The sequence below is a fragment of the Phoxinus phoxinus genome (assembly GCF_949152265.1).
Source record: "Phoxinus phoxinus genome assembly, chromosome: 2".
NCBI lineage: Eukaryota > Metazoa > Chordata > Actinopteri > Cypriniformes > Leuciscidae > Phoxinus > Phoxinus phoxinus.
In genome coordinates this window covers 25,101,407-25,156,464 of record NC_136877.1, presented here as the reverse complement: position 1 = coordinate 25,156,464, position 55,058 = coordinate 25,101,407, and the positions used below count along the sequence as shown (strand labels likewise).

Genomic DNA, 55,058 nt, shown 5'->3' with positions numbered 1-55,058 from the left:
TGCAGCATTGACTCTAACTTGATACAAAAGTGGTGTTCTGTAGACAGCTGCAACAGTTAGGCTACGTTCAAGGCCTGTTTTCCGCCATTTTGTGTGATAGTAGAGATCTGACTGGCAGGTCACCATTTCAACAATGTCCAAGAGTCATTGACTTTGTAAATTTGCTCTGTGGGCTGGGTCTCAGGCACGTGTTGTTTTGAGTAACATGGAACATGTCCATGAAAGCAAATGTCTGTGAGAGGCTTAACTCAGCAATCTGGCTGTGGTAGAACAGGGAAACTGATTTTTATTCTTCACAGGAGGAAAGAGGTTTCAGTATAATAAGAGGGTGATGCCGCACCATGCAGAAGACTGCAGAGGGGGGGGGGGGGGGGGGGGGGGGTTACAGGACTGGGAAAGGTCTCTTCTTGATAGGAGGAACTCTGACACAGTGTAGAAATGGAGAGAGTGGCCATGACAAACCTTCAGACATTTTTACATGTACACATACACACAAATAATGGCCTACATAGAACTACCTAAAAGAAAAGAGGGGCTTTTGCACATAAAAAGTGCTAATGCACAGAACTGATTACAGGGTATGTTTGTACCACTGTGTGTGTGTCTGTGAGAAGCATGAGAAAGGCTTTGCGAGAGAAGATGCTGGAAATATCTGAAGGTTCCCAAGTGCCCTCCACAGGCACTATAATGAGCTCCTCCACATACCAAGCACGAATTCTCGGGTTTCTTAAAAAAAGAAAAGAAAAAAAAACACACACACAGGCGTACAGATTTATGAAAGGAATGTTCTCTAAAGCAGAGGGGGGTGGGGGTGGGATGGGTGAATGAACTCACTGGCTTCAGTGTTTTTAGGAGTCACTGATTCTCTTTACCATTTGTGAAATGAGAATGGATAGTGTAGTGTTATATGTGGAAAAAACGCTCTTTTAACAAATTGTGTGCAGCAGCATTGCCCATTTAAAGGGGTAGTTCACCCAAAAATGAAAATCTGTCATGATTTACTCACTCTCTTGTCAATCCAAACCTGAATTACTTCCTTTATTTTGTAGGACAAAAAAAAAATATATATAGATATTTTGAAGAAAGTTCATTAAATGATTTTTCAAAATATTTTACTTATTATTATTAAACGCTATAATATCTTGCAACTAGGGTTTTTTACACAAACCGCTGTTTGTCATCAAAAATAAACTCTGGTTTGCAGATTTAAGGGGAGAGGTCCAGTGTGAGGAATTTTCTGTACAAGGTGTCCTGTTTCCTCATCCCATCTTACTGTGCTTGGGGAGCAAGGTTCCTTCCTTCCTTCAACTTTCTCTCTCGTTCCCTTCCTCCCTTATTCCCCCTCTCTTTTCCTTAGCTTTCATGCACAAGAGATGAGAGGCCCTGCTTGCATCTTGATTTAAAGGCTCTCTACACAGTGCATAGTTGTGCAGCCACAGCTGCAGTGCTTGGATACACCAGCACTATGTGTTCTATACTAGAGCCTTGGCACAAAACTGTTCCTGACACATTAGGACATTTGATCTTTCACTTCCCTGTCTCCCCATAATATAAAATTCCCTTCATTGGTATAAATCTGCCAAATATGGCACTTGTATGGAAATGATTATGTTATTTCAAAATATTTAAAGTTGCCATGAAATGGATATTCACTTTATCTATTTTCTAAATGCATCTTATTGATCTTATTGTTAATGATTCAGCCATGCATGTTTCTTTTTTTTTTATCTTGTAATTTTTAATCAATATGTCATAACTTGATCTTCCGGTGAAATGAAAGGTGATGTATGCAAGACTTTCCCAATCATTTGGTCCAATTGCTTGAACGCTGCCCCTTTCATTTAACTGCAACTCGAATTATGATCGGCCTCCATCCAAATCAAAATTTAATGGACCAAAGTCAATAACCAAAGTGCCTGCCCTACTTTTTTTTTTTAACAATTGTTGGGGATGTTAAAAAATTGGACAGCACACAAATAGACCAAGTGGGAGAATTTCAGCATTTCACAAAATGTGCTAAAATGTGTTCCTAAAAATCTCGTTGTGTGATAGTTTGATGTTCATGTGTTCTGGCTGGAGTGTTTCAGAGAAAATAATATACTACAATACCAAATATTTACTTTAATTACTTTCTTTCATATTTACTTTTTACTGTCAGATTTTTCCAACGTTATTCTGGTGGAAATGCCCATAGATGTCTTGATTTGACTGATAAAGTGGTGAAAGGGAGAGAAAAAAAAGAGAGAGGGAGAGAAAGAGACAGAGAAATGGGAACAAAAATCAGCGCCCTGACATAGACAAAGAAAGCGTGGTCTCTTTCTAAATCCATATCACATGACTACAAGAAGACCTTTTGATCCCCACAGACGAAAGTCATTGGTCAGTATTGCAAGCAGTAAATGCAGGAGAAAAAGAAAGTCCTAAGTGTTAAAAAATGCTACAAAAACTCCAAGGGGGATTCCCATTGTTTTTACTACACCTCTCTTATCCTCTCACCCCCTTTGTGATTCATGGCCTGGCGATGCTCTGCCCATCTGTGCAGCTGCTCTATACGGCTGTCATTATGCGGGTCTGCAGAAGGCTTTCAGCCTGAGCTCAGTCATACTTACAACCAGTATTGATCCACGAGTTAGCGTAATGGCCACCGAGAGGGCTGGGTCTGCCTCTTTACCCTTTCCCCTCTATTGCGCTCCCTCCCTCCCCCTGCCTATATAGATTGCACAGTTCCCCACGGCCTGGCCTGTTGTCTATTCAAGCTCTGCAGCACACAGCAATTGTAACAGACCCAGCCAAATGCACATTTGAGAGGTGAGGAAAGGGAAGACAGTGTGAGAGTGGAGGTTGTGTGTATGTGTGTGTGTGTGTGAGAGAGCTGGTGACAGCCCCAGCATGGAGCCTCTATGGGGGAAGATGTGTCTTTGTCGTGCCGCCCAACCCCCTTCTTCTCTTCCCTCTACCCTCAGCCATTAGGAGAGAGAATTTTATACCCTAACACTCAATCATTCTAGACCATTAAACAGAGGAAGGAGGAACCAGAAGCCACATGCTAAGCAGAGCTCTTTTTCCCTGAACAGCGCAACGATCCAGCCAACTGATTGTGTTAGATGTTACACTCCTCTTTCCAGTCATCATAGATTGTAAAATCACTAAATTTGCCAGTTGCTATAAGGTTAAATTATATTTTTAGGTGTAGATATGCAAACACACACATGGAGTGTTTCTAGCCTTTTGTCAGTATTAGGGCACAGACCCAGTTCGCAAATGTATTATGCCTAGTTCTGATTAAAAACAGCAGACAGAAAACACATGTAGGCTATGTGACATGATTGCTGCATTCTGAAAATGATTCTCAGGCTGGTATGGTCATACCTTCAGACGAGAATTTATCAGCAATATATTACTGGGGCACAGCAGTTTTTAAAAGGACTAGTGACGCCCCTCACTCTAACTGTATCCTGCAATGTCATAGTTAAAACCAGCACCCTGAACACGATTGGATGACCCATCATGCTCGTTCCCTTACACAACCAGGTGAGCAGTGGCACTGGGTATGTACGTAAGCGTGTGTGTGTGTGTGTGTGTGTGTGTGTGTGTGTGTGTGTGTGTGTGTGTGTGTGTGTGTGTGTGTGTGTGTGTGTGTGTGTGTGTGTGTGTGTGTGTGTGTGTGTGTGTGTGTGTTTAAGATTAAATATTAAAACTATGTTGAGCTCAGTCACCTTGAGAAAACTCTCAGTAATGTAGGCAGGTTAGAAACAGAGAGCCATTGAAATATCACATTCCTGCCCTTCCATGCAGAAAACAGTCTACTGGTTACAATGTATTCGAAACCTACAAACTCATTTTGTAATCAGAGGGAAGTATCAGTGCTCTCTCATCAGAACTACTTCTTCAAGTAAAATGAAACAACCACATCCACATGCTGGCTAGTCAAATGTACGTCCTTATAAACTGGGTTGTCAATGGCCGTTTACACCTGGTATGCGTTTTGGTCGATCGGATCACAAGTGGACGACTCTAAAAACAGGTGTAAACTGGGTCTAAAACATTTTGAGCTTGTCCACTTTTGACCACTTCCAGAGGTAGTTGAAAACATATTTGACCAGATTGCTTTGTGTAAACGTTCATGTGGTCAAATGTATTCGAACAGCCACAAAAGACCTCATGCTCTCCACAAACTGACCTAATGCGTAAACATTATGGGAAGCGCGCTAGCCAGGCGGGATTCTAACTTTGCCGGCTGGAGATCCAAGTTTGGTTTGAAGACGAAAAACGTACCAAGCACAATGTTCTCTCACCATTCCTGATTTCTAACAAGCGTTTAGTAAGTTTGGCAGAAACGAAAGCTGCTGCTCTCTGTATGTTTTTTTCTGTTTTCTCCGGGCGCATTCACATGTAACAAGCTTATTTTGTCCATTAGATCGAAAGATCTGAAAAATCACATACATTTACCCGCCCATAGACCCTCCCCTTGAAGAAAGCAGGACAGAAGTAGTTGGAAGTGGACAAAACAGCAGGTTTTAAAATACCAGGTGTAAACGGGTATGTGTCTTCCTTGTCTACTTGTGATCCGATCGACCAAAACGCATCTTAATACCAGGTGTAAACAGGGCCAGTGATTCGATTATTCCAGACAAACTGAATTTATCACACAAATAAAAAATCATTTTGTGAAGTCATCTTAAAAACATCATACTCACATATAAACTCAGAAGTGGTGTGATTTTGAAAAATATTTCTTTATTACCTTTTCAATTAATTCAAATTTATTTGTATAGCGTTTTTCACAATACATATTGTTTCAAAGCAACTTTACAGAAAATTACTGATAAACAGTAAGGGCTTTTTTTCAGCACTTGTTCAACAAAATAAAGAGCAAATGCATATGAATGCATATAACTTTGCAATATCTGTGAATGTTATTGCGTTTGTGCTGCCACAAAGACTGAAATGTCACTATAGTTTAAGTTTAAAATAGTTTATTTGGCAGGCTTGATCACTATTATTCATCAAAAGTACACAAAAAATTTAATCAACATTTACATTTCATTGAAACTACATTTTTCCCAATTCAAATTCACTTCCGCCATTATTCATAAACGCTGGCACAGTAACAGCTTGAAAAGTCTGGGCTTAAATAAATTCCCAGTGGTACATGACATTGTGAGCTTTTCTTATGTATGAAATCATTTCAACATGGCCTGAAGGCAGCAAGAAAGAGTGAGATAAAGAGAAATGCATAATTGTATATTTTAGGCTGTGTGTGTGTGTGTGTGAGAGCTACCTATAAGTTACAGGGATGGTATCAGATCCTGCAGAAAATGTTGTTCCAAACCTGTATAATTCTGAAGAACATAACATATTTTTAGACTGTTTTTGCCCATACAATAAAAATAACATTTGGACATTTTGCGACACTTTCAAAGTGAAATGCACAGTGAGTGGCACTAAAAGCAAGTCGAGTTTTATCCAAAACAGATTTTGGCAACGTTTTGTTACATTTAGAAAGATACAATTGTTGTAGGTATCGGGACAGTTTGGAAATTAAATTTCCAGTAAGGGGCGCTAAAAGGTTAATGCTTAATAATGTCTGAAAATAACGTACTTAACCTACCATAAACCCTATCCTAAACCTAAACTATAGTGTTAACAAAAGCATATAGGAGATAAAAAACGCACTTGCTATTTTAGCTTGCTTCTAAGCTTGTGCCCAAGCTCTTCAAATATGCGTGAGATATGTCATCATTGTGTATCAGACATTGCCACCTTAACTAAATAATCTCAGATTTAATTATTGTTGCACAGAAAAAATATACTTACACTACTACATAGCTCGGGTCGTCAGCGACCCTTTACACTTTTTTACAAAAAATGTATTAGAAAACAATGAATAGATTGAGGAATACTAAGAAGGTTGATAGCTAACTTTAAAAAAAATAATGAGGAGAGGGGTATGAATGACATCCCGGGTCGATAAACACCGGAGGTATTTTTTTGTTTTGTTTTTTGGTATAGGCATGTTTTTCCAGTATGTTTGTAGTCTACTGCAATTTCTGAGCAAACTCACTAGTTTAATTTGTTGAACATGAAGCACTAGCAGTTTGACTTTAGCCATAAAAAAGCTGTATGACTCTGTCCAGCAGCGCTAGTAGTCTACAAGAGATGACCTTGGATTTTAGAAGCATGAGGGTGACACTGCTAAATCAGAGGCTTTGCTTACTTAAGACAGGGCTGCCAGAGAACCTGTCACACTGAATTATTTATCAACTAGATGACCGTTAGCGGGGACAGAGAGAAGAGAGTTGAGGGGAGTCGAGGGAGACAAGGCAAAATAACAGTCTGTGTGTGTGTGTGTGTGTGTGTGTGTGTGTGTGTGTGTGTGTGTGTGTGTGTGTGTGTGTGTGTGTGTGTGTGTGTGTGTGTGTGTGTGTGTGTGTGTGTGTGTGTGTGTGTGTGAGAGAGTGTGTGAGGGAGTGAGAGAGTGAGAGAGAGAGAGAGAGAGAGAGAGAGAGAGAGAGAGAGAGAGAGAGAGAGAGAGAGAGAGAGAGAGAGAGAGAGAGAGAGAGAGAGAGAGAGAGAGAGAGAGAGAGAGATTTGTTGTGTCCGGGTGTGTTGCCAGATAAGAGTTAATGTCTGCTTGTATGGTGTGTGATGCAGTTATCTGTTCTGCAGGGCTTTTTTTTTTTTTCATTATTATGGTCTGTCACACCTTGTCACTGGACACACATGCTAATGCCCATTGATGCAGGCACAATGTACAGAGTTTCTTTGTGTGTGTGTGTGTGTGTGTGTGTGTGTGTGTGTGTGTGTGTGTGTGTGTGTGTGTGTGTGTGTGTGTGTGTGTGTGTGTGTGTGTGTGTGGAGGAGAGAAAGAGGCCTGTCTAACCTAACATGCTAACTAGCTATACATAATCTCACAGACACCAACTGGCACTGATAAACTGGGATGTTACAGCTCAACAACGCTATCAGTTTCACCATCACTAACGGAGTCTGAGTGAAACAGAAAGCTGTCGGTCAGATCATGAGACCTTGTACACCATTGCAAACCCTGTTCTGCACTCCAGCAATTCGACATTACAATCAACTTCACAAACCTTTACATTTAAAAGTGCCAATTGCCTTTTTGACCATTTTTGTTTCCCCCAACTACACATGCATTAATTGGAACTGCATGAAAAATCAAAAACATACATTTGACCATGATTTAAGCTTAAGAAGCTAAATTTATGATGCCAGTTACAGATTATTATTATTATATATATTACTATTTCTTTTTACATTTTATGATTAGAACATTTCCTGGTTATCAGTTTTGGAGATTTCAGTCTTTCCTTATTTCATTCAATCGAGGTGTCCGTAACTGAAATATTAGTGACATCCCTGATTGTGAATAGAAACAACATATCAAGCCATAGATGAGATGAGATCACACACACACACACACACACACACACACACACACACACACACACACACACACACACACACACACACACACACACACACACACACACACACACACACACACACGACGACTGTTTCCTGTGCATATGACAATAAAAGTTTGAATTGATTATAATGCTGGATTTGAAGCTCTCACCCCCTCAAAGCGAATCTGTGTTTGAAACGTCAGCAGGCATTTGAATCTGAAGAGCTTTAAATGAATGTGACAACCATACATATAGGGTTAGTACTAACACACTGGCAACAAAAGAAAGCAAATTATTCGTATATTTATATTTACAAAACTCAAAGTGAGTTGTAATGTCCTCTGGTTATCTTAGCCGCAGTCCATTAGATGATTACAGTCTTTCAGGCTCAGAGCGCTCTTTGCAGTGACACTCAACATACACAGACAAACAAATGTGTCTCAATTGAGAGAAAACAGGATCATGTTTCGGGTTCACTACCTGAAGTATTGCGTGCTGCTCTTTTTTCTTCCCCTTAGATTGTGCAATAAAATATGTTTGTTGATGCTAAAATAAAATAAACACTAAAACCTTAAATTTCACCATTGCCATACCAATTTATGAGATAAATAGCAGCGTAAATAGAGGTTCTGCAGTAAAAATAAATAAATGCAACAATATAAAATATAATTAATTTTTAATTATCTTTATAATGGTTAGTATTTTTCACATCTACTATAAATGTGTATTTATACACGTGACCTACAGCATCAGTTGCGCCGCGCCACTGCCATTGGCTGCATCTGAAATCGCATCCTGCCCTAATAGACCATTTACGCAAAAACCGGAAATACGTCAAGGAAGCGTAAACCCAGTTCCGGTGTAAGCTTTGTTGACGGAGAAATGGCAGCTAACGGTAGAGTGTTTTCGACTAGCCTGACTTGTCTTCCAAAGTTCACCAGCGCCGATGTGGTGAAGAGTGTGGAGATACATTCGTCCACTAAAGGGAACAAACTGGACAAGGGATATAAATTCTTCCACGAAGAGTTTATCCACAATTACCAAGGTAAGAAAACAAGAAATTGCTATAGTTAGCTTTAACCATATCACCGGTTATAACTCTGTTAACGTTATCTGTAAAGTAAGTAATGGTAAATCTCTGAATTTGTAATATAACAAGGTATAACACATCGCAGTGAATATGTCGTGTGTATGTTTAAGTGAGAAGGTATGAGATAACATAACAACCAGTAATTTGGTGAAGCTGTAACTGTTACTAGGTAAATGTTATTGACATTGTGTTGTGACTTAACGTTACGAAGTAAAGTTGTGTATTTCTATGTGAGATAACACGTATTATTTTCTTGCATGCGGTTATAGTATCAAATATACTCCAGGGACAGGTTGTAGTGAGAGGTAGATGCTTCAGGTCAATGAGGAAGAGCGAGGAGCCTCACAAACTGGAGGTTTGACTATAGACAGAATGCCGGTTGGCAAAAGTTCAAAAAGTTGCCGGTTCTTGCATGTTCACTCTTCTTGCTGCGGTTGCAGCACTATCTTCACTTATTATTTCTTTACTGAAAGTTATAGTGTCATGTTATTATGAACATTGATGTAACAGCGTAAATATGGCCTTCATGAAACCCTAAACCCAGTTGTTTACACTGATGTTAAAATAACACTTACTTCTTATGCTACTGTAAAACACTGCTGTAGGGATGTTTTCTTGCCATAAAAAATATGTGAAACACGTAATTAGGTTAATTTTAAAGATAATTTAAGTTTATTTTACACACTTTAAACATTATCGTATCACATATCGAATATTGCATTATTTAATGAGTTATCGCATATCACATTTTTCTTTAATATCGTGCAGCCCTACTACAGACTGTAACTGCTTTTTGTCTTTTACTTTTAAGGGAATCCATCCTGAACCTGTTAGTGAGCTGGTGGTGCAAAAGCCCAAAACAGTGGGTCAGAATGGTCTGAGGTCCACATTGTACAAGGCATATACAGGTGATTAATTTGTTAACTGTTTGATTGTTGCTTTGTGAGAGCAAGTTAAGTTTGTTTAAATGTTATGACTAACATCATTATGGTTACCGCAGAAACAATAAAAAAATCTAAATGTAGTTAAGCACTCATGTCTAACTTTTCTTTTGTGTCACCAATAATCTTGTGTATCTCTTTGCTCTTTTGTCTAGGACCACTGCCAGATCCATATATGATGGCATCTGGAAGCAAATTAAGCCAGGTGCAGCCCCAGCCTCTCATGGCTGTTGTATTGGATGGGGTTTCTGAGATGGAGCTGACGCCATCTAAATTTGGGCCTGTCCCTCATGGATCCCCCATGTCCTACCACTGTCCACCCATAAAGTCCAGTGACCTCATCCTACACCACATGGCTCCAGAATTTCCATCCCTTCCTCTGATGCAGCACACTTTTCCCAGGATGCATTTCGTCCCGACCTTACATCAGTTAATGCATCTCCAGTCTCTTGGAGTGTCACCGCAGCTGTCCAGCGAGATAGCTGCACCTGGACAGTTTCCCTTCCCTACTCGTCCATATTCGCAGTACTCCGAATCCTAAAAAAGATGGGAAAAAGTACCAGGATAACTACTTTTTGAACTCTTTTATGAGTGCTGTGAATTCGGACATAGGCCTACTTCTTTGTCAAATTCTATTTTTCGACTACTATATGCGATTTTGGATGCAGCTTCCCCGCCATTGACGAAATATTACGGCTTTCAGTGTTTTCACTGTTATACGGTAGGGGGCGCTATTACACATCTTCAGATAGAGTATGCTACTGAATCTCCTGATCAAAACACAGGCGAAGAAGAAGCAGAAACAGCGACATGTAAGTAAAAGTGCTGATGCATTATGTCAAATAATGCGATCGTAAGGTGTGTTGATGGACTCGATTTACTCCATCTAGCTATGTTTTGATCCTTCTAAAACCGATCCAGACATATTCGTTGACAAAAACAAAAGCTGTTTGCTCAAAATGTAGCTTTAAAAAAAAAAAAATTATTATGAAACTTACCCACATTCAAATCTTGATTAAAACAGAATTCATGAAGCTAGAATACATTTTTTTTTTTTTTTTTTTTTTTTTGCAAAGGGTCAGTTCTTTATTTTGATATAGCCTATGCATGTTCAGATATTGATCTAGCCTACAACAAAATATTCTGGGGCCCACGAAACTTATGTGAAAATGATCAAAAATGCTTGCGTGGCTGGCAACTTTAAAAAAAAAAAATGCTGGCAGGGAAAGAGCTAAAAATATATGTACACTTACTTCAGTTCAAACGTTTAGGGTCAGTGATATATATATTATTGTTTTGAAGTCTTATGCTCAACAAGGCTGCATTTGTTTGATACAAATATACAAATAAATGTTTTGTGAAATATAGTGCAATTTAAAAGAGTGCCACGTGATCTTTCAGAAATCATTTTAAGGAATATTTCTTATTATCCATGTTGAAAACAGTTGTGCTTCATGTGTTGGAAACTGAATTAAAGAATTAATTACTTTAAAAAATTGAGTAAAATAAAAATCTTACTGACCTTATACTGACATTTATTATTATTATCATGTTGGAAATTGTTATTGTGGCAACTGTGATACATTTTTTAGGATTCTTTGTTGAATATAATGTTAAAAAGAACAGCATTTATTTAAGTATAAATCCTGTGACATTATAAATGTCACTTTTGTTCAATTTAATGCACCCTTAATAAAAGTATCAATTTCTTTTTAAAAAATAGTACTGCCTCCATACTTTAGAACTGTAGTGTATAAATATATATTTGGAACATGTCGGTATGTCTTAGTATTGAGACTGAAAGAGAAGAAGAGACAGTGGCAGAGGAAGGAGAGGTTTAAGGAAGAAACGGAGGATAGAGAGCGAGAGAGTAGTGAATAAATGGAGAGGAAGGCAGTTGGCACATTAGGGAGGGAGATCCTGCAGTGCAGCTTCAAACAAAAAGGCCCACTATGAGTGCGATCACTGATGACCAGTCTGGTGGTTGGGCCTCATTAAATCCTTTCTCTCTGTCACTCCCTCTTCCTTTCTCAACCTCACACACTTCTCACCTCCTCTTCTGCCGCCCAGCCATATGCCCACACAGCCGTGCCCCCAGGTGCAAAGAGCAGAGGATGGAGCAGAGAGGACAATCCACATCTATCAAGCCTCCTGCAACCTCGATCCTGCAGAGGCATCACAAAAAAAGAACAGAAGAACTAGAGAGAGAACAAAAAGAGTTATTAGTGAACATTTCCTACATCGATACATCTTGAGTGCACCACTCGAAGGGCAATTACAAGTGCTGGAGTCGACACGTGAAAGCTTTAGCTAATATCGCTTATCTTCACATCATTACACAGACTATGAGAGGAGAAACTAAAGCAAGAGTGATGTGTGTGGTTTTTTCTGCTGGATGTTTGAAATCTTTGGTCTGGCCTGATACCATAACTAATGAGTATAGGATGTGTTTCTGAGGAGGCCATCGGAACCACTGGAACCATGCAGTCCGTGTCTCATGACTGTTAAAAAAACTGAAAAACTTTTACTATATAACCCCCACTTTTGAATGGCAGTGTACATGCATACATAGTTTTTAATGTAAGTTTGGACTTCATAGAAAACGAATGGCCTTTTTGATGCAGCTCAGTTCCTACTACTAGTACATTAGTACTGACAATAAAGCAATTACCGGTACACTGAAGTATGTTTCACACACATCCTCATACACACCCTTCAGTGTTTTTCAGCAGTTCTGTATTTAGATAAATATAGGAATAAAGGAAGTATGCCAACATGATACGCCACATATGCAAGCACAAGAAAAAGAGAATGAACTTCACAGAGAGAGACATAGAGAGAGAGAGAGAGAGAGAGAGAGAGAGAGACAGACAGAGAGAGAGAGAGAGACAGAGAGAAAGAGAGACACAGAGAGAGAGACAGAAAGAGAGACACAGAGAGAGAGACAGACAGAGAGAGAGAGAGAGACACAGAGAGAGAGAGAGATGGAGACAGACAATCTAGACAAGGGGTGTTAAAAAAAAAGGAAATTAGGAACCAAAAGCAAAAAAAAAACAAGGAAATGAAAGTACAAGTAACTTCCCAATGTAATACAACACAGACTCCCCAACACAAATCAACCTAGAACATACTACATGGTCATCAGTAGATGATAATGTGATTTATGTGCAAAAAGAACCTGGGCGGATTAAACACATTATGCAGTCACTCAGGCGGCACATATTTCTGGAAATATTGAGAACATTTACATTAATGCACTTGTCAGACACTTTTGTCCAAAACGACTAAGTGCATTAAAAACAGTATTATGTGTTTATAACAACTCCAGCCGCAGGGATTGTGGAAATATTTTTAAGCAGCAAGCTTTTCTAGAGAAGGAGGTAATGAAATCTGAAAAACTCAGCATTGTGGTCTCGAAACATGCAATCCTCATTTGTCTTCCCACGAGGCTGCCAGGGACAAAAAGTTATATTCTTAACATGTTTTCCAAACTAAGCTCTCACAGATTGATTATAATCCAGCATGTGATTTATGCTTTTCTAAAAATCCGCTGAAGATAGCCTGTTTGGATGAAATGACTAGGTATAATTTAATTATTTTTATTTTTATTTTTTTGAGAAGTACTTTTTATGAAAGTGAAAGAGAGAAGGTAGAAATGTGAAGAGGATGGATTTGGTTTTTGGATTTGCTGTTGTCTGCAACCATGAAAAAAAGAAAAAAAAAAGAGAGTCTACGCTGATGACGATGGACATTTGTGGAGTGTTTTGGCTGTCGCTCACACAAACACTAACAAAGACAGACCGACCACACTGCGAGAGAGTGCTCATGCCTTCAAGACACGCAGACATTTCTCCACGCACACACATACACATAATATCCAGCCACCCAAACACTTGCATAACACTGTCTGATCCCCGTTTCGTGACCCTGCCGCATGCCAAACACAGCACTGATGCAGCGGGGTGAAACAGAGGTCCTTGTCTGTCTCTCTGTCTGCCCGGTGGGAAGAAAGTCGACGTCTCGTCTGATAACACCCCTCTACCCAAATCCAGAGCTCCCTTAAAATCAAAAGCTGCCAGTGAAAGCAGGTCATCTCAGTACAACACTATCTCCTTCAGTGAGAGGATTGTTCCTGTGCTGATCAAAGTTGAGCATGAACCTGATAATCTGAACATTTTCAAACAGGCAGGTGAGCGATAGCATCAACAATAACATCCCCTTAATAACAGACAATAAAAAGCTGTTGTTTTATCCACCCTATAGTCTAGGATTACAAAGCTGACTGCAGACTGACCTCTTCCTGTGAGTGTGCTGGAGTGTTTTTGGCAGTGAGAAAAGCACATAAGAGAGTGCATGCATTACACACTCAGTTCTGGCCAACAATGTGATCAAACCCTGAGATGATTAAACCACAAGGCCAGTATTAAAAACAAGAAGTGTATTAAAGCGTAAGCCTTCATATTGCCGACATGGTAGGCCATGGCACTACAAACAAATCATATCACACTTTTTGATTGATTATTTTGATGATAAAAATTATTGCAGTTTAAACACAATCTCATGTTTAAAGACATGTTTTGCCCATAAACTGCTGTCAAAAGACTTTTTTTATAAAGGCTGAGAAAGAAAGAAAGAAAGAAAGAAAGAAAGAAAGAAAGAAAGAAAGAAAGAAAGAAAGTGTTGTCATTACAGAAGAAATAGGCCCACCAGTGTAAATATCTCCAATACAGGGGGCCTTCGAATATTCAAATATTGTATTGGAGAATCTCCTTTAAGTCAAAAAGGTTGAGAACCACTGCTATAAACCCTTCTAACTCCAACACTTTTTAAACCTTTAAACATGGCTTTGTCATGTTAGCTATCATTAAAGGGTTAGTTCACCCAAAAATGAAATCTATGTTTTTACTACCTTTCAGGGCCTTGAAAGTTGCAATGACGTTGCTGTCAATGGAGGGACAGAAAGCTCTCAGATTTCATCAAAAATATTTGATGATATTTGATATTTGATGGCTTTGTGTTCCGAAGATGAACGAAGGTCTCACGGGTTTGGAACGACATGAGAGTAATTAATGACATAATTTTAATTTATGGGTGAACTAACCCTTTAAGCTATCATTCAAAAATCCATTTAATACATGAAAGTAAAACTGGCATGAAAGTTTTGGTGCAGGCTGATAGGTCTTTAACTCATTTGGTAGCGATCACATCATCATCTACTGTACGTACTGTAGCACAGCTGATTGGTTGCTTATGCATCAGTGGCCAATGAGCTGCGGCTCGACATTCAAACAAAATACCGGTAGTGTTGCTGATAGCTGCAGCACACTTTCAGAAACCCTCCACCTGACCTTCCCCAGCTCCACCTGTATAGATCTGCTACGGGGTTAAATCGTCTATGTTATGTGCACCAGCAGCAGCAGCATGTCTTACATGCTCACAGCAATGTCTGTGATTGTATTGGCAGTAGCAAGTATCAGTACTTGCACTGCAGCAGCAGCGTAGCAGATTTATCCCACCAAGACCAAATACATTAACATTGCCATATCCATTATTACCATACCAATCTCTCCGATAGTTGTCATGACAGAACTGCAGTTATGAATTCCTTTGAATTTCCGTCATAGAACACAGTTTGCAAATTGCTACCTCAAATCAAATTTAATTGAATTCTGAATTGTGCACAAATCTGCTGTGTTGGAGCTAATAGCTTTTGGAATAGGTCTGATCTAAATTTTACACAAACTTGATTCAAAATGCAAATTAACTTTTTATTTACAAGATAAAGGCACTCATATGCATTGTTATAAGGCCATAGGACATTCACTTTGGCTAGAGTTTGAAATATCTTTATTGTTGCAGTATGCCTACTGTTTTACTTACAATTTGAACAAAATAAGGTTCAGTGCACAGTATTCAGTAAACAGCATTTTATTCTAAACAGTCAGGAAGCTTAGTTTATGTGCATGGAATGGATGTGTGTTTTCTTTCAAACCTTTGTGGTATATATTTAGCGGCTCCCTCCTGTGGCTGTGGAAGTCCACTACACAGGCATCTCTACACCCATCAAAAAAAAAAAAAAAATCAAGATTCTGACTTGGCTCTTCCACGACCCCCTCTCCCCATCACCCACTCCCCATCTCCTCTCCTCTCCTCTCTGTTCCCTCCCCCTCTCTTCTCTTGCTGACTGCTGCATTGTGGGTCTCTGTAGCATTGTGCTGGCACAGTGTATACAAGCTTGCTGACACAGGCAAAGCAGCACAGCCAGACACCCTAACAAATCTACACACATATGCACACAGCATCCACACACACGTATACAACACCCTGGGTAACACTTTACAATAAGGTTCGTTAGTTAACATTAGTTAACTACATTAGTTAACATGAACTAATAATGAATTGCACGTATACAGCATTTATTAATCTTTGTTAATGTTAATTTCAACATTTACTAATACTTTATTAAAATCTTGTTAATGTTAGTTCATGTACTGTGAACTAACATGAACAAACAATGAACAGCTTTATTTATATTAACTAACATTAACAAAGATTAATAAATACTGTAACAAATGTATTGCTCATGGTTAGTTCATGTTAGTTAATACATTAACTAATGAACCTTATTGTAAAGTGTTACCACACCCTGGATTAATCTTTTTCATGTTGCATAAATGCTGAAGTGCTTTCAGTGACTGCTTCCAGGTCTGTTGGAAATTAGTCCGTCTAGCGCTTCTTACTGTTCTCAGCAGGCTCTTTTCAGCCTTAAATTATTAGTGGTGCTTTCTAAAGGGAAATTTCACATGGACATTTATTACAACAAAACTTTGTTGTGAATATGTATTTTATACGCACAATGATGACTAGATTTTAATTTATTGTCGCATTGACTATTTTCGTCTCAGTCTGGTGCTTGAAGGAGTTGTATTGAAGGAGGAACCTGGGCCATAGAGACCAGAATATCATAGAGACTTGACAATGGTCTCTTTTGATGTGGTTCAGTAAACAACCACTTAGCAACCGCCTAGAACACCCTAGCAACCAAAGATAACATGCCAAAACCAATTTAAACACCTAATGTCCATACAGCAATGCCCTGGCAAGCAAACACAACAAAATAATATCATGACTTTGAGTTTTGTACAGGATCTAGGTATGATGTCCTTCCTTGTACTTTTGAAATACTACAGTTAAATCAGCCATGACAAAGAAAGAATGGCATGAATGCAGGAGGCCCACAAGCTTATATTCGGTGGGCAAAGATGTCATGAAACCGTGTGTCTCCATATGACTCATAACCTGGGCTTTCAGCTCTGCTGAGACATTAAAGGAGTAGTTCACTTCAAAATGAAAATTACCCCATGATTTACTCACCCAAGCCACCCTAGGTGTATATGACTTTCTTCTTTCAGACAGTTATATTAATAAACACCCTAACGCTTCAGAGCTTTATAATGGCAGTGGATTCCACCCATCAGTTCAAAGCTCAAAAACGTGCATCCATCCATCATAATCAAACTGCACACGGCTCCGGGGGGTTAATAAAGGCCTTCTGAAGCAAAGCGATGAGTTTAAGAAAAATATTCATATTTAATTTAACACATTACAAAGTAAAATTCTTGCTTCTGGCCAAACGGCCATTCGCAGTCTTCTTGCGTCTAAAGCACAACTTTGTATGACGTCAGAAGTAGCGTAGTGCATCATGGCGTAGCATAAATATGAGCAGTATGCCGCATTACTCGCATAAGATGCGCTTTACACTTAAGTGGAATCCGTATATTCATTTGGCCAGAAGCTTTTTAAAGGTTTAAATATGAATATTTTTCTTTCACAAACTCATCTCTTTGCTTCAGAAGGCCTTTATTAACCCCCCGGAGCCGTGTGGAGTTATTTTATGATGGATGGATTCACTTTTTTCTTGAAACTGATGGTTGCAATCCACTGCCATTATAAAGCTTCGAAGCATCAGGGTGTTTATTAATATAATTCTGATTGCATTTGTCTGAAAGAAAAAAGTCAAATACACCTATTGCTTGAGGGTGAGTAAATCACGCTAATGGCGTAGGAAGTTGTGTCTCCTTATTGGCTACTTTATCTCTGATATTGCCCCTTCTGGTATGATTTCTCAGAGGAAGGAACAGCAACAACCGTGCTCCATCCATGACCCCCAGAAGTGCAGGACACACCACTTGTCTGTGGAATTCTCTGTCTCTCCATGTTCATCAACGCCTCACTGTAGAGCCTGACAGGTTCAGAGGGAGAGAGTGGATGCTGCCCCATCTAAGCACACTATCAAGCTTAGTGTTTCCTCAAGGATGTGCCACTGGTTATTAAAAGGAATTCCACGCATAGCTGGGATTGGTGAGATTTTTTAATAAAATATGTCAGTTTGACCCAGGCTGTAGTCTGTAAAGATAAGAGGCCCCACTTTCGAAGGGAAGAGAAAAAGATAATGTATGTGAATATGTGAATTCTCTCTGTAGCCCCTTGCTCTTGAAGTCTTTTCCATCTCTGGCTCTTGTTTTCCCAGCATGGCCTCCAGAAAGTTTCCACCCAGTGGGGAGGTGCGTCCTGCAGTATGGGTCACTGGGTTTGTGCTTCAGTTAGCTCTCCCCCACCTCTCTCGATACACACACATACTCTCACACACTCCATACTGCCTCAAGGATGAAATAAAGACAGCTTCACTATCAGCACGTGAATTATGAATGATTAATTCAAACAGCATGTTTGAGTAACAGGAAGTGTGTGACTGAGCACAGGTGTGTGTGTGTGTGTGTGTGTGTGTGTGTGTGTGTGTGTGTGTGTGTGTGTGTGTGTGTGTGTGTGTGTGTGTGTGTGTGTGTGTGTGTGTGTGTGTGTGTGTGTGTGTGTGTGTGTGTGTGTGTGTGTGTGTGTGTGTGTGTGTGTACCTTTAAAGAGATAACAGTGATGGCAGAGAAAAGGCAAGGCAAAACACAAAAAGGGGGGCGTCAGTGATAAGAATGGCAGCTAATGCTAATGCATGTCTGCATGTTTTGCATATGACACATGCTTACATGCACAAAATGTTTAAATACATTACGATTCAAAAGTTTAAGGGCAGTACGATGTAAAAAAAAAGAATTTAATAATTGTATTCAGCAAAGATGCGTTAAATTGATCAAAATGACATTAAAGACTTAGTTACAAAACAAATTCCAAATAAATTAAATTCTTTTGAACAATATTTTCATCAAAGATTCTTGTAAATAATGTATCATAGTTTCCACAAAAATATTAAGCAGCACAATTGTTTTTAACATTGAAAATAATGTTTCTAAATCAGCATCAGAACGATTTCTGAAGGATCATGTGACACTATAAAGACTGGAATAAGGACAGCTAAAACAATCCACTTTTCATCACAGGAATAAATTACATATTAACTATATTAATATAGATAATATTTATTTTAAATTGTAATAATATTTTACAATAGTGCACATTCCAGATACATTCACAGATATTTAATGTTCAGAAAAAAAATATTTTAAATGTTACACTAAATACATTTACATTTACATGTCTGAATATGCTGGACAAAGCTGGTCTACAATCACAATATCTAGGTCTATTATCTGGCTTCAGTCCGACTAAAGATTTATATTACATTTTAAAAAGACACATTTTTGCTCTATTGTCAGACTGAATTTAAAATGTTGAAGTGCATGTAAACAAACTCTATGAGTGTTTGTATTACCACTCACTGTAAACCGCAAAAAAAAATGCAAATACATAGGCCAACAATGTTATACAAGATTATTTTACTGTGTATTACTGAGTAATGTACTTTTGCATATTAAATGTAGTTTTGCATATTATAACTGTTGCACAAATGTTAATATGCAATTTTTATATAGAATTGTACAGTATTGCAAATAGCAAGTATTTTTGTAAAATTAGAGATATGGTGGTTCCACTTGCAAAGCTCTGTCATGGAAAGATAAATATTGCCACACTTGTAACATCTCTGAAGGTTGAGGGTCTTCGTGATTCTGAGGGTTTCTCCACACATTGAGATCTATCATAGTCTAGCTATAGTTTGCTTTGGAGGGCTTACAGTGTATGGCTTCTCAAGAGCCATTGTTTACAGAAACACACAGATAAAATGAACACGGGGTTCTGGTGGCCAGTTAAGGGTGTGTTACATGTTTGGTCTCAGTGTGAGCTGGAGCTGATGAATGTGTGTTTGTGTGAATAGAGTAACAAGACACACTAGAAGGGGAGATAAAAAAAAATAATCTTCAGAGTAGATTTGTTCACAGTGTAAAAGTGTAATGATGTTGAGTTTGGTCCACAACAATGTAAAGCACAATGTACGGAATACATAATTCACACAATTGGCACAATTAAAATAGTAAACAATATACACATTCTAATTTATATTTTTGTTATTTATCTGAGAAATTAATACTTCAATTAATTAATAACATTTGTTCAGCAATGCATACATTTTTTAAGTGACTTTTAAAAAGACTTTTACATTGCTACAAAATATTTATTTTACAAATAAATGTGGTTATTTTGAAATTTTTATTAATCAAAGCAGTACAACTGTTCTTAAAAAAAAAAAAAAAAAAAAAAAAAAGGTTTGACCACCAAATCAGCTGTTAAAAACCTAAAGGGTCATGAAACACATTTGTTTTTAGATAACAGATATGCACATCACTAAAAACACTAAAATCACTCATACATTTTATCATCAAGTGGAAATTAGTAATTTGTGCATTTTTCTAAGCAATTTGCAATTGACCCTATTTGGGTGTGAGCAAAAACACGCCATTTTCGTGTGTGTACCTTTAAATGCAAATGAGCTGCTGCTCCCTGCCCCTCTTTCCAGAAGATGGCGGATCCTTTGTGCGTCGGATATTATGTTGTGCTGTGGTGAAAAATCAGGTCCTCCCTCAAAATAGGGCCTATGTTGGGACCCCAATCGATCCCATTGGCTCAAATTACTCTATTGCACCTGATTACAATTCCTACAAAATCCTGTTATGATAAATTATGTTTGAATTTAATTATAATGACCATTAATGTTTGTATTAGTTAGCTTAGGTACTAGCATAGCATGATCCCCGAATAACCTGATAGCTTAGTTTATACACGCATACACTTACCCTGCATGTATTCACAATCATCTTTATTGTAATTACGTGTTTAATCAAGTGTTACATATCCAAACATTTCAGTTACTAAAAGAATGTAATGATGTTCAATTATTCATTTAATTCTTACTTAGACTAGTTCCTCCTGCGCCTAGGGGCGCATTGGGAAATGAGCGACCCCCAGAGTACTCGGTCTAGTGGGGCGACTTCGGCCTTGTTCCATAACATTTCCACAGCGTTCAGGTCTTTGATGAACGTGTTGCGCCAAGTCTTTTTCGAACGGCCAGGCCGTTTTGGCACCCTATTCCGGTCTTGTCCAGGCATCCACATCATTGCCGCTTTTGGAAGTCGGGGTTGTGGGAGATGGAGCAGATGCCATCGTTCAGCAAACAAATCCGAGGTGCGGCGGTATAGCCTACTTCTTCGTTGGTTATGCTGTCTCTGTACGCCACCGGCAGTGTTGATGGAAACCGTTCAGTCGTCATTTGATGTTTGTCGTCAGTTTCCAGGTCTCGGAGGCGTATGTCGCCATCGGGATGACGATGGTATTTAAAAGGCAAATCTTGGCTTGTAGACTGATGGTATTTGACGACAAGGCGCTAGTATATGGGGTTCGATCCGGCAAGTGATGTCTCTGTTGCTCGTGATCGTACTGCCAAAATAAGTAAATTGCTCAACTTCATCAATACGTTGTTGGCGCTTGATCGTGGCGTTGCTTTGCATGTTGGCATTCATCAATCAGTTTCCAGGACTTTCCAATAATCCACCGATCTTTATACGAACCTCGTCACCTACCGATCACCATCTCAGTGCTTTCTACCACCGTTGCTAAACAGTGATACACGGTTGGCAAGTTATTCGAGCGCCTGAAACTGGTTCCGAAGTTATAACTGGAAGGCGTTGGCGTTTTTTTTAAACTCAGCCTTATCTACCGGACGCAGTCGTTTTGGTGGTGTTGGCATATCGTTTGTATTATAAAATCATTAACTGATAGTTGAGAGAGACCTGATTTGTTACAAATAACAGCACCAAACAAAACTGGAGAATCTCATGCAGCCAAAATATCAGAAATTGTCTTGAGCGGTGTACAGCCTTCGCTGTTCAGTTTGAACCGGAGTCGGACACATATGGAGAGTCTCAGAAAGAAGTTACAACTTTTAGAATGCAACAGGTTCTTTCTTAATTAACAGCACGAACACTTAATTTCCATGGCACACTTTCTTCATAAATTAAATTCAGTAATCCAGTGACTCAGATGCCGGGAGATTCTTATATTCATTGGTACATCCAAAAACAGAACATAATATATTTCTATGTGTATAGAACAAAGATTAAATGAGTATATACCTAAATCAACTAAATGATTAACTTTTTTAAAACAAAAATGAACCATCACTGAACTTCCTTAAGCTGGACTATGATGCTATTTTCTTCTATATCTGCTGTAGAAACAAACTTTGTTGCATTATTTTCCTGTTATCACTGTAAAGCTGCTTTTGAAATCAAGTCACCTTTATTTATATAGCGCTTTGTACAATACTGTTGAATTTTGCATAATAGATCCCTTTTAAAACATAAATAAAAAAAGAAAAGTTATTTTAAATTGTAATAATATTTTTACTATATTACGTTTTTTCCCCTGTATTTTTGATCAAATAAATGCAGCCTTTTTGAGCATAAGAGACTCTTACCGGTATTTCAAAAACTTTTAAAAATCTTACCGACCCCAAACTTTTAAACAGCGCACAATTTCTGCACAAAAATGTGCAAACCACTTAAACTTATACCAACTGGAATGAATGTACAGAAGTTTTTAAAGTGAGACATTTTTTATAGTAAATAAATAAATGAATAAATGGGCAAACTCACAAGAGTTTACATTAAAGGAGACTCATTGGTCCAATGAACGTGCGAACAGAAGACACTATAAAAATGGATGAAGAAAACATCTCAGATTTATATAATAGAACTTCAAGTCTTGTTCATGATCTGTCCCGATTGTTCAGACAAGCCAACCGCATGTTTCAATACTAGAAATGTGCCTTCTAATAACAGTACTTCCGTCGTCTCTCTCTGCATACCAGTACTGAAATCTCTCGAACAAGCTAACAGTTACTATAATCCTCTGGTCTGGTGTGAGTCTCTAGGAATTGATCTAAATTGGGCCTCCCAACCTCTGACCCTGAGCAAAGAGCTGAGAAAAGGGGCCTGGGTGTCTGTAACCGCAGCTGTGTTACATAAACACACCATAAACTAGCCTGTCTGTCACGGATGAGCCTGGAGATCCCATCACAGGCACTATGGAGCCTTGCTCTGTCCTTAAATACGGCCCCTTTTACCAGCTTGATTAATTGCCAGTGCGCTCTGAAAGCTAACTGTTAAGACACTATAGGCTGCTTCATGCCTCCTACTGCACATGTTCTTTAAAATCCCATCGGCACACTGACTTGTGACCACGCAGAATGCTAATTGACTCTTCAAAGACTCTCACTTTGCCATAATACTCTTGGGAGCGCATGGACAAAAACATGAATCATGATAACGCCATGCTTTTGGATTAGTAGCAGCATATTTGTGAAAATTTTTATTTTATATTATTGTATATATCAAAGTTCCATAGGTTTACCATCATTGTATTATAGTACCGCTACAGTATTTTTTTTTTCAACATGTTCAGGGAATGTTTTGCTTTATTAATCCATCCCAGCTCCACCAGACCCCAGGAGAGACGGAGAGACATAGCGCAGTGCTGGCAGACGGCCAGGCAAATATCCAAAATAATAATCAGCAGATTTCAGCAAGCTCCATCCCTGCCTTTTCCCAGCCCCTTACTTTACCCTTTGTCTGTGTTTATAGATATAGATCTCATATATACAAATATAGGTGCAGTGTATGCAGAGATGTGCTGATTTATATAAGCGTTCACTGAACAGCATGGAAAATTAGTGCACCAAAAAATGTATAGAAAAGAACCACTTGTGCTGTGTCAGTGCTCAAGATTGGCCCATTGATTTCCACATTACAGGTGTGGACTGTCCACACAAACATGGCCAGCTCATCTATTGTTCACCAACTCCTCCTGTGAGTGCAGATAATGCACCACCTAGCGTCCTTTGCTCAATTCCTGATAATGTGTGAATGGAACAAAGACACAATGTATGTTTATGGATATGATATGAGTGTTTGGTTGACCATTCAGGTTAATGAATATATGTATAGAGGTAATATATACATATAGCATTACTGCACTCTGTCCTGTGCTCCCTAAGATCATGTTCCTGCACACACACGCACACACAAAAGAAAAAGAATATAGAAATGCTACAGTAAAACCTTTCATAAGTTAACTATGTTATTGAACTATATACAGTAAAATTGTTATTTTACTATAACATATTGTAGGTGAATTAAAGGATTTTAAAAGTAAAAAGTATAAATGACCACAACCTAAAGTGAAAATCTATATTATACTAAAAAAGATGTGCAGTTCAAAAGTTGTGTTGTTGTTGTTGTTTTTTGAGAGAGAGAGAGAGAGAGAGAGAGAGAGATTTGATTTTTACAATCAATTTATTAAAATATTGTTAACATTTTAGATAATTTTACACACACCTAAAAAAAATAAATAAATAAAAATAAATTACATTAACTCTCTTACAAAAACAATTTCTTCATTGTCAACTGAACACAGAGCAAAGTTGCAACACCACTGAATTTCAAAGTCTTTCATCGTGCACATCAATTTATGAAAATTAAAATCAATAAGAATTCTAGATTTTACCATATTTTTAAAGACTAGTACAACATCTTGTCCTGACTTCTCTTCTATCTTATTTCTCCTAGTGATATAGACAGCATATTTTGCTTGTCCAACAATAAAATTAATAACATGACATTTGAACTTTTGTTTTGAACTGTAAAAAAAACCCAAAATATAATCTTGCTTTGAAAAACAAATATTAAAAGAATCCAAAAAAACACTTAATAAGTCAAAAAGCGGGTTAAGTCGATTACAGTCCATAAAACAATGGAAAATGGTCTCTCGTTCCAGACAAAAAGGACATTTGTCACTTACAGTGGGGTTTAAAATAGACACAAAAGCATTTACAGCAATAGCTCCATGTAAAATCCTCCACTGCAAATCACCAAGTTTTTTTTTTAATGGTGGTTTGTAAAGTGCTCTCCAAACAGGTTTAGTTTCAGTGCTGATTCCTAATTTTTCTCTCCATACTGTATCTGGTTTAAAACTTAAATTACGCTGATTAATAGCTTTCACAATGCATTTATACAATGTTTTCCCTTCTACTGTACAAAAATCAATATACTCATTAAATTCACATTTTAACAGGGGGCTATTAAGACAAGACTCTTCTATAACAGGGCAAATTTCAAGATCTGGAAAAAGATCTTTACTATCAGGGATTAAAATCCCTGTACTAAACTCTTCTAAAAGTGTCTTCTCTTCATCAGTTAAAATTATAGTTAGTTTGTGAAGAAACTTCTGAGCAAAACGTATTGATCTAACTCTTAAAAGGGTAGCAACTTTTTCAGTTCTCAGTAAATTACATCCTGATTCATTTATGATATTTTTTAGCTTAAAAAGCTTTCTGCTACATAATATGTCTGTTAGACCAGGAATATCATCTCCTGAAGTATCAAGTCTAGCCCCAAACACAACTGGTTCTTCCAACAACCAATAAAGAGAAATTGCTGGTTCCATCCAGCGATGCTTAAAGAGACCCCACACTTTAAACAAGTTTTGATAAAAAGGAGGAATTCCAATAAAAGTCAATCTTTTTTGATCCATTAAAAACCATGATAAATCCATTTCCATATTGCCCACTCTTCTCAAGATGTGTAAAGCCAACGGTCTCCACGCAAGTGAATACGGCCCCATTAACAGTTTCTGTATGTACTGGAGACGGAAAGTGGCTCTTCTGCTTGCCAGATTAACCAGTCCTTGACCTCCTTCCTCTTTGGGCAGAAACAGAATGCTTTGAGGAGTCCAATGATACTTGTCCCAAAAAAAGTTTACCAGTTCTCTTTGAATATTTACAAGCAGTCCATTTGGAGGGTCGACACAAGCAAGTTTATGCCACAATGAAGATGCCACAAGATTATTAATGATAAGAATGCGTCCTCTATAAGAAATCTGAGGGAGCAACCATTTCCATTTTTGAAATCGACCTTTTATTTTCTCAACTAGACCTTCCCAATTTTTCTTAATGAAGTTTTCATTTCCTAGATAGACACCAAGGTATTTTAAACCTCCTCTTTTCCAAATCAATCCACCAGGTAAAGCGGGAAGATCTCCACTCCAATTTCCCACTAGTAGAGCTTCACTTTTCTTCCAGTTCACTCTAGCAGAGGAAACGCATTTAAAATCATTAACAATTTTTTCTAACATAATAACATCATCCTTTCCATTTACAAAAACAATAACATCATCAGCATAGGCGGAAAGATGAAAAGAATTATTACACCCAGGGAAAATCAGACCTTTTAAATGAGCTCGCAACTTTAGAAGTAAAGGCTCGATGGCGAGAGAATACAACATACCAGACATGGCACATCCCTGCCTAACTCCCCTATCAACCTTAAACGGAGCACACAAACCACCATTAATCTTAAGAACACTCTCAATGTTACAATACACAGCCTTAATCATGGATATAAAAGCATGGCTAAAACCAAAAGCCTCTAAAGTGTTCCATAAAAATAAATGTTCAACTCTGTCGAAGGCTTTCTCTTGATCAAGAGAAATCAGACCAGAGTTAATTCCCAGGAGTTTAGAAGCATCCAAAACATCTCGAATTAAAGCAATATTATCAAAAATAGACCTGTTGGGAATACAATAAGACTGGTCAGAATGTATTAATTTACTTAAAACTTTACTAAGTCTTGTAGCCAAACTTTTAGATAAAATTTTGTATTCTGAACATAAGAGTGAAACAGGGCGCCAATTGCCAATACACTGAAGATCACCTTTCTTAGGTAAAAGTGTGATGACTGCTCTCCTGCAGCTTAGAGGCAATAGTCCTCCTTCCAGACTGTCATTAAGAACCGTCAGCAGATCCTCTCCTATGACGGGCCATAGAGTCTTGTAAAACTCAACAGGTAGCCCGTCAATTCCTGGAGATTTACCATTTTCCATGCTCATCATGGCAGTATACAGCTCTTGTATTGACAGAGCCTTTTGTAGCTCAGTGTTGGACTCTTCGTCCACCTTTGGCAGTCCTTGAAGGAAACCATCAGCATCTGCACCCCATTCCCTCAGTTCAGATTTATAAAGGTCTGAGAAAAAATCCACAGCACACCTACGTATATCAGCAGGCTCAGTTAGTTCTTGTCCTATAGCTGAACGTAAAGTGTGTATCATTTTACTTTGACCTTTTTTCATTTCTAAATTAAAAAAGAATTTTGAGGGAGCGTCCATCTGTGTCACCGTTTGAAACCGTGACCGGACTAAAGCTCCCTGTGCTTTAACTCCCAACAGGTCTAACAAAATAGCTTTTTTTTCCTTCAAGTCATCAATGTGTTTTCTACTTTTTTAGATGCTAATAAATCCTGCAGAACAGTAATTTCTGTTTCTAAAGTCTTCATGGTCTGGGCTATGTCTCGAGTAACATTCACAGTGTACTTTTGACAAAAATCTTTAATAAGAACTTTTCCACAGTCCCACCATTGCAGTAGAGAAGAGTAAAAATGCTTTTGCTGCTTAAAAGTTTCCCAAAAAAAATTAAAATTATCTATAAAATGTTTATCATTTAACAATGAAGTATTAAAAGTCCAGTATGCACTTTTATACTTAACACACTTCATTAAAACACTGCACAGAACTAAACTGTGATCAGAAAATCCCACTGGAATAATTTTACAAAATTTAAAAAGATTACGTTGATGCTGAACACTATAAATTCTGTCAAGTCGCGCCAAAGAGATAGTATGCTCAGTACTGTGAGCCCAAGTGTACTGTCTAACATCTTGGTTCATACTTCTAAACACATCACATAAATCATGAATTTCAATTAATTGTTTAAGTGTTTTCTGAGAAGCAGCGTGTGGTTCTATATGATTCCTATCCAATTTGTCATTAGCAGTACAATTAAAATCTCCACCTAAAAATAACATGTCTTCTGGATTTAGATCTTTCAATACAGCGTCCACCTTATCAAAGAAAAGAACTCTTTCTAATCCCTTTGTAGGTGCATACAAATTCAGAAGCACCATTGTGACTTTCTCAAATTTTACTTTGATCTTTAAAAACCGACCACCGATTATGTCTTCAACTTCACAAGACAGAGGTAAAAAATGCTTTGAAAACAAAACAGCAACACCTCCACTAATGGAGGATTTATGGCTCAGGACAATCTGTCCGTCCCATTCTCTTCTCCAGTCGGTCTCATTTTTAAAATCACTGTGTGTTTCTTGTAGAAACAAAATATCAATTTGCTTTTGTCTAATAGACTCAAATAACATCATTCTTTTATGACCATCTCTGGCACCATTTAAGTTTAATGTTCCAATTTTAAAATTTGTCATATTTATTTTAGAGACCAAAACAAAAATGATAAGAAAAGCTGCCAAACAAATATTTTTGGGCAGAATTTTAGAAAATGGGAACCTCATCATCTTTAGTATTTTGTTTTTTTAGTTTGTTCACAAGTTTTCTGAGACGGTAGATCTCCACATCTTGAAAAGCTCCCTCTTTCATTAAATACCTCACATCATTGATGAATTGTTTATAGTCAGGAAAAAAATCTTCAACTTGCACTCCTTTCAATCCCTTTGTCTCTTGCAGAAATTTACTGATGTCATCAGCTCTATACAAACAGATCAAGTTATCATTTTGAGAACTTACAGACGGATTTGAACACAGACATATTTGAATCAGAGGAATCTCCATCACTGTCTGATCCCACATTCTCACCGACCCCTTCTTCCTTCTTTGTTTGTTTAGAAGCTTTCCCACAGCTTTTTTTCTTTCTTTTAACTGGGATCTTAAAGACAGATTCGGCTTCCTTTAAATCAACATCATTATTTCCCACATCAAATTCGTCAGCAACACAAACGGTTTCAGCATTTTCAGTCTGCTCATCAGACATCGGGAAAAAATCACTTGTAGGCTCGGTAACAATCTTAGTTGTATCAGAATTATTCTCGACAGCCGCACCTGCACTCGGCCCGAGCTCAGTCTCACCGGCCTCGACCACACACATATCGGCGCTGTCAGTGTCAATGTTCGCGATCTCAGCCGTGGGAAGAACAGAAACGCCCGGTTCCGTGCTTGTGCTCGCACCTGCACTGTCCTTTTTTTTTGGACAATCACGAACTAAGTGTCCGATCTTACCACAACTAAAACATGTAATTGTAGTGTCAGATGTTGCAAACACTGTGTAATCGAACCCATCAATTTTGAATTTAAAAACCAGATCGATCTCATCAATTCCATTTTTTAGCACCATGAAAACCTGTCTTCTGAACGAGACTAGATGCTTCACTAACGGCGACTTGCACCCGAGAGGGATTTTCTTTATAGGGGAAACCAGTTTTCCATACCTAGACAACTCTTGCACCAGTATTTCGTCATTGACAAACGGAGGTACGTTAGACAGTATGACTTTTTTGGACGGGGTACTCAAAGGTAAAACCGCCACAAGTGATCCATTCAACACAACGCCGCTCTGAACAACGTGATTTGCCTTTTCAACTGTTTAAAAAAAAATAACAATTGCACTGTTCATTCGCGATGCGGATACAATATGATCATGTCCCACAATCTCTCCTACCGCTAAACAACACTGCTCCACATTAATTTTAGACTCTACCCTCACTCCATGGCGACGGGTTAAATCTTTAAAACTCATTGTTGTGTTTTGGTTCGTCATGCCTCCCAGCACAACGCTGGTTGCAGACGCCCAAACACCCCTAAACTTGGATCAAACGAACAAGTTCAGCACATAAAAACAAACACAGACACACATACAAAAAAAGATAGAAGATAGAAAAGTTTTTTAGCACTCAGCCACAAACGCACTCACCCTCACCACGCTCCGTTCACTCCCAGCATGCACTCAGAGAGAGAGAGAGAGAGAGAGAGAGAGAGAGAGAGAGATTAAGAAGTTAATTTGTTTTATTCAGCAAGGATGCATTAAATTAACCAAAAGTGACAGTAAATACATTTATAATGTTACAAAAGATTTCTGTTTCAAATAAATTATGTTCTTTTGAACTGTCTGTAATGAATTAAAATTCAGCTTTGCCAAAATTATATTATATTAAAATAAAGCATTGCTGTGCCGGTGCTAAGCACACTTCTGTTGGGGCTATATCCCCAGCAACCCCTGAAATGTGATAACATTACCTCACATTTTTTGGGAAAAGGAAAATCTTCTGCAGGTCAAAATTTCCAAAAAACACAACGTTAGGGTTAAAGGATATCAGAAGTCTCGGATTCTGAGTTTTCTCATTTTAATTTTCTATATTGGAAAAAGCTCAAACAATGGATTACTATTAAATTTTCTCACGCATTGTCAGCTTTATATTCCTCTATTTGAGTGAGTCCCGGACTTTCCCGCTCACATGGCAGATAGAGAAAGAATGCTGTGAATGAATGTGGTGAGTATTGCTCCATCACTGTCTCTTTATCTCTAGAGCAAGCGTGTTTGTGAGAGACTGTGTGTCGCCTCTGCATGTTTCTGGCCTCAGTCATCCATATTAATAAAGAAGAGCTGCCCTGTTCAGCAGTTCTGCCAAAGGGAATGGATTCTGGACATGGATATTCAGGTTCGATACAGCTTCATATGAAGAAGTAAAGTGCTTTACTGCAGATTTCTGAAAGAACATTATGTCAACCATGTAATCGCTATTGCAATCACATGAATGGGGCACAGCAATGCATAGGCCTACATGTGACGTTAGTCCACTAGGCAAGTTGACGTGAACCCATGTGCAGTTTATTGAATCCAAACGTGAACAGATGCAAAATAAAGACTTGGCTTGACTAGACTAGACACCATAAACTTAAACATAAACTTAAAAACTTAGACGGGTTTCTGTGCAACTTCAATGTCATCACAGAGATGCGTGCGCAACTAGGGGGCAGAAAGCAGCGCTCTTTACGGCATATCTAGCAGAAACAGAGATGACACAGAGCTTTTATACATATAATATTATATGTTTTCCAAATAATATGGACCTTTTATTCTATCATATTAATAATAAAATACAAATATATATCAAGCGTATATATATATAATATTATTAATCAAGTAATTTTTTTAGAATGTCAATAATGTAATGTAGCAGTAAAATATTATAATATACTAATTTACATTAATATTAATAATAAAAAACATTAATATTAATAATTCTAATACATTATAAAAATAAATATTATTAATATAATACATATTCCACATAATATGGACATTTTATTATATCATATAATAAAATACACATCAAACTTAGGCTAAAATAAAAATAACAGCATGTAATTACAGCTGTAATTCATTTATGTAATTACATTTGTAATTACACAATTGACCCTTCCCTTAGGCCTACACCTTAACCTACCCTTATACCTACCCATACCACCACACTTGTCCCTAACATTTATCCCGTATCACATCTCAATAGCAGCAAAAGTGTTTTACAACATGAACACAATAAGTACATTGTACTTATTTTTTGATGTAAGTACATAGTACTTAAAGCCACTTAATATAAAGTGGGACCCTTTATTTTTTAGAATACGTCAATTATTGAATGTAGCTGTAAAATATTATATTTAATATATTAATTTAATGTACATTGATATTAATAATTAAAACATTAAAAAAACATGAATATTAATAACTTGAATACACGATCAACGTAATATTATTTCATTATAATATTAACCTTTTATTTAGTATTTTTCATATCCACTTGGACATATCTGTGATCCATTCATGGTCTGAAATAGCGTATAGGGATCTGGTAATGTCTCAACATTACTGAAAGTTAATTTCTTAATATTATCAGTGGAGTCCGCGCTACCTAGACTTCCAAAGTAATTGATGCTAGCCATTTCCTCACTGTCACACACCTAGCTGTCACACCTCTCATGTACAGTATTACAGTATCAAATTTCTTTCAAATGTGGCGGGTCGAGTCGTGACAGTCTTGTCGTAAACATTTAGGGTAGAAAGGCTCAACAACAAACATATATAAATTAATTGAGTATGTCAGGTATTTATGATTAGCAAACTTAGTTGGACAATTTCATTCAGAAACACAAATAAACAGTTCCAACTCTGAAATGGCAGTTTGTTATTGAGTCAACAAGAATTTACAAAAAATGTGAAATCATCATGCAGAACTCGGCATGACAGCTGTTAGCGGTTTTGTCCCCTGAATGAGCATGCATCCAGCATCCAGTATTGTTTGTATACAATAAACCCGTCTATACACACACAATACTAATGGCCAAAAAAGAAACAACTGAACACAATGAACCAATCAAAACATGACACATAAGACAAGGAACCAATAAGAACTATGGACACATGACCAAAACAGCCAATCAAAACATGACACATACAGGGAAAGCACAAGACATGCGCTGCGTCCCAATTCACCTACTTACAGTATACTACTACGCCCTAAAAGTAGCCTATGTACTTTTTGTGAAGAAAAAGTACATACTTTTGAGTGTGTAGCAAAAGAGTAGGCAAGCCTTGGGACATACTACTTCATCATTTTTAACGAACAGATCTGTCGAGTACATCCTATCACCGTTAACTGCCCTGTCAATCATCTTGTCACAGTTAAAATCCTCCATTCAATCTAATTTAATTTCCTACCGTTTCAGAGAGAAATGTAGCACGTTCATCTGCCAGCCACGGTTCTTTCATGCGGAGACTCTCCTCGTGTGTTTGCAATTTGAATATAATGATGCATTTAAAAGTTAATGGCTAAACGTATCTTAACAAAAGTTCACAATGCTGCTGCAGATGCAATATAATGTAGACAATACATTTTCGTCAGGTTAGACACTAATAATTAATCACTCAAACCCCTTTATCTAAACCTCTCTACATAACCGCCGGACACGCGCGTCCTCCATGTCTGTAGTTTTTTAACACTTTTCACTCGTGTTTGTAGTTCTAACCAAATCCTCGTCCAACGCGCGATGGGTTGTGCGCAATATTAGCCGTTAGAGTGCGCATCAATCTGCACTTCAGATTCTGACCGGAAATAGTAGACCATCCGGGTATCTTTGGAACACTCATTTCAACATACTACGATTTGGGACGTACTAATTATATTTCCGAATTCTATTTAGGACGGATAGTATGCGAATTGGGACGCAGCTATGAGCACATGATTGCAAGATACTTGAGGAGCAAGGGAAGCACATGTCAAACAGGAAGCATAACTTAGACATGAACACAAATAAAACGCAAAACCAACCGTGACATCACCCCCCTCTATGGGCGGCTCTAGACGACCAAACAAAACATCAAAACCCCAAAAGTTCAAAGTTCAAGAGGGTGGTGGAGCGCAGGTGTCCAGGGGGAGGGATGGAGGGCCAGGCCCGTCCAGTGGAAGTGGCCCTGGATCATGGCATGGTGGAGGACCTGGACCTTGGAGCAGTGGCGGATCCCGACCGTAGAGCAATGGTAAGCCTGCTCTGTTGAGCAGTGGTGGGCCAGGACCATTCGGCAGCAGTGGCAGACCTGGATCGTGGAGCAATGGAGGGCCAGTGCAGGCAAAGTTTTCACCAGCAGGTCCTGCTGACTCAGAAGGAGCTGTAGCAGTCGCCGCCGCCTCAGGAGGAGTGTATGTGGCCCAAACACACAGGAGGGCGGTTGCCATCAAAGGGAGAGCTGTGGACAAAGCGATAACTTGGACTTGAACTTGGGACCACGACCACTGGACTTGGCAGTGCTGTAGTGGGGGCCACGGTCGACATGGAATCGGCCTCCATGGATGGGAGTATTACAACCAGCAAAATTTTTCCAGCAAAAATCATTGTGAACATGTATATGTAACAAGCAAAGTATTTATCAGAACGTACTTTTAACATTAAAACATAATGTCAGTGTCACAGTCACCACCTAAGCTCCTCCTCTTCACTCCAAGTCCAATCATCCTCCCTGGCCCTCACCTGCAGGCACTCTTCAATCACTGATCACCTTCACCTGTCTCCCATCATCAGGCCCATAAAGTGTCTCTTTCCCCTCACTTCTGGGTCTGACCTCGTCCTTACCAGACGTACAGACACCTGAACCTCCGTCTACCTTAATAAGTCTTCAACCTGCCATATCCAGTGATTCAGCCATTATCTTCTACCTGCCATAACCTGATCCATCTGAACCACCAGCTAAGTTCCATATTCTGTCCTGAACCTTCTTTATCACCCTCCAGACTCATCTATTGGTTATCTCCGTACCTCTGTATAATAAACCCCTTTCTTCACTACTTACCTGTCTGCCTGTCTCTCTCGACTACTCAGTAGACCTGAACCTCTACGTCTCTGTAGAACAGTCCTTTGAGTGACGATCAGAAATAAATCTGTTCTGCTGTTGTTCATAAATAACAGTATGTTGTATCCGTAAATAGTCAACAGTGTCCCAATGTGTAGTGAGCCTTACCAGTGCCCAAATTTGTGTACACAATATATTCATGACCTAGGAAGGCTTAGGGAGCTGACTGAGACATAGGTCAACATAAATTCAGGGAACAAAAACAGAACAGAACCAAAACACAATGAAACTAAGAAGAACAAAATATAATCCTAACAATAAAAAACAAACTGACATATACATGACAAAAGCACATTACAAAAACCCACTTTATAATAAGTGTAACATTTAAATTACTCATTTGATACAATGCGCTTTTAGCCTACATGTTTTTACATTGTAGCCAATGTTATATATTTAAAAAAGACCTGCCTGTAATTACCTTTATTTGTATTTCTAATTGTTATCATAGTAAATAAATGTGAGAGACTTATTATTATCTGCGATATAATTCTGCAGTAAAAACAAAAAACAATTGCTTGATTTTGGCTTCATGCAGAATTTACCCAAGTTTAATGTCCAAAACGACGGTTAAATCAATTATAATTTAATTTTAATGATACCTTATTAGCTTTAAATGCAGACCTGCTATGAGCTACGAGGTTGTATAAGGCTTAGCTATGGCATATGTTTTTATTGAAGCCACCAACCCACATTATTTATCTCAAACAAAAAAATTGCACATAGATGGATATTTTGCACTACACGTAAAATATGTTGTTTCTGAATACACAATCAAGCAACTTTAACCCCCCCCCCATCATTTTCACTGCTTGCCTGTATTTATGTGATCATATATACAAATAAATAAATGTATTTGATATTTACCACAGATATGCAAGCATTAAAAAAAATATAATATAATATAATTAGCAGTCCTCAGATGTGATTGGCTGAACGCTTTTACAAAAATGCTGAGGAGAGATTGCAGCCTTGTTATACACCTTTGCTAATATTAAACCATTCTGCATTACCTTGTGCTGTTCCAACGGTTGCTTCCATCGCTCCATCGATGACTTCCACACATCATCTGGGTTTCTTCCATTCAGGTAATTCTGCTGTTGTCATCGTCACAAGACTGTGGTCTTCTGCCAGGAGCATCATGGCAATCTGCTGCTGTCCAGAATCTGGTGGTTTGTCTTCGTCTGGCATCTCAGCTGAGACCTGTCCACTATGGGTGACCCTAGCAGTAGTTGTGAAGTACCAGTGGCGTAGCTCTCAGCATCTCTGATGCACACAAGCCCTCACAGCACGTCAAGCGGCAAACCTCGTGAGGGACCCTAACCTACCCTAACCTAACCACATATCAACCGACTACTGAAAACATCTCAACAACCACGTAGCAATGGATGAAGTCCAGCAACTGCATAAAACAGGTTAACAACAACGCAATGCAGAAAACCTTGGCAAACGCATGTCAACGCACAAGAAACCACCCAAAACATCCTGACAACCACGAAGCAAAAAGCTAAAAACCACTCAGAACAACCTAGGGACCGCATATCAACGTACTGACAACCACACAGCAATGTGCAACACACTTACTTTTCAAAAATGAAACTTACTCTATAACTATATACAGTATTTACATACGTAGGCCCCGTTGTGTGATACTCCGGCCTCATGTGACACTGTGATGACTCAGTGTCTGGGCTTCTTTCTTCTGGGTTCCTCAGGCAGGGGCTCTTCACTGATGTCCACGTGGATTTGTGGAGCGAAGCTTCTTCTGCTGGGTGAGGAGAAGCTCTCAGTGACGAGGACACGTCCATCGGGCTGCTCCATCTCCACCAGTGAAGGGCAGTTGAGTGTCTCCCACAGCTGCTGCTTGATCGTCAGGCCCAGCTCAAGACTGTAGGGACGGTGCCGACCAGAGCGAGTCTTCATCATGGGCTCTGCCACAGAACGGTAAATGTCCTGGTAGGCCTGCACGCTGCTGCCGTGGATGGAGACGGGCCCTTCCTGCTGACAAGCGTCCACTGAAGAGACTGAGGCTGCTGGACGGATTTCGGGAAGGACAGCAGCGTTCTTCAGGTAGCGCTCCTCCAAATCGTTGGATCTCTGAGCTTTCGCAGAGATGCAGCTGTAAGTGTGATCCAACCCGATTACAGCTGCCAGATGTGAAAGCTCACAGGACTCTGGAATGGAAGAGACCCCCTCCACTAAGAATCCCCTCAGGTGTGTGGGAAGAGCCCTGGTTCTTCTTGGGCGACGCTTCTCCATGATGATGAATCAAGAATAACTTTCCAAATTGGCTCAGCAAATTGTGGACAGGTAGACATCGAGGACTTCAAGGCTTCAGTGACAGTTGTGTTCATTTCAAAAATCAACACATGCTGCTGGACTGACATAGAATGTTGAGGCTCATTTAAATGTAAACAAATGATATCATGATATCAACTAAATCAATTAGAGCCCTATATGTTGCATGCACTAATATGCTTCTCTATTAATAATAATAATTTGTTACATTTATATTGCGCTTTTTCTGAGACCTCAAAACGCTTTACATAGAAGGGGGGGAATCTCCTCAACCACCACCAATGTGCAGCATCCACTTGGATGATGCGACGGCAGCCATATTGCGCCAGAATGCCCACCACACACCAGCTTACTGGTGGAGAGGAGACAGTGATGAAGTCAATCAGTATTTTACCAATAGATCTCTCTGTGTGTGTGTATTAGTGGTGTCTGTTAAGGCCAGCATATCTGCTACCTGTGAGGAACTGTGCTATATTAGTGTAAAAAGTGCAGTGTTGGTGGTTTTCCCTGCGTCCACAGACTGACTTGCATTGGAGTGTGGCCTGTGAAGGAGCGTTGCATTGGTTATGAATCTGCTAAACGAATATGTGTTTGGAGTCTGAATGAATCTTGTTTGTGAATTAATATACAAGCACATACATGTTGTTCGCATTTTATTTATTATTTTTTTTGCATATTTTTCTTGTCCTTTTTCTAGCTTTGTAAATGTTCAGTATAGTTGACCAAATAAAGCAAAAAACAACAGATCTGCTCATATTATTGCTTTTAACCTGTGTCTTGATTTTGTAATTGTAGACAGTAAAGACTAAAAAAATGTCGAGTTTGTGAGCAACTTGAGGAAACAACAGTTGTGACTTTGAAAGATCCAAACTGTAGGTTCTGTGAAGATTTATATGATCTTCAATTATTAATGGTATTTCTCTTCGGTTTTTATTTAGCATCAAAAAAGGAAGTGCGATTGTTTGTGCTATGTTTTCTGTTTTACATTTGATAGCTTGCAACCCAATACATTTTTACTGTCTCTACTAATCTTATTGGAAGTTATAAAAATAATTATTCATAATAACGTATATGGCTGAAACAAAAGATAATCAATTCATCTGTAGATTATATTTTTATATATAAATTCAGATAAAAAGGCTAATTTTATTTTCAATTTTTTTTTATTGTATACTACAAAAATTGTATACTACATCTTGCTATATACATAAATACATGAAGACTTCAGATGCAAAAGTCTCCAAGTGCCATTTGTATGTTTGTATGTTTATGTTCAGTTATCTCACTTTAATGGCAATGAAAATGACCAATTAATTGTCATTAAAGTGAAATTACTGAACTTAAATATACAAGCTTGATAAAAATTATCATTCTAGAAGAAAATTTCAGATGGCACTTAGAGGCTTTTGCATCTGAATTATATATATAAACTTGAAATGTGTATTAAGTGACAACTTTGATATTTTAGTCCTCAACTAATTAAGTCTAGGGAGTTATTATAACGCATCATTTTAAGTTGTGATAGCTAATTACAACAATATATTTTTATATATTTATTACAACTACTGAAATTACTAAAACTTAAACTAAAATTACTGACAATCTAAAAATAAAAGCTAATTTAATATATTAATACTGTAATGGTTGACAAATCATACTAAAATAACACTGGCAAGTATGAACCCAACTGAAGATTTTGCCAAAAAAAAAGCCCAAACCGTGCACATGAGGGGAACATTATGGATATTGGATATATGTGTTTCCAAACAAGAGATCCATGAGATGGTTTCAGTCTGCAAGTTGTAGTCATGCTTTCAATGTCACTTTTGGTCCAGAAGGGGTAAATCACCTTGGGGTAATTTCCATTGGGTTAGAAAATAAAGTTGAATCTAATCTAATCTTAAAGCTTCAGGCTGAGCCCAGCAATCCTTCATAAACACGGCCCAGATTCACCATCATCCTCCTCCTCACGGGTCACAGGGAAAGTTTCATAACACAGTCATCTATATATTAGTCAGGAGAGAGGAGACAGTTTAAACATTTCCACTTCTGTGAAAACAATGAAGTGGAAACTGAACAACGTGGCTTGGTTTCTTATTAACATTGTCCTCCGCAACAAATCAATTTAAGGAGAGCCTGCAGTTATGAATTATTCACTCTACATTGGAATGTGCAAAAAAAAAGAAAAAGAAAAACATGGGTCAGAATGTGCTCCAAAAAAGGACGGAGGGTGCCCTCCAATGGATTTAGACTTTAAAACACACCGATGGGAGTGTCCTGACTTTTCCTAAACATGTTCCTGGGTAAACCAGGTCATTCTGAAAGTTTTAGATTCTTGGAGGCTTGAGAATGAGTAAAAATACACGTTTACATGCCACTGATTGTGTCCTTTCCTGCGTCTAGACTCCCTGTGAGGAAAACCTAGCTATTCTCTGCAAACCACATACAGCTGCTTTTAGACCGGCCATAGAAACACAGCACTCCACCCTACAACAGGAAATAACTCTGTAATCTACTCAAACAAACAGCAGCAGCGCACCACACTAGAGCTTAGCACTGCTGGGACATATTTAGAAAAATTATATGACATATATAAACAGTAGTTCTACAATTACCATGAGAAAATGTTGCATTTATATGCATCTAACAATGAAGGCTGAGTGCACAGGGAGACTACAGAAAGAGAGACATTGTAATTATAAAACGGTCTAACAGCGGGTTAGAACATTTATGAAACAAATGTATGTACATGTATTACAGTGAAGAGAGACATTCAGTCAGTTGTAAAAAGAGCACACATACAAAAGCTTTGGAGATACACGGTTTATTCAGTGTGCAACATCAGTTCTGGTCGTGTCAAAAAGCATAAACAAACTTGAGTGCCAATTTGAGGCCAACACTTTGATATAGGGATGAACAAACAGATGGGATGATTGGTCTACAGCTGAAAAGTAGCAGAGGTCTGTGACATGGCGTTATAGAGGAACGTGTTGTTGAAAGGTACAAACTGGTGCGTGATGATTTTGATGGCCTCTTGAGCCGCTGATCCTGCAACAAAAGACAGACAAAGGGTTTACAAATGGCATTACCACGTTGTTCATATCTGGATGGTTTCTAGATATGCAATAGACTCCTACGTAATTGGATTGAGATGGCAGTGGAAACGTCACTTACATAATACATTTAAGTTTGGGTTAACCAAACGTTTTCAGTAATTGACCTAATTTTATGTAGAAAGATTCTGACAGTAAAGGGTGCTAAATAGGAATTAGAAGTAAAAATAACTAACTTAAAATTAAGAGCTTCCATGCAAATGGACAAAGACAGAGACATGAGCCAGGATATGGGGAAAGCAACTAGAGATTCAAATTAATAATTCATAGGTTATTGTTCATTCAATCAGTTGACCAGATCATACGACTAAAGTGTCTTTTGTCTTTTTCCTCACTGTGACAGCAGAAAAGAAAAAGCAGACATGGCTTGGTAAGAATTTCATGAATCACATCAATGTCAGATGGAAATAAATGGAGTCATGAGAATGTGAGTGACCCATAATGATTATTTGTAGCACATCACTCATTCAACTACTTAAGCAGTTGAATACGGATAACGAAAACACATTAGCATTTACATCTTCATTGAATGTGGTCAGAATTTGTCCCTAACCACCTGCAAATGTGGTTCCGCTGATCCGATCACGGAATGAACTCAAAAAGATCAATGCATTTTGACCTAGCTTTTGCTAAGTATTTTAAGTGCTATCCGACCGTTATAATGAATGTAATAATACCATCAGTAAAGGAAAATATGATCGGCCTTTATACAATAAAATCCATATAGTAGAGGATGTCACATTATGCTTTATTAATAATTATAGGCTCCAGAATAAATACATAAACACTCACCTCCCAGGAAAGCTGCGACAGTGTGTGGCTCAGCAGCTCCGTAACGGCAGCTGCAAGATATGAAAATAACATTGACACTGTTACCATTTGATTTTAAACAGAGTGACCAGGAGAACCTGTGCTTTTTATTATCAATATTACAAAACAAATTGTAATATAAATATTTAGTTTGTACTGCTTCAATCCAAAGAGTTCTGAGCAGTCTCTGAGCTTAAACTTACAACTCATGGACGTAGTCATCTTTCACGTTGACGTTCAGGCCGTACTCCTGTAGAAGACTGTTTACACACAGCTTGAGTTTGTTGATGTCTTCCTCCACCTGGTAATTGTAGACACCTGAGAAAAACATTATACTCTATTTTATCAGAGTGACAGAGTTCATATACCGTAAAACTTCAAATAATAGCCCGGGCTTTTATTTTCCCAAATCGCCGGACTGCACCGGCTTGTATTGGAGACAGGCGTCTATATGAGACAGGCCTTTAATTTAGTGTTGAGACTTCACCCTGTGCTGCAATATACATTTAGTTTTACATTCATTTACAGAAATCAGCTGGTTGAATGAAAATTGCTGATGCTATCGGATTTTCAGATGATATTCTCAATTCAGTTAACGGACGCTCTGAGATAAAGTGAATTCAGACTAAGCAACGATTGTATTTAATTGTACAGTACAATCATAACATAGACACGATCTTAATTCCATAATGTCCTTAAACATAACAATATTGCTGGCCATAAACTGACAAAATGCGCGTCCGGTGTGCGATAACTCGAGTTGTCATAGACGTGGCGCGGCGCTTCTCGTGCGGTGTGCGATACATCGAGTTGTCATAGACGTGGCACGGCGCTAACTCTCTCTGCCTGCCTTGCTTGCGCTAACAGCTCCCGCCCAAATGCGCAGGGCTCTCTTGCGTGCCCATCTACACCATAGAACTGGCTTAAACAGACGATCTGACGGGTTTTAGAAGATTAAATACAACCCGAAACTAAAAAACAGACCCGGCCTCTATTTGAGACCGGCCTTTATTTATCCAAACCTGTAGCCACACCAGGCGTGTAAAAGAGACAGGCGTCTATTTGGGACTCGGCTATAATTTGAAGTTTTACGGTATATATATATATATATATATATATATATATATATATATATATATATATATATATATATTAGGGGTGGTTAATCTGTCTGATTTCCCGATTCGATTCGATTACGATTATTGAAGTCCCGATTCGATTACAGTCGATTTTCGATTATTAACGATTCTCGATTATTGATTTTCCATTTCACAACAGTAAATTCACTACAGTAAAAATCACAACAATAACAAATTATAACAAACTTCAACATATTCTGAATCTCTATTAACATAAAATACGGATGTCCACGCATCACATGTTACAGCTATCCTACCCGCTTTCTTCAGTGATTTCATGACTTCGGTTTTGGTCTTGTTGTAGAGTGTGGGGATCGCTGTGTCTGTAAAATATCTCCGAGATGGGACGTTGTATCTCGGCTCCAAAGTGTGCAACATCTTGCAAATGGATGCAAATCCTTGGCAATAAAAGTTGCGATTGATTGTGTAATGCGCTTTGCCCTTTCCGGGCCGGGTGGAAGCTTTGACAATATTGTTTCCACGCTTCAGAGTTCCGTCTTTTGCGTTCCGTCAATATTACGTTATTATCGATAAAAAAATAATAATAAAAAAAATCGATTTTTGGCATTTGTGAATCGATTCAGAATCGTCCACGTCCGCATCGCGATGCATCTAAGAATCAATTTTTTCCCCCACCCCTAATATATATATATATATATGAGATATAAATGTACACACACACACTGTCATTCAAAAGTATGGGGTCGATTTTAATGTTTTTGACAGAAGTCTCATGAGAGCTGGATTTATTTGATAAAAAATACAGTAAAAATATTCTGAAATATGATTACAATTTTTTGTAAGGTTTTCTATTTTAATATATTTTTAAATGTAATTTATCCCTGTGATGACAAAATTGGATCAGTTTAATATTTAATATTTAATATTTTTGTGGAAACTGTAAAATAAAATTTCAGGATTGTTTGATAAATAGAAAATTCAAAAGAACAACATTTATTTGAACTAGAAATCTTTCTAACATATACATGTTTTTACTGTTATTTTTGATCAATTTAATGCAGCCTTGCTAAATGACAGTAAGTAGTACCATGACATAGCGAGTGTACACACATATAAGTACCGGTAAACACTTTGCAGTTTGAATGATGTCCTGTATTAACAAAATGACGGAGTATGTTTTTATGTTTCCACTGTTCCGTTCCACTGTGCCCGTACCATTTCGGTTCAATACGAATACATGTACCGTTCCACCCCTATTAAACACTATGCTGTGGTGAAGATGTTCTTAATGACCAATTGTTTTTGCCCGTTTTGATAACTCCTCTGACCTGGGTAACGTGAGTGTTGCTGATAGAAGCGATCGACTGAGCGGAGCATGAGGTACAGAACCATCTCACTGTCCAGGCTGTCCATACAGGATGCTATGGAGACAGAAACAACTGCTTAAATACACACAGCAACACCCAAGCATGGATGTACACAACAATGAACCATCATATTCCATGTTAGTAAATCCATCTAAACAATCCTGTACAGTGACCATAACATTTACAAACTGAGATAAACCACAGTCAGGAAGAGAACCGTAGAGAAAACGCACTGATTTCATCTTTATTGAAAGTGTCCGCACTGTACTCTTCTGCCAGTGATCTGCAGCGCACCACTCGGAGGAAAGCTGCGTTCTTACCTGTGGGACACAAAACATAGGCATTACCCAAGACCGTTCATAATATGTGAAGAAAGCTACCTGTTAGCATTCCCAAAAATGGGGAAAAAGTAATTGCTGGAACCATGAACATCATGCATGCAAACATACTGATGGAATAGGAAACATGATGCAGTAGATCATGGGATTTTTCAGTGTTAGTAAAAGTAAACTATTTCTGAAGCACATTTAAAGGGATAGTTCACCCAAAAGTGTCATTAATTCATGAGGTAAGCCTTTCGTTTGTCTTCGAAACAACAAATGAGGATATTTTTTAATGAAATCTGAGAGCTTTCTGTCCCGCTGTTGACAGCTACGCAACTACCACTTTGACGCTTCAAAAGGTTCATAAATAGATCGGGAAATGAAGCCATATGAATTGAGCCGTTTAGTCCAATGTTTTCTGTAGAGACACGATCACGTCATATGAACAGATTGAATTTAGGCTAGTGTTGTCAAAAGTACAGACTTGGTTACAACATGTTTTTGAAGTGCTGATCATTGTAGCCAATCACAGACATATCCGATGAGCGCATGAACACAATGACCAATCAGGTGTTTACGATTCCGCTTGACAGTGCTCAAAGCGTCAAATTTTTTTTCAATTTTAGTGCCAACTTGGTACCGAAGTCTGTACTTTTGACAACACTCATTTAGAATTGTATTCCCATATAAACATTGATCAGCGAGCGAACATAAACAAACTTAACAGAACATGCTTGATGTCCGAGAATAAACCTCATTGATAGAAGCTCAAATATGATGCATAACAAGAGAATGAACCTCATTGGTTCTCGCACATCAAGAGAACATGCTTGAGGTTCTGTTGATCATAACTGATGTTTGAGTTGATGAATGTTTATGTGAATAAAAGCCTGAATTAAATCTGTTCAGCATAAAAAGCAGTTGTGTCTCTTCAGAAAATGTGGACTACGCTGTTCAATTTAAGGCATACTTCAGTTTTATCACTGTTGAGCTGGAGAAAGTCATTTAGCATCCAGCCTTTAATGTTGGAATACTAGTTTCATGACAAAGCCCCAAAACTGAAAATGTTCTCATCTGAGAGCAAATTATGGAAGTGTGCATTCTGTACTTACAGAAGAGTTTGATTTCCTGTTCAGAGACGCTCTCTGGAGTCTTTGGAATAAACAGATAGTTCCGATCATTAGTGTTAATGTGCAAATAAAAGAGATAAACTGCAGTTTTTACACAAGAGTATGTTGATTATGTGAATACCTTGCCAACTGATTGTAGAAGCGTTTCAACATGTTTGGACACAACTGCTGTGTCCTTCATGGCTTTGTCTCTGTAGCTGAAATTGAAAGCGTCAAACAAATGCCATTTTACCAAAAACACAGTCAGTAGGAAATTTTATCTGAAGCCAACAGATAATTTTCCTCTGATATAGCAATCACCTGACCAGTATCAACTGTTTGTCGATTTACAACACCAGGGAAATTTCACAAACGCATCACTACTAATGAAGTTTCCTGACTCCTGATTTGAAAGCTGAATACCTACATGCTTTGTAACTTGATGAATTTGTCTGAATCAGCGATCATGTCTGGGATGGTTCCTCGCACAGGGAGGTTTCCGTTCCCCTCGTTCCGAACAAAGTCCTGCACTCCATGTGCCATCACCCAGAAGGATGCGCTCTATCATAAGACAAATTAAAGTTGCTGGTGATGCAAAAACGGATTTTTTTTTTTAAATCACACATAAAACATATTGATGTTTTCTCACAAGGCAAGAGAAATGTATTTACACTTTAAATAAGGAGATCTGCAGCAGTTTTGGTAGCACATTACTACGTATTTTCAGAAAGGGGCACAAAGTAGTGCTGTCAAAACAATTAATCACATATAACATAAAAGTTTGTGTTTATATATATATATTAAAAAAGAATAAATGTACCGGTATGTACAGTGCTATGCATAAGTTTAGACACCCATGCTAAAGTTGACTAAAAAGAGGAATAAAAAATCATCTTTTGGAAATTGAACTTAATGCCTTAATTTAAAAAAATAGGAAAAATCCAACCTTTAAGGACACCAATTTTCTTTGTGAATGAATAATGTATCGTAAATAAATAAATTTTCTTCCTTAAAATACAGGGTGCATAAGTTTGGACAACCCTATGTTAAATTCCCATAGAGGCAGGCAGATTTTTATTTTTAAAGGCCAGTTACTTCATGAATCCAGGATACTCTGCATCCTGATAAAGTTCCCTTGGCCTTTGGAATTAAAATAGCCCCACATCATCACACACCCTTCACCATACCTGGAGATTGGCATGGAGTACTTTCCATAAGATCATCTCTCAATGCAAATCAAACCAGCTGTTAGGCTAACTGAAATAAAACCATGCCAATCTCTAGGTATGGTGAAGGATATGTGATGATGTGGGGCTATTTTAATTCCAAAGGCCAAGGGAACTTTATCAGGATGCATAGTATCCTGGATTCATGAAGTAACTGGCCTTTAAAAATAAAAATCTGCCTGCCTCTATGGGAATTTAACATAGGGTTGTCCAAACTTATGCACCCTGTATTTTAAGGAAGAAAATTTATTTATTTACGATACATTATTCATTCACAAAGAAAATTGGTGTCCTTAAAGGTTGGATTTTTCCTATTTTTTTAAATTTAGGCATTAAGTTCAATTTCCAAAAGATGATTTTTTATTCCTCTTTTTAGTCAACTTTAGCATGGGTGTCTAAACTTATGCATAGCACTGTATGTGTGTATACTATATATATATATATATATATTTATTTATGTGTGTGTATATATATATATATATATACACACGCACACACATATATATGATATATACAATATATTATATAAAACACAAACTTTTATGTTAGAATTGTGATTAATCGAGCACTAGAAAAAAAGTGATGAAACAAATTCTCTACATGGCAGATAACATTTTTAAATAAAATAAAAAATTATCCACATTACAAAAATTCATAATTATCTTATATTTCTACGTGGAAGTAAGTTATTTTCTGTGAATGCATGAAACGTCTGAATTCATTAGCTATTGGTAAATAAGCAGAAGAATAACAAAATGCAGTAAACGGTAAAACTGCGTGGTGTTCCGACCATATGGTATATGCATGATGAGTTTTAATATCCGATTTGAACTTTAAATGCATTAAAATATTTGAACATTTGTCGCTAGACTGTATGTAACCGCCTGACCTGACCTGAAGTTTTCTAATCAAAACTATGAGAACAAGGTGAGAATTACCAACAACTTTGCACTAAAACATTATTCTTTAAAAAAAAATCTGTAAAATGGGCAGTTATAAATAACTATGTCCGGAATATTTATTTTATAAGGGTAACATTAGAAATCAAACTATGTATTGCTTTCAAACATACCGATGGTCATTTGTTTAGATATATTCATTATTCATTCATTTTACCACGGCGAATAAGTGGAAGGCAACAGCTGCTTCATTTGAAATTTCCGATTACCACTAGGAGCCAAATGCAGCCACCGTATGCGAATGTTGGAAAAAGGCAGTTTAGGAGTAGTTTTGCATATCCCTACTAACCTGTGAGGTAATGTTTTCACACTGTTCAGCATTAAAAATGTCCTCCGTAGCACTGGAGACCTGCATCACAGTTGGACAAAGCTCAATTCAAATCAAATGTAAGGAACACACACTCTAACTGCAGCTCTTCAAATGTGAGGAGCTCCACACCTTGGTGGGGTTCAGAGCCGTGTTCACATTCTTGATCGCCTCCTCAAAGTTCTCTTCATCTTCAGGTGTCCCGTTCTCCTTCTTTAGAATTCCTGAGAAAAGGAAAGGAAAACCCTCAACAAACGAGACCCGAGCTGAAAGGAAAATGAAATGGCAACATGGCACACCTCTGTTATGACACATTATATTACCTTCTCTAATGAGTTGTCTAAAAGCTTCCTTTTCCTTATAATTCTTCGGTAATTGAGAGTTGTGCTGGATCCAAAAAATAAAATAAAAATAAATAAATAAAAATATCTGACATTTAGGAGGTCTCATGGTCAGAAAGCGTTTAAGAGTTGTCAAAAATTACCTCACTATACCACTTTTCCAAGTATTTGGCAACCACAATGATCCATGGTGTATGACTGTGATCCTAAAACAAAATAAAGATTAAGCTGCTATCAATTGTAAGTACACGCACACCTTAAAAAGTCAGTCACATAAAAAAAAGACAACGTTCTGTCATCATCTTTAATCTGACCTTCTTCTCCATGTTGTCCAGGTCATATGACTCTACGTGGTGTTTGAGCTCTGGGAACGGCTGGTCTAGTCTCAGGTCCTCTAAGGCATTATCTGGATGAGACTCCACCACTACAGTGAGAGAAAGTCTTTATGCATCATAAGGCTCTTTTAGGTCCATGTACATCAAACATTATTCATAGTCTTTCATAAAGGAAAGAATTGCACATAAACTCACTAGTCCATCTAGCAAGTTGTCAGACCACAAGTCAAACATCCTATTGCATTGCATTGCCAATAAAAACACATTTTGCTTCAAGAAACTATGATTATTACCTGTGTGCTCCTTCACAATGAGCCTCATGTAACCGATGAGTCCATATGTTCTACATACAAGGAACGGCACACCAGCCTCCCATAACACAGTGGCCAGCCTCAAGCATGTGCTGACAATAAAAAATAAAAAGTTAATATAAGCTGATTTGAAAAAACAGCATCTACAACCTAATGTATTTTTTTTAACATATCTGTTTGGTAATGCATTTAAAAATTTAAAATGATAAAATGATAAATATATTCAGAATTGTGTTTTAGTAATACCTTTCTGGAAGCTGGACGCCAATTACCAGACTAAATCTGTGAAAAAACTCAGGGTCGTTGTCCAAAAGCTTATCGGGACACTGAAAAAAATAAAAAATAGATATACTTAGAACTCGAAAAGACACACTACCTCTCACTTGACTGAATTTCTGTCACTCACATTTTTTTCTTTTTTGTATGTTTATGGCTTACAGCTATGAAAACCATCCATCCATCTTCTTCCGCTTATCCGGGACCGGGTCGCGGGGGCAGCAGTCTAAGCAGAGACACCCAGACTTCCCTCTCCCTAGACACTTCCTCCAGCTCTTCCGGGGGGACACCGAGGCGTTCCCAGGCCAGCTGGGAGACATAGTCTCTCCAGCGTGTCCTAGGTCTTCCTCGGGGTCTCCTCCCGGTGGGACGTGCCCGGAACACCTTCCCAGGAAGGCGTTCAGGAGGCATCCGGAACAGATGCCCGAGCCACCTCAGCTGACCCCTCTCGATGTGGAGGAGCAGCGGCTCTACTCTGAGCTCCTCCCGAGTGACCGAGCTCCTCACCCTATCTCTAAGGGATCGCCCAGCCACTCTGCGGAGAATGCTCATTTCGGCCGCCTGTATCCGGGATCTTGTTCTTTCGGTCATGACCCAAAGCTCATGACCATAGGTGAGAGTAGGAACGTAGATTGACCGGTAAATCGAGAGCTTCGCCGCTTTCTTCACCACGACAGACCGGTACAACGACCGCATCACTGCAGCAGCTGCACCGATCCGTCTGTCAATCTCCCGTTCCATCCTTCCCTCACTCGTGAACAAGACCCCAAGATACTTGAACTCCTCCACTTGAGGCAGGAACTCTCCACCAACCTGAAGTGAGCAAGCCACCCTTTTCCGACTGAGGACCATGGCCTCGGATTTGGAGGTGCTGATTCTCATCCCAGCCGCTTCACACTCGGCTGCAAACCGTCCCAGTGCATGCTGAAGGTCCTGGTCTGAAGGGGCCAACACGACAACATCATCCGCAAAGAGCAGAGACGAAATCGTGTGGTCCCCGAACCTGACACCCTCCGGCCCCTGGCTGCGCCTAGAAATTCTGTCCATAAATATTATGAACAGAACCGGCGACAAAGGGCAGCCCTGCCGAAGTCCAACATGCACTGGGAACAAGTCTGACTTACTGCCGGCAATGCGAACCAAGCTCCTGCTCCGGTCGTATAGGGACCGGACAGCCCTTAGCAAAGGACCCCGGACCCCATACTCCCGGAGCACCCTCCACAGGCCGCCTCGAGGGACACAGTCGAATGCCTTCTCCAAATCCACAAAGCACATGTGGATTGGTTGGGCAAACTCCCATGAACCCTCCAGCACCCTGTAGAGGGTATAGAGCTGGCCCAGTGTTCCACGGCCGGGACGAAAACCGCACTGTTCCTCCTGAATCCGAGGTTCTACTATCGGCCGTAATCTCCTCTCCAGTACCCTTTAGCTATGAAAACCTTTTCACAATATTCTAATTTAGATTTTTTTTTTTTTTCATAGCTGTAAGCCATAATCATCAAAATTATAACGAATAAAGGCTTGAAATATCTCACTTTGCATGTAATGAGTCTCTATATAATATATTATAGTTAATATATTACACATTTTAAGTTGAATTACTGAAATAAATGAACATTTACACAATATTCTAATTTTTCGAGTGATTACGGTACCGGTAAATGCTCGATAATAGTTTCATAAAATGTTCAAACCATTTATTTTTTTCAAAAATGTTTTTGAAAGAAGTCCCTTATACTCACCAAGTCTTTTTTTTTTTTTACCAAAAATACAGTAAAACAATCATATTATAAAATAACCGTTTTCTATTTTAATACATTTTAAAATATAATTGTATTCCTATGATCCAGTCTTTATTGTCACATGATCCTTCATAAATCAAATTGTAAAATATTATTACAATTTAAAATAAATGTTTTCGGAAATCAGAAATCATTATAATATGCTGATTTGGTTCTAAAGAAACATTTATTATTAATAACAATACTGAGAACAGCAAGTGCTGCTTAATATTTGTGTAAAAAAATAAATAAATCAGGTTTCTTTGATTGGTAGAAAGATCAGAAGAACAGCATTTATTACGATTTTTGTAACAAATGTTTTTACTGTCACTTTTTATCAATTTAATGCATCCTTGCTGAATGAAAGTATTAATTTCAGAATAAAAGTATAATTGACCTATGGCTAAGCCACGCCCCCAAACACGATGAGCCAATCACAGCGCGCATACAACCCAATACACTCTGACATTCTCTGCTTCCACGCCCATTGAAATGCATTGCAGTTAGTCAGTTTTCATTCGTTTTTATATGTTTTTTCTTGTCATTTTAAGTTTAAAATGGTCAAACGGTGTGCATGGGGTACATGCAACTCCGACAGTAGGTGGCCCGAGAGGCTGGGCGACGGTGTGTATTTTTTACCCTTTCCCAAGCCACATCTCAACCGAGATAAGTGTCTGACTCTGCACTGGATTAAGTTATGCGGTAGACCACAACACCAACTAAACGTGGATAAATTAAACAAGGATGTCTATATCTGTTCTAAGGAAAGTCAACTACGTATTTGAACGTTATCTTTAACATCTCTAACGTAACGTTAGGCTAACTTTAGCCTAACATTAGAAAACGACTTCTAGCTGCGTTGTTCATCATGTCATTTAGCTTCATTAACGTATCTGTAAATAACCAAGATAACAAATGTTAGCAATGTTGTGCTGAATGATTCATGTAAATACTGTAGCACCACACTAACGGAGAGGTAGGCAACTCTTGGTAAAGATGGTAAAAAAGGGTTGTCCTGGAAACGCACGCAACTTAGACCTGTATATATGTAATTTGATCATGAACCATTAATTACATATTGAAACACAACATTTTAAACTTTCTACCAAAACAACTGGGGAACTTTGTGTTTTATTTTTATGCGGTTTATCACATTTACACTGTGACCTGTAAATTTTTGCTTGGAGCTGAAGCTTTTCATCGACCTTCTCAACAATCAAATTATTAATATAACCCTCCAATGCACAGTTAGGCCCTTTTGGTGATAAATAATCTTTCTGTCTCCAAAAAATCATCAATTGCCTCCTGTGAAATGTCTCCTACTGTGACAGCTGCCATAGCGCCTGTCACCGAATGTTGACTGTTTGTCTGAGTGAGTGGAGGGGGGCGTGGCTTAGCCATAGGTCAACTGATAGATTGAACTTTTGAAAGGCAGTGAATTATTTTTTTAAACTAACATTTTAAGCAATAATATTGGCAAAGGGTGGACATTTTAAACAATAAGATTGTTTTGATTTGTTTCAGTCACTACATAATTCCTATACTTTCAATTTCATAGTTTTGAGCAAGTGTGTCCAAACCTTTGACTGGTTGTGTATAGCAGACAGTAGGCCTTTAAATAACACATCATAATGCTGATAGTTGACTGACTGACTGACTGACTGACTGACTGATTGATTGATTGATTGATTGACTGTTTATAGTTCAATGCCATGGGAGCTACCATGGCTATATTCTTGATGAGAAAAAAAGTGCACATTGAAAAAGTAATAAAAAATATATAACAACAAAATAAAAAGGTAATTAAAAAAACACGTTGTTAATAAAAAATATATATAAAATGTAACTTTGGTGCCGGTTGCTTAAATGGCTAAGACTACAGTCCTACAAGTTAGTCATCATTTTTGTTTCTTTTAGTTAAGACCCCTAACTAACTGCTAGTTGGTCCCACTAGTCTCAACATGTTGGCTATGTTTATGCAACTGGCCCCTGGTCTTAATACTGATAGTAAAACCACCAGTGTTTGGAATAACGCCGATTTTTTCAGTAACGGGGTAATCTAACTAATTACTTTTCCTGTCGTTACAACGCCGTTAACGTTACTGGACGTTAAATGCGGTGCGTTATATGCATTGATTGAATAAACTGTGTAATCCGCATCTACAAAGCTAGTGGCAAAAAACACAGATACCTCCACAAAAGATGCTAGTTCGCCAGGTTTTTTTCTTGACCAGTAGTCTCTGGTTGAGAGAGTTTGATTTAATTTGCTAGAGTTATGCACTTGTGTAACTGTTGGTTACAGTTACAGTTTCACTCATTGTGTAACTGTAACTGTTTACTTTTCTTACAAAGATAACACTTGAAGTGCAGGATAAACCTCTGTCTGTCGACGTGCAATACATATCGAAAGTTATGTACAAACACCCGTCTGTTCTACTCATTTCAACTGACTTTCTTTTTTTCAAACTGCTCACAAAAATTCTTTGGATTATACTTATAGCAACTTTTTTTTTAAAACAATAACGCAAATAGTTAGTCCCTGGTAACGAGTTACTTTTATTATAGAGTAATTCAGTTACTAACTCAGTTACTTTTTGGAACAAGTAGTGAGTAACTATAACTAATTACTTTTTTAAAGTAACGTTCCCAACACTGAAAACCACAATACATTTTATGACATTAACACTGACCTCTTCCACAAAGTTTCCAGACACATCACTGTTGAGTTCCTGCAGCAGTTCAGTTGCAGCCTGAGCCCTGTTCTGCAAAATACGCACAACATCATTCAGAATATGCCACACTAGGTTTGAACAGTATTTTTAATTAAAACACCCACACAGATCTGCTTACCTTCCCAATACTGTTGTTACTGAGAAAAAAGCTGCAGAAAAAGATCAAAGCATGACCAAGTCTTCTTCAGAAGCATTTTCTAAACTGTGCAATCTGGTATATTTATCCATACATCACACTGCATTTCTTAAACTTAAAATCTACTTGAGATTATTATGAAAACAAGAGAATGATTATGAGGCCAATAAATTTACTTGTTTCCAACATCTTCCCCTGAGACTTTGTGTCCATCGACTATGGTAAATGCTCCGATTCCTAAGAAGGAGAACAGAAAATATCCTGTTAACTTAACACAACAAAGCATACAGATTCCCAGTGTCATGATTTGAGGTGTACAGTGAGTGATAGACTGATACCTGGCAGGACAAGGTTCTTGAGGATTTCAGTGCCGGATGCAGTGGCGTTGATGAGACACACATGGGCATTTTCAAGTGCTTCCTGTCCATGATCCCCCCACAACCTGATACAAACATATAAAAACCAACACTCAATAACCAGTGTATAAGAATAGCTATAATAGCATCATCTGATAACGTTACAGACTGTCTGTCTGACCGACAGACAACAGTCAAGCTGATGAATACATCAACTGGTTTCTGCTTAGCTATGCTATTACCAGGCTATGGAGTTAGACTGATTATGATGTAGTGTATTGAATTAAAGCATGATGAATCTGATGAAACTCTGACATGATTAAAGCTCTTGCCATGACCGATGGGCCTCTATGTATGTCAACGTTCATGCAATACGAAAGGCTCAAATAAATGATGAAATGGTATCACTGTGCATGTATACTGCATTTTTCTGTGGTGTAATAAACAGACTGATATATATACATACCTGAGCTGTCGATCATACTTCTGCTCTTTGCTCGTTTTGAGGTCTGTCATGGTCTTCTGTCTCTGTCCGTGACGGCTTGATCCTACCGGCGGCACGCCGCTGTTTCACTATTTTCAGATCGACAGTCGCAGATTCGATGCAGACATGTTCTTCTTCCGTTTGACCAGGAGGTGGAGCCATTGCGCTGCTTGAAATGTGAACGATATCGCAGCTCTTTTGATTGTTATTACTTTCTTTTCTTTTCTTTTCTTTTCTTTTCTTTTCTTTTCTTTTCTTTTCTTTTCTTTTCTTTTCTTTTCTTTTCTTTTCTTTTCTTTTCTTTTCTTTTCTTTTCTTTTCTTTCACAAGAATTAGATTTGTGCATAACTACGCAAAAAGGATTGACTGATGAATGACTGATTGACAAAAAGTGGATTTAGGCCTACATTAATTCACTTATGCTGACATTCGGGTCAATCGCACCAAGTTCTTTCACAAAATAGCCTACATAACAACAAAAATAACAATGACTCCTGCTCCTCTTGAATTTCTTGCTGTCATCCATCATCAGTCAAATAACTTTTCAACCTGTGCGTTTAGAGAGCAAATTTGTGTTTTGTTTATTTTATTATCTTTCTTAAATGTGTTTTATAACCATTTGTAATCATTATATCATTCAAGTAGTTTGCCATTTGATTTATATCATTTATCATAGCATTTAAAAAAATAATGTATATCCTATTTATTTCCTTGCTCTTAGTTGCAGCTTGCTCTTGTTGTTTGATATTATTGTGGGGTTTCATGGAATGTGGAATGTTTTTCTTTACAAATAAGGAATAAGAGGAGTATAGATCCTATTGTGATTTCAGGGATTCAGGATGTTGTTGTCTGGTAGAACAATTCTTAATGAGCATTGATATGCAACATAATGCAAACAAGATTAGGGGGGAATTGGGGTAAGATGAGCCAGTGAGTAAGCTTACCCACCCCCTTTATCTTGGCAACCATACACATATATTGTCATGTGACCATGTATTTTGGAACTACCCATAATTTCTGCCAGACTGTGAAGAGACAGGAGTGGAAAGCACTCATTTACTTTAAAAAACTGTTTATGGCTTGTCAAAGTAAAATGTTAACAAAACAGATGTAATGGTTGTTACATCAAAGCAAATTTGTTCAAGTCTAAAAATATTTATGATTCATATTGGTGATTTAGCAATGTATAAAACCAATTAATTTAGCTAAATATTAGCCTAGCTTTAACCGCTATAACCTATAGTTTTGTTAAAAATGGCAGCTATGGGGCAAAGTGAGCCAAGCAATGTGGGATAAATTGAGCCAGCGTTTTAACTTACCCCACCATAAGGCACTGTAGTTAAGTTAAATATCTGAAGTGGTAGGCTACAATTTCAATGTAATATGCAACTGGTTTAGTTGATCTTTTTTGTTGTTTATTTGATAGGAACAATGTGTAGCCTACACCAAATCCTTCTCTGATAAGAACCAGAGGATGCTATACAGTATCTTTGCACCTGTATGTCATTGTAGTCATTGACATTGCAAAAAAAACGATGCCAAGAACCTTTTGACTAAATTGTTTAGCCTATTAGTTTC

The 55,058-nt window shown here is 38.1% G+C and overlaps 1 protein-coding gene across 1 annotated transcript; it reads right to left on the bottom strand.

Moving 5' to 3' along the window:
- Nucleotides 1-39,222: 39,222 nt before the first annotated feature.
- Nucleotides 39,223-53,637, bottom strand: nae1 (nedd8 activating enzyme E1 subunit 1). The gene is made up of 20 exons (XM_079639203.1): nucleotides 53,463-53,637; nucleotides 52,979-53,082; nucleotides 52,817-52,877; nucleotides 52,623-52,653; nucleotides 52,463-52,534; nucleotides 47,962-48,041; nucleotides 47,698-47,807; nucleotides 47,384-47,493; nucleotides 47,213-47,275; nucleotides 47,052-47,115; nucleotides 46,861-46,952; nucleotides 46,711-46,770; nucleotides 44,664-44,797; nucleotides 44,379-44,454; nucleotides 44,240-44,279; nucleotides 43,038-43,124; nucleotides 42,766-42,858; nucleotides 40,541-40,655; nucleotides 40,320-40,369; nucleotides 39,223-39,462 (listed from the first exon to the last, which is right to left on the bottom strand). The coding sequence occupies exons 1-20, from the start codon at nucleotides 53,510-53,512 to the stop codon at nucleotides 39,353-39,355; spliced, it is 1,602 nt and encodes a 533-aa protein (XP_079495329.1). The 5' UTR covers nucleotides 53,513-53,637; the 3' UTR covers nucleotides 39,223-39,352.
- Nucleotides 53,638-55,058: the final 1,421 nt, after the last annotated feature.

Coding starts and splice junctions, on each gene's coding strand:
- nae1 (XM_079639203.1), bottom strand. CDS start 53,512: ATGACAGACCTCAAAACGAGCAAAGAGCAGAAGTATGATCGACAGCTC. Junction 47,116..47,212: donor TGGAAAAGTGGTATAGTGAG/GTAATTTTTGAC, acceptor TTTTGGATCCAG/CACAACTCTCAATTACCGAA. Junction 42,859..43,037: donor TTTCAATAAAGATGAAATCA/GTGCGTTTTCTC, acceptor CTGTCTCCATAG/CATCCTGTATGGACAGCCTG.